At 43.8% G+C, this 72,089-nt stretch overlaps 1 protein-coding gene across 1 annotated transcript; it reads right to left on the reverse strand.

Annotated features, from left to right (window-relative positions):
- Nucleotides 1-28,699: 28,699 nt before the first annotated feature.
- Nucleotides 28,700-42,399, reverse strand: LOC125527482 (apoptosis inhibitor 5-like protein API5). The gene is made up of 16 exons (XM_048691990.2): nt 42,193-42,399; nt 41,948-42,112; nt 40,827-40,923; nt 40,683-40,748; nt 39,036-39,115; nt 38,891-38,965; nt 38,658-38,807; nt 36,779-36,844; nt 36,622-36,687; nt 32,514-32,624; nt 32,282-32,368; nt 32,097-32,203; nt 30,592-30,706; nt 30,321-30,386; nt 29,221-29,315; nt 28,700-29,135 (listed from the first exon to the last, which is right to left on the reverse strand). The coding sequence occupies exons 1-16, from the start codon at nt 42,277-42,279 to the stop codon at nt 28,952-28,954; spliced, it is 1,617 nt and encodes a 538-aa protein (XP_048547947.1). The 5' UTR covers nt 42,280-42,399; the 3' UTR covers nt 28,700-28,951.
- Nucleotides 42,400-72,089: the final 29,690 nt, after the last annotated feature.

The following is a 72,089-nucleotide window of genomic DNA, read 5'->3' on the forward strand; positions in this document are numbered from 1 at the left end:
TATTTTTGTGATGTGTGTGGTGACTTGTGCAAGCTTGCAAAGTGGTGCACTTGCTAAGTCTGTTTTCAGGGACTTAGTAATTTCACCAAGTCCTTGATCTGTTTATCTCATGTTGCCATATGTTCATGTTGTTTCCTAGTGATCCGTACCTCTTTTGAGGATGATCAGTAAGGGTGTTTTGTTAATATTGTATTGCTCTATCCATCCATGTCTTTGTTTGCAATTATGAAGCATCCTAGCTTGAGTCAATCGAGCTCTACTTTTGCTACTTTGTGAATCTGGGCAGATTGTCAACTTGTTTGCAATTTTGCCGGTGATGTTGTAGTTGATCCGTGCATGCTATGCTATTGTTCTTGCCATGTCTAGCTTGCATTTTGTGCCTTCTTGATGGGTGTATGCTTGTCTTGCCATGACTTGCACCATAGTGAGTGCATCGAGCTCGTAAACATGCCTACTTGAGTTATATTTCAGCAGGTGTCAGTTTTCACCAAGCCTGAAAACTGATTATGTTTTTGCTATGTTCACGTGCTTGCAATTGTATTTTCTGATCCCTTTGGCTCAAGGTCACTAAGGGACTTTTGTTAAGCTCTTTGAGTAGCTCCATGCCGTGCTTTACTTTGCCATGTTCAGATCCTGTAGCATGTAGTTTTGTTGCTCCGAAGAGGCGACCTGATCTGAAATTCCAGACAAGTGTTAATTTTACTAAGTCTGAGATATGTTTGCCATATGCATTTTTGCCATGCTTGTTTGAACCTGTTAATGGATGAATTGGCCGTATCTCAGTGCTAGATTTTTGTTAAGCATCTTGTATGCATCCCTGCCATGTATTTTGTTGTCATGTTTGGGTGTTGTAGCATGTTCATCTCATTGCATTTAGTTGGCTAATTGCTGTAAATCGCAGACCGGTGCCATTTTTGAATCGCTTGCCATTTCCAAACCGTAACTCCGATTTCGGCGTTCTTTATATCGTTTTCAAGAGATTTTGTCTCATCTTTCCAGTGGCACACTTGGATTTCCAAGTTGAGTCCAGGTTCATGCATTTCCTGTCATATCTTGCATTTTGCATCCCGCATCGCATCCCGCATAGCATATCATCTTTGCATTGTGTTGTTTGAGTTTGCACGTGGTTGATTGTGTCCTTGTTGCTTGTTTGTCTTGTTTGGGTAGAGCCGGGAGACGAGTTCGCTAACGAGGAGCCCGTTGAGTTTGCTTTTGAGGATCCATTCAATTCTGACAACTATGCAGGCAAGATGATCATACCCTCGAAATCACTACTATCTTTGCTATGCTAGTTTGCTCGCTCTTTTGCTATGCCATTGCTACGATGCCTACCACTTGCTTTCAAGCCTCCCAAATTGCCATGTCAAACCTCTAACCCACCATTGTCCTAGCAAACCGTTGATTGGCTATGTTACCGCTTTGCTCAGCCCCTCTTATAGCGTTGCTAGTTGCAGGTGAAGATTGGAGGTCGTTCCCTGTTGGAACATCATTTATTTACTTGTTGGGATATCATTATATTATCTTTCTATCTTAATGCATCTATATACTTGGTAAAGGGTGGAAGGCTCGGCCTCTCGCCTAGTGTTTTGTTCCACTCTTGCCGCCCTAGTTTCCGTCATATCGGTGTTATGTTCCCGGATTTTGCGTTCCTTACGCGGTTGGGTTATAATGGGAACCCCTTGATAGTTCGCCTTGATTAAAGCTTTTCCAGCAATTCCCAACCTTGGTTTTACCATTCGCCACCTAGCCTTTTTTTCCCTTGGGTTACCGGAGCCCAAGGGTCATCTTATTTTAACCCCCCCCCCCCCGGGCCAGTGCTCCCTCTGAGTGTTGGTCCGAACCGGGCAGCCTGCGGGGCCACCTCGGGGAAACTTGAGGGTTGGTTGTACTCGTAGCTTGACCTATATGAGTGTGCCCTGAGAACGAGATATGTGCAGCTCCTATTTGGATTTGTCGGCACATTCGGGCGGTGTTGCTGGTCTTGTTTTAACCTGTCAAAGTGTCTTGAATTACCGAGAACCGAGTCTGATCAGAACGTCTTGGGAGGAGGTCTGTTCCTTCGTTGACCGTGAGAGCTTGTCATGGGCTAAGTTGGGACTCCCCTGCATGGATTGAACTTTCGAAAGTCGTGCCCGCGGTTATGGGCAGATGGGAATTTGTTAATGTCCGTTTGTAGATAACTTGAACCTTAACTTAATTAAAATGATTCAACTGAGTGTGTTACCGTGATGGCCTCTTCTCGGCGGAGTCCGGGAAGCGGACACGGTGTTGGAGTAATGTTTGCGCAGGTTGCTCTCTAGTTTCTCGCTCGCGCTTTGCCTCCTCTTCTCGCTCTCTTTTGCGAATAAGTTAGCCACCATACTTGCTAGTCGCTTGCTGCAGCTCCACATATATTTACCTTGCCTTACCTATAAGCTTAAATAGTCTTGATCGCGAGGGTGCGAGATTGCTGAGTCCCTGTGGCTCACAGATTACTATTACACCAGATGCAGGGCCTGATGATTCCGCTCCAGGAGACACGTATGAGCTCAAGTGGGAGTTCGACGAAGACTCTCAACATTACTATGTTTCCTTTCCTGATGATCAGTAGTGGTGCCCAGTTGGGGGTGAACGGGACCGTGTCGCATGTTGGGTTCTCTTTTATTTTGGCGCCGTAGTCGGGCCATGAGTGTTTGGATGATGTAATGTTATTTATGTACTTGATTGACGTGGCGAGTGTAAGCCAACTATGTTATCTCCCCTTTATTATTATTTATATTACATGGGATGTTGTGAAGATTGCCTAACTTGCGACATATGCCTTCAATGCGATTATGCCTCTAAGTCGTGCCTCGACACGTGGGAGCTATATTCGCATCGAGGGTGTTACAAGTTGGTAATCAGAGCCTTCCCCGACCTTAGGAGCCCCATTGCTTGATCGTTTTTAGCGGCCGAGTTGTGTCTAGAAAAATGTTTTGATTCATTTAGGAATTATATATCGGAGAGTTTAGGAATTCTTTTTACTTCCCAGTCTCCGCATCGCTCTGGTAAGGCATCCTGACGTAGAGTTTTGACTCTTCTCTTCTCAAATTTCACTAAAAAAATTTAGGATCAAGCGGGTATCTTGGAATCGTTCCGATGGTGTTATGATGAGAACATTGTCTTGGTGCCTCCTGTCAGGGGTTTAGTGGAAGTGTCCCGGGGAGTTGAGCTATGAGGTGTTGTCATCATAATTTTATCGTTGCAGTTCTGGAATACCTGAGTTTTGTACGCCGACATCGAAAATCTCTTTTATGCAATCCGTTGGTGAGATAACCTCGACGCCACCCAGTACTGGGGCGGGAGTTCGGGAGTATCGCCATAACTTGTATAACGGATGCTTTTCGAAGGTTGAGGTAGATGGTTTCCGAAGGTTTCTTGGTTATGTGTTGAAGGATGGATACAGCTGGATGTAGGATTTGCTAGTTTGGGTGAGATATTATGCTTCCCCTGTATCCCCAACACCTGATTGCATAACCGGAAAGGTTCGGGAGTTTCATAGGTGGGAATTCTAGTAGCTCTAGTTCTTCTTCCACGGATATTGGTTTGAGATTGGGATTTCTTACCGAATATTCTTTCTTGATCCGTACCTTGTTGATTTATTTCTCTACCTTAATTCTACGTGGCTTCTCAATTTATGGATATGTGACCATTTCAAGAGGAATGCATTCGTTCATTTTGTTCGGATGTGAAGACTATATGTTGCAATTTTCATTCCGTTGGATTCAGCTTCAATATTTATCTGTCAGTGTGCTAATGGTGGTCAACCTCTTCAGGATGGCTCCTCCAACGCGCACGACTCTGAATCCTGATCCGCCACCACCTCCACCTCCTCCAGAGGCATGGCAAGCTGTGATGGCCGCAACCAATGCAAACACACAGTTGATCATGCAAATTCTCCAAGAGCGCAATCAAGGCAACCAAGGGAATCAAGGCAACAATCAGAGTCACTTTGCTACACTCAACCAGTTCCTTGCTAACGGGCCAAAGACTTTCAGCAATTGTGTTGAGGCAACCGATGCTGACGATTGGCTTGTGGATCTGTGTAAGCATTTCGAGTGTAGTAACGTCAGGCCTGAGGACTTTGTCAAGTTCGCTTCCTTACAACTCAAAGATCAAGCTGCAGAATGGTTCCAGCAGTACAAGGATTCCCGAGGTGGACGTGTTATCACTTGGGATGATTTCCGTCGAGATTTCCGAGCTCATCATATCCCCCAGAGCGTGGTTGAAAGCAAGCGTGAGGAATTCTGCAATCTGAAGCAAGGCTCTTTGTTTGTCTATGACTACAACAAGTTGTTCCAGAAGCTCGCCCGCTTTGCCAAGCAGGACGTCCCTGATGAGAAGAGCATGATATATCAGTTCAGGGGTGGTCTCAGAGAAGAAATCCAGCTCGCTCTTGTTCTCTTTGAACCCTTGAGATACGATGAGTTCTACAACATGGCATTGAAGCAAGAGGCTGCTCAGTTGAAGTGTGATGCTTCCAAGAAGAGAGTCAGAGATGTTACTCCTTCTTCCTCTACTCAAGTGGCCAAGCAGCAGAAGTTTTGGCTTCCTCCTCCTCCGTTTCGTCAGCCATATCAGCAGAAGAGCAAAGGTGGCAGTGGTTCTTCCCACCCACCCAACCCTGGCTTTCAGAACAAGACTTCGTCTCAAGCTCCAAGATCGAGTGCTCCTTACCACCGTCCGCTTTCAGAGGTCACGTGCAACAAGTGCCAACAGAAGGGTCACTGTGCCAACAAGTGTTTCAACCAGAGGCGTCTTCCTCCTCCTCCTCCTGTCAGATCGGCAAGTACAGCTGTGGTCAAGCATAACCCCAAGCACGCCAAGGTCAATTTGATGAATGCAGCTCAGGCAGAGGATTCTTCAGATGTCATCATGGGTAACCTTCCTGTTAATGATATTCCTGCAAGAGTTCTTTTTGACACGGGTGCATCGCATTGTTTCATGTCAAAGCCATTTTTTACCAAGCATGAGTTCGTTTCTTCTCATTTGGGTAAAAAAATGGATATCGTTTCTCCTGGAAAACGTTTGAGTGCTAGTCTGGAGGTGCCAGATGTTACTATCACATTGGGTGACTACAAGTTCCTTTCTTCCCCAATGGTTCTTGGTAACTCGGATATTGATCTTATTCTCGGAATGGATTGGCTTTCTAAGCACAAGGCTCAACTTGATTGTGCAGCCAGGCAGATTCAATTGACTCGTTCGTCTAAGGATGTAATTGTCTTTGCCGCTCGTGATGATACCATTCGTCTGTTTTCTCTCAATGAGAAGGGTGAATTGGATGCCATCTCGCAAATTCCAGTCATTTGTGAATATCAAGACGTCTTTTCAGAAGAGCTTCCAGGAATGCCTCTGCACCGGCCAGTTGAATTCGTTATTGATCTTGAGCCTGGCACGGAACCTGTGTGCAAACGTCCTTACAAGCTCGGACCTGAAGAGTTGAAGGAGCTGAAGAAGCAACTCGATATTCAAGAGAAAATGGGTCTCATCCGGCCTAGTTCTTCTCCGTGGGGTTGTGGTGTTCTTTTTGTGAAGAAGGATGGAACGGACCGACTTTGTGTTGATTACCGTCCAGTGAACAAGAAGACCATCAAGAACAAATATCCACTTCCCAACATCAATGAGCTGTTCGAACAACTCAAAGGTGCTCGAGTATTCTCCAAGCTTGATCTCCATATGGGTTATCATCAGATTCGAATCCGTGAGCAAGATATTCCCAAGACGGCTTTCAGGACAAGCTTTGGTTCATATGAATACACTGTCATGGCTTTTGGTCTCGTCAATGCTCCTCCAACGTTCTCTCGCATGATGAACTTCATCTTCAATGCCTACACCAATGACTTCATTTTGGTCTATCTCGACGACATTCTGGTTTTCTTGAAGAACAAGGAAGATCATGCCAAGCACTTGCTTTTGGTTCTTGATAAGCTCAGGGAACACAAGTTCTACGCCAAGTTCTCCAAGTGTGAATTTTGGCTTGATGAGGTTCTTTATCTTGGTCATATCATCTCTGCCAAGGTCATTGCCGTGAATCCTGAGAAGGTGTCTGCAATTATGAATTGGGAACCTCCTCAGAACGTGAAGCAACTCCGTAGCTTCCTCGGTCTCGCAAGCTACTGCCGAAGATTCGTTGAAAACTTTTCTAAGATCGCGAAGCCTCTCCCTAATCTTCTCCAGAAGCACGTCAAGTACGTTTGGTCTCCGGAGTGTGATATTGCTTTCAACACTTTGAAAGAGAAATTGATCACTGCTCCAGTTCTGACTCCGCCTGATGAATCCAAGCCATACGAGGTCTTTTGTGATGCCTCTCTCCAAGGTCTTGGCGCAGTATTGATGCAAGAGAAGAAAGTTGTTGCTTATACCTCTCGCCAATTGAAGCCTAATGAGAAGAACTACCCCACTCATGATCTCGAGTTGGCGGCAGTTGTGCATGCTCTTTTGACTTGGAGACATCTTCTATTGGGAAGAAAAGTGGACATTTTCACTGATCACAAGAGTCTCAAGTACATCTTCACTCAGCCTAATCTCAACCTCAGGCAAACTCGATGGGTCGAAATGATTCAAGAGTATAATCCGAGTATCGAGTATACTCCAGGCAAGGCTAATGTGATTGCTGACGCATTGAGCAGGAAAGCTTACTGCAACAGTCTGATTCTGCAAACTTAACCTGCAAGTTGTTCCTCAAGGTTTCCTCGCCAACCTTCTAGTCTCTCCTACCTTAGAAGACCAGATTCACCAAGCCTAGCTTCTTGATGCTATGGTGAAAAAGGTGAAGATTGGGATTGCCAAGAGTCAGTCCAAGTACAAGTGCTACCGCCTTGATGACAAGGACACTCTCTTCTTCGAGGATCGTATTGTTGTACCCAAAGGTGACCTCCGTAAAGTGATCTTGAACGAGGCTCACAATTCTCTCCTCTCCATCCACCCTGTTAGCACGAAGATGTATCAGGACCTCAAGCAAGCTTATTGGTGGACTCGAATGAAGCGCGAGATTGCTCAATTCGTGAATGAATGTGATGTCTGCAGAAGAGTGAAGGCAGAACACCAAAGGCCAGTAGGTCTCCTCCAACCTCTTGCCATTCCAGAATGGAAGTTTGACCACGTTGAAATGGACTTCGTGACTGGGTTTCCAAAGTCCAAGCGTGGCAATGATGCTATATTCGTTGTCATCGATAAACTCACCAAAGTGGCTCATTTTCTGCCTATTAAAGAGTCGATCACTGCAGCTCAATTGGCGGAACTCTATACCTCTCGAATTGTCTCTCTGCACGGTATTCCTCAAGTGATCTCTTCAGACCGTGGCAGCATCTTTACATCCAAGTTTTGGGATTCTTTTCAGAAGGCCATGGGCACCAACATCCGCTTCAGCATAGCTTTCCATCCTCAAACTAGCGGTCAAGTCGAGCTGTCAACCAGATTCTTGAAGATATGCTCAGGGCTTGTGTGATCTCCTTCGGCATGAAGTGGGAGGATTGTCTTCCCTATGCTGAATTCTCCTACAACAACAGTTTTCAAGCAAGTTCGGGCAAGGCCCCATTTGAAATTCTGTATGGCAGGAAGTGCCGTACCCCTCTCAACTGGTCTGAAACCGGTGAACGTCAGCTTTTGGGTAATGACTTAATCACAGAGGCAGAAGAAATGTGCAAAGTCATTCGTGATAACCTCAAAGCAGCCCAATCCCGCCAGAAGAGCTACTATGATAGTAAGCACCGTGATTTGGCTTTCGAGATCGGAGATCATGTTTACCTCCGTGTCTCTCCTATGAAAGGTACTCGTCGCTTCGATATCAAAGGGAAGCTTGCCCCTAGATACGTGGGACCTTTCAAGATTGTCAGCAAGAGAGGCGACCTCGCCTATCAACTCGAGCTTCCTTCAAACTTTGCAAATGTTCATGATGTGTTTCATGTCTCTCAGCTTCGAAAGTGCTTCAAGACTCCTGACCGCACAGTCAACTTCGAGGACATTGAGCTCCAAGAAGATCTCTCTTATCGTGAGCACCCAGTTGCTATTCTTGAAGAGACTGAACCCAAGACTCGCAACAAGTCAATCAAATTTTTCAAAGTCAAGTGGTCACACCATTCCGACCGTGAAGCTACCTGGGAACGCGAGGATCACCTCCATTCTGAGTACCCGGCGTTCTTTCAGTCCTAGATTTCGGTACGAGATCCTTTCGTAGTGGTGGAGTGTTGTAACACCCCGGATGTAACTTTCCCAATTTGTACTCCAACTCTTGTCGTTTCCAACGTTAAGTTAATTTATATTCTCGGGTTCGGGTCTTTGTCTCCGTGTGTTGTTGTCATTATCATGCATCTCATATCATGTCATCATGTGCATTGCATTTGCATACGTGTTCATCTCATGCATTCGAGCATTTTCCCCGTTGTCCGTTTTGCATTCCGGCGCTTCGTTCTCCTCCGGTGGTCATTTCTAACTTTCTTTCATGTGTGGGGATTAAACATTTCCGGATTGGACCGAGACTTGCCAAGCGGCCTTGGTTTACTACCGGTAGACCGCCTGTCAAGTTTTGTATCATTTGGACTTCATTTGCTACTCCAACGGTTAACCGAGGGACCGAAAAGGCCTCGTGTGTGTTGCAGCCCAACACCCCCACCCCAATTTGGCCCAAAACCCACCAAACTCTGCTCCATCATCTAGAGCGTTCGATCACGATCGCGTGGCCGAAAACCGCACCTCATTTGGACTCTCCTAGCTCCCTCTTTGCCTATTTAAACACCCCCCGATTTTCGGATCTCCTCCTACCTCCGAAACCCTAAAAATCATCTCCACGCGCCGGACACGTCCGTCCGCGCGCTGGACACCGCCGCCGCCCTCTCCCGCATTGCCACGTGGCACCCGCCGCCGCCTCCCACCGCGCGGCCCGGGAGCCCACGGCCGGCCCCCGCGGCCCGCTTCCCGCGCCGCCCCGCTCCGCCTCTCGCCGCCCTGCCGCGCCGCCCCGCTCCGGTGGCCGCCGCCCAAGCTGCCGCACGCCACCGCCTCTCCATGCCGGCGACGAGCAATGCCGCTCCGCCGCGCCTTCACTGCCCGGCCACCGCGGCCGGCCCGAGCCGCCGCCGCCACCGCGGTCGTCGCCGCCACCACCGCGGCCACCCCGAGCCGCCGCCACCACCTTCACCATCGTCGGCCCCGGCCATCTCCCCCTCCGGCCGCCGCCCCGTCCGTCTCCGGTGAACAGTGCCCGCACCGCCGCTACAGTGTTTCGCCCGATCCAGATCTGGAAACCCTAGGTCGTTTTTTTTCTCTAACTCCTGAAATTTGCAGATCCAAGTGCCTCTGTTCATGGCCCCGTAACTTTGCATCCGTAGCTCCGATTCATGCATATAGCATATCAAAATGTTCACCTCAGAGAGTACATCATTTCATTCCATTGCATCATTTTCATTTGAGTTCATCTTGATGCTCGAAATGCTGTTAGAAGAGGGCTACTTGAGTTAATTGTCAGATCTGCTACTCTGTTTAGCACTTTTGTCATTTTTGCCATGATTAATGTGTGCATGATATGCCCTGATGCTCTACATATGTTTTGTTAAGGGTTTTGTCATCTTTCTAGAGGTGCAACCCATGTATTTTTGTGATGTGTGTGGTCACTTGTGCAAGCTTGCAAAGTGGTGCACTTGCTAAGTCTGTTTTCAGGTACTTGGTAATTTCACTAAGTCCTTGATCTGTTTATCTCATGTTGCCATATGTTCATGTTGTTTCCTAGTGATCCGTGCCTCTTTTGAGGATGATCGGTAAGGGTGTTTTGTTAATATTGTAGTGCTCTATCCATCCATGTCTTTGTTTGCAATTATGGAGCACCATAGCTTGAGTCAATCGAGCTCTACTTTTGCTACTTTGTGAATCTGGGCAGATTGTCAACTTGTTTGCAATTTTGCCGGTGATGTTGTAGTTGATCCGTGCATGCTATGCTATTGTTCTTGCCATGTCTAGCTTGAATTTTGTGCCTTCCTGATGGGTGTATGCTTGTCTTGCCATGACTTGCACCGTAGTGAGTGCATCGAGCTCGTAAACATGCCTACTTGAGTTATATTTCAGCAGGTGTCAGTTTTCACTAAGTTTGAAAACTAATTATGTTTTTGCTATGTTCACATGCTTGCAATTGTATTTTCTGATCCCTTTTGACTCAAGGTCACTAAGGGACTTTTGTTAAGCTCTTTGAGTAGCTCCATGCCATGCTTTACTTTGCCATGTTCAGATCCTGTAGCATGTAGTTTTGTTGCTCCGAAGAGGGCTATCTGATCTGAAATTCCAGACAAGTGTTAATTTCACTAAGTCTGAGATATGTTTGCCATATGCATTTTTGCCATGCTTGTTTGAACCTGTTAATGGATGAATTGGCCATAGCTCAGTGCTAGACTTTTGTTAAGCATCTTGTATGCATCCCTGCCATGTATTTTTTGTCATGTTTGGGTGCTTTAGCATGTTCATCTCATTGCATTTAGTTGGCTACTTGCTGTAAATCGCAGACCGATGCCATTTTTGAATCGCTTGCCATTTCCAAACCGTAACTCCGATTCCGGCGTTCTTTATATCGTTTTCAAGCGATTTCATCTCATCTTTCCAGTGGAACACTTGGTTTTCCAAGTTGAGGCCAGGTTCATGCATTTCCTGTCATATCTTGCATTTTGCATCCCGCATCGCATCCCGCATAGCATATCATCTTTGCATTGTGTTGTTTGAGTTTGCACGTGGTTGATTGTGTCCTTGTTGCTTGTTTGTCTTGTTTGGGTAGAGCCGGGAGATGAGTTCGCTAACGAGGAGCCCATTGAGTTTGCTTTTGAGGATCCAGTCAATTCTGACAACTGTGCAGGCAAGATGATCATACCCTCGAAATCACTACTATGTTTGCTATGCTAGTTTGCTCGCTCTTTTGCTATGCCATTTCTACGATGCCTACCACTTGCTTTCAAGCCTCCCAAATTGCCATGTCAAACCTCTAACCCACCATTGTCCTAGCAAACCGTTGATTGGCTATGTTACCGCTTTGCTCAGCCCCTCTTATAGCGTTGCTAGTTGCAGGTGAAGATTGGAGGTCGTTCCTTGTTGGAACATCATTTATTTACTTGTTGGGATATCATTATATTATCTTTCTATCTTAATGCATCTATATACTTGGTAAAGGGTGGAAGGCTCGGCCTCTCGCCTAGTGTTTTGTTCCACTCTTGCCGCCCTAGTTTCCGTCATATCGGTGTTATGTTCCCGGATTTTGTGTTCCTTACGCGGTTGGGTTATAATGGGAACCCCTTGATAGTTCACATTGATTAAAGCTTTTCCAGCAATGCCCAACCTTGGTTTTACCATTTGCCACCTAGCCTTTTTTTCCCTTGGGTTACCGGAGCCCAAGGGTCATCTTATTTTAACCCCCCCCCCCCGGGCCAGTGCTCCCTCTGAGTGTTGGTCCGAACCGGGCAGCCTGCGGGGCCACCTCAGGGAAACTTGAGGGTTGGTTGTACTCGTAGCTTGACCTATCTGAGTGTGCCCTAAGAACGAGATATGTGCAGCTCCTATCGGGATTTGTCGGCACATTGGGGCGGTGTTGCTGGTCTTGTTTTAACCTGTCGAAGTGTCTTGAATTACCGAGATACCGAGTCTGATCGGAACGTCTTGGGAGGAGGTCTATTACTTCGTTGACCGTGAGAGCTTGTCATGGGCTAAGTTGGGACTCCCCTGCAGGGATTGAACTTTCGAAAGCCGTGCCCGCGGTTATGGGCAGATGGGAATTTGTTAATGTCCGTTTGTAGATAACTTGAACCTTAACTTAATTAAAATGATTCAACTGAAGGTGTTACCGTGATGGCCTCTTCTCGGCGGAGTCCGGGAAGCGGACACGGTGTTGGAGTAATGCTTGCGCAGGTTGCTCTCTAGTTTCTCGCTCGCGCTTTGCCTCCTCTTCTCGCTCTCTTTTGCGAATAAGTTAGCCACCATACTTGCTAGTCGCTTGCTGCAGCTCCACATATATTTACCTTGCCTTACCTATAAGCTTAAATAGTCTTGATCGCGAGGGTGCGAGATTGCTGAGTCCCTGTGGCTCACAGATTACTATTACACCAGATGCAGGGCCTGATGATTCCGCTCCAGGAGACGCGTATGAGCTCAAGTGGGAGTTCGACGAAGACTCTCAACGTTACTATGTTTCCTTTCCCGATGATCAGTAGTGGTGCCCAGTTGGGGTGAACAGGACCGTGTCGCATGTTGGGTTCTCTTTTATTTTGGGGCCGTAGTCGGGCCATGAGTGTTTGGATGATGCAATGTTATTTATGTACTTGATTGACGTGGCGAGTGTAAGCCAACTATGTTATCTCCCCTTTATTATTATTTATATTACATGGGATGTTGTGAAGATTGCCTAACTTGCGACATATGCCTTCAATGCGATTATGCCTCTAAGTCGTGCCTCGACACGTGGGAGCTATAGTCGCATCGAGGGTGTTACAGGATGGGTCACTCTTTCATTGTTGTCTCCTTCTTGTTGTCTACATGATACATCTCGCGAACGGAGGAGCGACATTGGAGATTGGCTCGATGAGCCTTCAAGTTGAGGAGCGCTCGGACTTATTGGATGCACCTTCGAACCTCCACTCATGCCATGACATTGAGCATTGGTACACCAACACCTTCATATTTTGTTGATTGTGCTCACACATGTCATGCTCGATGGACATATCATACACATGACAAATTTGCATCTTATGCATGGATTGACTCATATTATGATTGCCTTGTTGCATCTTGTCTTTCTATGTCATCCATGATATATGAGCTTGTGCATTTTCCTAGCAAATTTGTTTTGATATACCTTGATGGCATATTCATACATCATGATCTTATTTCCTACCATCAATTGCATGATCACATCACATTGAGCATCCATTACCATATTCATGCTATTGATAAACCGTCTCACTATGACATCATTTTGCACCGTGGTTGCATTGATCATATTCACAACACATTTGTGTGCATAATGAATGTTTTTGCTCCCATGAATGCTTTGCATACCATTCCATATCTTTTGGATAAGCTTCATGCACCTTGTCATGCTCAATCTTGTCGCACGGACTCATTCTTACATGATGGACACTTTGTGTGCGCTAACCATTGTATTTCCGAGTGTCGTTTGTGTTTGCTCTTTTTGCATGTGTACCACTCCGGAGACACCTTGGAGTACTTGGATTGCGCCATGTCTTCCACTTCATCCAACTACAAGTATGTCCACGACAACCGTTTCCATGGTGATGAGGTTTTCGATCCGAGGTCGGATCTTCCCCAAGGGAGGGGAGATGATGCAGAGCATCCTACGATCATCCCCATGTACACTCGAGCATACGCCATTGGACCTAAGGTGAACTCACTCCTTTACGAATCTTCCCTTTCCGCATGTAAGACATGGATGCTACTTCAAGCGCGGACCTTGTGCATACTTAGGTACACCCGAGAAGACCATGGAGAGCCCAAGGACCAAGGCCAAGCGTGCACAGAAGCGAAGGAAGGAGAAGGAAGATGATGAGGACATCAATACCATTGTTACACCCACAACCCCTACTGTTACATATACTGGACCAATTACTAGAGCTCGCGCACGCCAATTAAATTACCAGGTACTTTCGTTTCTTGGTAATGATTCTAATGTTCATGAGATTATGATGCTGCCTAAATTGGATACATTTGTTTTGCTTACAAATGAAGGTCCTAGCTTGGAGAAGGATGAACATTGGAGCAAGAACACGAATGGAGTTGATGGCATGCGCAAGGGGATCAAGAACGGAGTTACAAGTGATGATTTCAGGACTTTGAAGCCGCCATAAGGAGTGCATGAAGCCTTGGACGAAATATACAAGATGCCACTTCATAATATTCGTCCATAGGCTATTCTAGGTGCTGCGTCACCTTATTAATGGGCCAGGCCCATGTAATTTCGAAATACTTAAGTATAGGCTATGTTTAGAGTCCGTATGTGTGGGGAAACAAGAGTTAGGGTTGGTTTCGGACCCCACCCTCAAGGGCCACGAAATTCCCCTCTCTTCCTCCATATATACAGCCCTTAGGGCGTCGTTTAGACTTGGGTTTTGTTTAGATTAAAAGTTCGCCATAGCTGCAACTTCGCGTACTTCGTTTGTGTCCAACGACCAGACCAAGACGTCACAGAACCCCACCTTGATCAATAAAGCTTTCATCTTATATTCGCAATATCCAGATTGCAATCTCAGCTTCTTGCTTGTTCTTCGTTTGCTCGCAGGAAACAGGCCCTCGTGGTCAGGTTGATCGTGCTCCGGCGTGGTCAATAACCCCTCGGAAGTTGGTTTAGCGATTGCTAAGGCGCGACGTCTCGCACGTTCGTAGTCGGATCGTCAAGGTCGACTCCCACAGAAAACGATAGCCACCATCTCATCGAAACATCGGGACACCTTTGCCTCTATCAAGTGGTATCAGATTTCCAGGTTGCTCGGTGAGATTTTACAGTTTTTCGTAGATTAGATTGAGTCTGTTCTTCATACCTACAGTCCACGAAAAAGCCACAAAAAAAATTAGGGTTAGTTCATCATATCCGAACCAATCTGAGCCTTTGCATAATCTTTTTAGGGTTTTTGCTTGGTTGAATTTGCGGTTGCATCATCGTGTCAAGTTGCTGGTCTTAGAGTCTAGTCTTTTAGAGTTTCGAGTTCTGGTCATAAGTTGTCACGCCGCCGCCGCACCATCATCATCGCCCATCTACCACTTTTGCTTATCCGCCACCGCTTTGAATCCATATCCATATACCACCACCAATCCGTATCCATATACCACCACCAATCTGTATTCATATACCACCACCGCTACCATATACCACCACCGCTGCCATATACCACAACCATATATCCACCACCAATCCGAGTTCTTCTCATATTAGGTTTGTTCTTGAGATCAATCTCAATTCCGATTCGTGTTTCCTTGCCTGCGTAGGTCTCGAAAAAAAAAAAAGTCTGGAGACCCCCGGGCAGTTTTTAGGCCAAAATTTTCTCGGGCAAAAATTTTTTTTCCCTATCCTATTTTTAGGCTTTTCTGAGTCTTTTGAGCCACGTGCCATCATAGTGATTTTTTGTCGCACTTTTTCGTCGTCGCTGCCCTGATTTCCGAAAAAAAAAAGTGAAAAAAAAATTTTTCGTGCCCATACTATCAGTTTGACGAGGGAAGAGTTTTGAGACACTCGCCGTTATAGTAATTTTTCGCAAAAAAAAAAAGAGGAGCGCAAAAAAAAAAAAGAGGAGCGCAAAAAAAAAAAAAGAGGAGCGCAAAAAAAAAAAAGAGGAGCGCAAAAAAAAAGCGAAAAAAAAAAGTTCCAGAGTGTGCTTTTCCCTTATTTACATGCAGCGCCGTGATTTTGTTAGTGTTCTAGGCTCGCGTCTCTAGCACGGTCTAGCCTAGGACCAGCACAGTACCGTCGTTGAGCGTTTATTCAACTTTGCATCTCTGAATTGATTATTGCTGACCCTTTTTGCTACCATACTATAAGCCTTCCCAGCTCCACATACCTCTACGTCGTGCGTTTGACTCTCCCTGGCAATCGCTCTATCCAAGCTTTTGAGAGTTTTGACTACAACGGTTGCCGATCACCGCCTGCTGCTGGGTAAGAACTGGTAAGACTTTGAGATTTGCTTGACGGATTTGTGACACCCGCCACCACCACCTCTTGTTAGTATTCTGTAGGATCATATTCTTGTGTGTTTTCTATTGTTGCTAACCATGGCAGGATCACAAGCCGACGAGACTGACTGGGAGAACATGACGAATCAGGAGTTGCATGATAAATTTCAGCAAATGATGAATGGACAGGTGCAGGATGTGCTAAACAGATTTGAAGAGGCCATAGAGAAGATAGATGACATGGAGAAGACGTTCGAAACAAAGCTCGATGACAGGTTTAATGAATTGCTCGCGCGTCTTCCACCACCACCATCGGCTGCACCTCATGCACCTCTACAACAACAACAACGACGACTACCTACACATCGTGAAACAGCCCTCCGCCGAGCGAGCCGTCTCCCTCTTGCACCTGGCCAAACTGTTGGTGCTGCTGTTGCTACTTCTGTGGCTCCTGCTGCTGATGCGGAGGAGGATGATTTTGCTGGCGATTACGAGGATGAGGTTGATCAAAATCAGAACTACGTGCCACCACCAGCACAGCAACCATCAGGTCGTCCACATGCAAATAATGGCAATGGTAGGGCTCACCCTCAGGTACGAGATCATGACCATCTCCCTAAACTAAAATTGAATATTCCACCATTTGAGGGTAGATATGTTCCTGATATATATCTTACTTGGGAGTTAGAAACTGAACAACGATTTACATGTTTACAATATCCCGAGGAGAGACATGTTCCTGCTGCTGTTTGTGCATTCACTAGTTTTGCATGTGTTTGGTGGTCTGAGCATTGTAGATTATATCCCATTCCTGCTACTTGGGCTGCTTTGAAAACTGCTATGCGTACTCGTTGGGTTACACCATATTATCAACGTGAATTACTTCAAAAATTGCAGCGCTTAAGACAGGGAAAAAATTCTGTAGAAGAATATTATCAGGAATTACAAACTGGCATGATTAGATGTGGTATTGTTGAGGAGAATGAAGCTATGCTTGCACGTTTTATGGGTGGATTAAATAGAGAGATTCAGACGATTCTAGAGTATAAGGAGTATACTAATATCACTCGTTTATTCCATCTTGCTTGTAAAGCTGAACGTGAAGTGCAGGATCGACAGGCATTGGCGCGGACTAACTTTTCTGCAGGTCGACCTTCTTCATGGACACCACGTGCATCATCTACTTCCACACGTTCTGCTTCACCGGCGCCTCCGTCGGCTGCCACCTCCAACCGTGATACAATAAAGCAGGCACAATCACCACTATCTGCCAAGAGCGCACCTTCTGGGCCTGCAAAGAGCTCTTCTTCATCCATGGCATCAACAGGGCAGACACATGATATTATTTGTCGACGTTGCAAGGGTGGAGGTCATTATGCGAGAGAATGCCCATCTAAGCGTGTGATGATTGTTACTGAGGATGGTGGGTATGAGTCCGCTAGTGACTATGATGAGGAGACTTTGGCTCTTATTACACGTGACGAACACGGTGGAGACGATTCTGATCATGAGACGCAATACATGGCTCCTGAAGATGCTGACAGGTATGAATGTTTAGTTGCTCAACGTGTTTTGAGTGTGCAGGTTACACAAGCTGAGCAAAATCAGAGGCATAATTTGTTCCATACAAAGGGAGTTGTGAAGGAACGTTCTGTTCGCGTGATCATAGATGGAGGGAGTTGCAACAACTTGGCTAGCATCGAGATGGTGGAGAAGCTATCTCTCACCACAAGACCACATCCACATCCTTACTACATCCAATGGTTCAACAACAGCGGCAAGGTTAAGGTAACACGTACTGTTCGTGTGCATTTTAGTATCTCTACATATGCTGATTATGTTGATTGTGATGTGGTACCTATGCAAGCATGTTCCTTATTACTTGGTAGACCATGGCAATTTGATAAAAATTCTATTCACCATGGTAGAAACAATCAGTATACTCTTGTTCATAAGGATAAAAATATTACTTTGCTTCCTATGACTCCTGATTCCATTTTGAAAGATGATATTAATAGAGCTAATAAAGCAAAACAGGAGAAAACTAAGAGTGAAAATCAGATTGTGGCAAAAGAATTTGAGCAACAAATGCAGCCTAATAATAATAAACAATCTAGTGTTGCTTCTGAAATTAAATTGAAAAGTGCATGTTTACTTGCCACCAAATCTGATATTGATGATCTAGATTTTAGCAAATCTGTTTGCTATGCTTTTGTGTGCAAAGAGGCATTATTTTCATTCGAGGACGCGCCTTCCTCTTTGCCTCCTGCTGTCACTAACATTTTGCAGGAGTTCGCCGACGTCTTTCCACAAGACGTGCCACCGGGATTACCACCTATTCGCGGGATTGAGCATCAAATTGACTTAATTCCCGGTGCATCATTACCCAACCGTGCACCATACCGTACCAATCCAGAGGAGACGAAGGAGATTATGCGTCAAGTACAAGAACTGCTCGACAAAGGTTATATACGCGAATCCCTTAGTCCTTGTGCTGTTCCTATCATTTTAGTGCCGAAAAAGGATGGTACGTCGCGTATGTGCGTTGATTGTAGAGGCATTAATAATATTACTATTCGTTATCGTCATCCTATTCCTAGGCTAGATGATATGCTCGATGAATTGAGTGGCTCTACAATATTCTCCAAAGTTGATTTGCGTAGTGGTTACCATCAAATTCGTATGAAATTGGGAGATGAATGGAAAACAGCATTTAAAACTAAGTTTGGATTATATGAGTGGTTAGTCATGCCTTTTGGGTTAACTAATGCACCTAGTACTTTCATGAGGTTAATGAACGAAGTTTTACGTGCCTTCATTGGACGATTTGTGGTAGTTTACTTTGATGACATATTGATTTATAGCAAATCTTTGGAGGACCATTTGGAACATTTACGTGCTGTTTTTATTGCTCTACGTGATGCACGTTTGTTTGGTAACCTTGGAAAGTGCACCTTTTGCACCGACCGAGTATCTTTTCTTGGCTATGTTGTTACTCCACAGGGAATTGAAGTTGATAAAGCCAAGATTGAAGCTATTGAGAGTTGGCCGCAGCCCAAAACGGTCACACAAGTGAGGAGTTTCCTTGGCCTCGCTGGTTTCTATAGGCGTTTTGTGAGAGATTTCAGCACCATTGCTGCACCTCTCAACGAGCTTACAAAGAAGGATGTACCTTTTGTTTGGGGTACCGCACAGGAAGAAGCCTTCACGGTATTGAAAGATAAGTTAACACATGCTCCTTTACTCCAACTTCCTAATTTCAATAAGACTTTTGAGCTTGAATGTGATGCTAGTGGAATTGGATTAGGAGGTGTGTTATTACAAGATGGAAAACCTGTTGCATACTTTTCTGAAAAATTGAGTGGGCCTAGTCTGAACTATTCTACTTATGATAAAGAATTATATGCTCTTGTTCGGACCTTAGAAACATGGCAACATTATTTATGGCCCAAGGAATTTGTTATACATTCTGATCATGAATCTTTGAAACACATTAAAAGTCAAGCAAAACTGAACCGTAGACATGCTAAATGGGTTGAATTCATTGAGACTTTCCCTTATGTCATTAAACACAAGAAGGGTAAAGAAAATGTTATTGCTGATGCCTTGTCTCGTCGTTATACTATGCTTTCACAACTTGACTTTAAAATATTTGGTTTGGAGACCATCAAGGATCAATATGTTAATGATGCTGAATTTAAAGATGTATTGCAGAATTGTAAGGAAGGGAGAACTTGGAACAAGTTCGTTCTTAACGATGGATTTGTGTTTCGTGCTAACAAGCTATGCATTCCAGCTAGCTCCGTTCGTCTTTTGTTATTGCAGGAGGCGCATGGAGGAGGATTAATGGGACACTTTGGCGTCAAAAAGACGGAGGATATACTTGCTACACATTTCTTTTGGCCAAAGATGAGACGGGATGTTGAGCGTTTTGTTGCTCGCTGCACTACATGTCAAAGAGCTAAGTCACGACTCAATCCTCATGGTTTATATATGCCTTTGCCTGTACCTAGTGTTCCTTGGGAGGATATATCTATGGACTTTGTTTTAGGTTTACCTCGAACAAAGAAGGGGAGGGATAGCATATTTGTTGTCGTGGATAGGTTCTCGAAAATGGCACACTTTATACCATGTCATAAAAGCGATGATGCTGTTAATGTTGCTGATTTGTTCTTTCGTGAAATTATTCGCTTACATGGTGTGCCAAATACTATTGTTTCAGATCGTGATACTAAATTTCTTAGCCACTTTTGGAGATGTTTATGGGCTAAGTTGGGGACTAAGCTGCTTTTTAGTACTACTTGTCACCCCCAAACTGATGGACAAACTGAAGTAGTCAATAGAACATTGTCTACTATGCTTAGGGCTGTTTTGAAGAATAACAAGAAAATGTGGGAAGAATGCTTGCCTCATATTGAATTTGCTTATAATCGTTCATTGCATTCTACTACTAAGATGTGCCCTTTTGAAATTGTGTATGGTTTCCTACCTCGTGCACCTATTGATTTGTTGCCTCTTCCATCTTCGGAGAAGGTTAATTTTGATGCTAAAGAACGTTCTGAATTGATTTTAAAAATGCATGAGTTAACTAAGGAAAACATTGAGCGTATGAATGCTAAATATAAACTTGCTGGAGATAAGGGTAGAAAACATGTTGTGTTTGCACCTGGCGATCTTGTTTGGTTACATTTGCGTAAAGATAGATTTCCTAATCTGCGCAAATCAAAGCTAATGCCACGTGCTGATGGTCCTTTTAAGGTTTTAGAGAAAATAAATGATAATGCATATAAACTTGAGCTACCTGCAGATTTTGGGGTTAGTCCCACTTTTAACATTTCAGATTTGAAGCCTTATTTGGGTGAGGAAGATGAGCTTCCGTCGAGGACGACTTCATTTCAAGAAGGGGAGGATGATGAGGACATCAATACCATTGTTACACCCACAACCCCTACTGTTACATATACTGGACCAATTACTAGAGCTCGCGCACGCCAATTAAATTACCAGGTACTTTCGTTTCTTGGTAATGATTCTAATGTTCATGAGATTATGATGCTGCCTAAATTGGATACATTTGTTTTGCTTACAAATGAAGGTCCTAGCTTGGAGAAGGATGAACATTGGAGCAAGAACACGAATGGAGTTGATGGCATGCGCAAGGGGATCAAGAACGGAGTTACAAGTGATGATTTCAGGACTTTGAAGCCGCCATAAGGAGTGCATGAAGCCTTGGACGAAATATACAAGATGCCACTTCATAATATTCGTCCATAGGCTATTCTAGGTGCTGCGTCACCTTATTAATGGGCCAGGCCCATGTAATTTCGAAATACTTAAGTATAGGCTATGTTTAGAGTCCGTATGTGTGGGGAAACAAGAGTTAGGGTTGGTTTCGGACCCCACCCTCAAGGGCCACGAAATTCCCCTCTCTTCCTCCATATATACAGCCCTTAGGGCGTCGTTTAGACTTGGGTTTTGTTTAGATTAAAAGTTCGCCATAGCTGCAACTTCGCGTACTTCGTTTGTGTCCAACGACCAGACCAAGACGTCACAGAACCCCACCTTGATCAATAAAGCTTTCATCTTATATTCGCAATATCCAGATTGCAATCTCAGCTTCTTGCTTGTTCTTCGTTTGCTCGCAGGAAACAGGCCCTCGTGGTCAGGTTGATCGTGCTCCGGCGTGGTCAATAACCCCTCGGAAGTTGGTTTAGCGATTGCTAAGGCGCGACGTCTCGCACGTTCGTAGTCGGATCGTCAAGGTCGACTCCCACAGAAAACGATAGCCACCATCTCATCGAAACATCGGGACACCTTTGCCTCTATCAGAAGAAGAGCCAGCTGCTACAGCGGCCGGACATCCGGCCCTTGCCCCAGAAATCCGGCATCGGCTATCTAGAGAACACCGGAAAGGACCAGCGCAGCCCGGACATCCAGACATCACCCCGGACATCCGGCTCCTCCCGAAGTCCCGGACATCTGGCCCCTCCATCACTGAATGCAACTGGAAGACCCAGGCCAGCCCGGGCATCTGGCCCGTCGCGAAGCCCCGGACATCCGGCCCCCAGCCCGGACATCCGGCGCCTGTCTGCGCACAATGAACGAGCCAAGGGCCCATGTATCCCCCCTATCACTTACCCCTTCGTGGGCTAACACTATATATAGACCCCCTCCTCCTCCTAGTTAGGGTTAGCGTTGTGTTATCTCATTTGTGAGATAGAGCTTCGCTCATTCATCCGGATCTACTCCCCGAGGGAGACCGCGGCCCCTCTTCGGAGGAGATCCACTTGGATTCAAGACCTCCTCACGGAGAAGACCATCAAGACCTCCTCACGAAGAAGACCGGTTACCATTTGTATCGTCCCTTGTTCACTTTGGATCTTGTATCTCCTCTCGTGTTTCGAGGATCTAGCACATGTGTGACTTAATCTTGTTGGTTTGAGTGTTTCTCTTTGTGCCCCTTTGTGATTTCCCCTCATGTTTCCCCTCGTGTTCTTCGTGTTCATCGTGGGATCTGCTCCTTTTATGAAAGATCGGTCGATTAGGGTTCTACCCTACATCAAATTAGCAACAAAAACAACAAAAATCTTTGTCTGCACAATGAAGAAGACATCAGTTCACTACAAGATGGTACTAACTATTATACCTTGCCTTTTTTATTCCTTTGCCCCATTTCTAATATAGAGAAGATATTTATGCACATCCTTGTTTTCAAACCTTTCCAAAGCAGTTCACTGATGATTACCTCTCAAACCACATCTATGGTCAAGAGGCGAGAAAGGTTTTCATACAACACACACGGTTCAATATTGAAGTGTTCCTGAAGAGGACGAAGGATGGACGATCAATCATCCACAGGCACTGACCTAAAGTTGCAAAGACCTTCAACATGAATGAAGGCTAAATATTCGCCTTCCGCTTCAGCAGTTTTCCAGATGAGATGCATATGTCTATGTAACGTCTATGATGCTAATTTTGAAAGGTTCTAGATGTTGCATGTGAAACTTGGTGCTGGTGCAGTTGTGTAATGAGGTAGCTGAGTGTTGAAGCTATATCATGTTATACTCTGATGTATTTCAATTATGAAATCATGCTTCCTTAATATGAAAATGAAATATATTATGTGCTTAATATGAATGTCAATTAGATTAATAAATGGATTATTATAATAGGGCAATTAGCCTACTAATGGCCAATTAGCCTGCTAATTGGGTTTTTCTATTGCAAATGGTTATTGAGAAAACACCGTGGGCGATTACCTCAGGCAACGCACATGGTTTCTAGGAATAAACCGTGTTGAATCAATGAACAATCACACACGACATTCTCTTGAAAACTGTTTGCGTTAGGCCATCTTGCGCAAACGTTTACCACATAAAAATTATGTGTGATGGACAGCCTTTGCCACACAATTTTTTCTACGCGTTGTGTGTGATGCATTCAATAACGCAAACGATAAAATTGTTAATATCGTGTGCAATGGCAATGCTATCACAAATGATTTAACGGGGAAAATTGTGTGTGATGTACCTGCGAACGGAAACGTTTTCCTTGGAGCGACTGTGTGGGATGTATATACGAACGGAAACGTTTAGCGGGGACTGACTGTGTGGGATGTACTTACGACCGGAAACGATTTCGCCTGTATAATTGTATTTTTTAGCACTACTATACGTATAACCGTTTTTTATCGCTCGTCGGCCGCACACAATCTCATTTTGCCGAGCACGTGTGCCAGGTGAGCATATCCCCAACGGTTTCTGGGTCATGTGGGAAGGACCCCCTATCGCCCACACTCACTTGGCGACGGTTCCAAATGTTGTCGCGAAAAGGGGTTAAAAACCTTTTGTATAGCACCTCGTTGTACCAGTACGTGATCAAGATGGACACTACCGAAGACTTGGCGTGTACTTCAAGGACTGCTCCACCTGTTAGTATGTTTGCTCCTAGTTGGCAACCGACCATGTGTAACCCTAGATACCCCTGATGCCTATATAAGCCGGAGAGTTTAGTCCATAGGATAGAATCAAAATTACTAGCCTTAGGGTTTAGAACACAACATACTATCTCGAGGTAAATCATCTTATACTCGATACTCCATCATAAATATAATCAGAGCAGGGTGTAGTGATTTACCTCTTTGAGAGGGTCTGAACCTGGGTAAATATCGTGTCCCTTGTCTCCTATTCACCATCATTCCTATATCCATAGCTCAGGACCCCCTACCCGAGATCCATCGGTTTTAGTACCGACACAGGAGTACGTGCTCCTGCGTACAAAAAAGTTTTTTGAAATGTCAAAAGAAATCCAAATGAAAATTCTATGTGTTCATAGTCACATCCAAATGCTACCTACAAATTTTTAGACAAAAAGGTTAAGCATTTTGGCCTCTGAAAAAAAATCGAACACCAAATGTTACTCCTACATGTCACCTCAATTTTTTTTCACCGATGAAACATTGTTTGCTCCATTTCGCATGAATATTGTCAAGGATGCTTGCGACACTAAAGAGAACATCTAAAAAACAGAATTTTTTGAAAACATTTACTATTTTTTCAATTACTATTCACGCAGGAGCAAATGCTTCCGGGAGCCAAAACACCTCCCCTTTTTCTAAGGCAGCTTGTTGATTCATAAGAACAGATGTACAAACCAATGTAACTACATGTGAGAAAACGAGGTGGGATTATTTAATAGGCGGATGAACGCTTTTTTCTTTTTTCTACCGGAGCTACTTTGTGCAGCCTGGATGGGACGGCCCGTCTGGTCTGGATGCTTGGATCATGTATATATGTATTCTCTCTCTAGCCAAATTTGGAGGGTGCTAGTGGAAAGGCGAGACGTACTGAAATAGGGTGTGATCAAAAGAATTGGTAATGGGCAGGACACAAAAATATGGGAGGAGAATTGGATTCCAAGAGATGAAATGATGAGGCCATATGGGTGCATATCCACTAACCCGCCTCACTCGGTTTCAGAGTTGATAGATGTCACGACCGCAACCTGGAATGTATAGCGGCTTCAGGAGGTGTTTCTGTCCATCGATGTTACGGCCATTCTCAACATACCTCTCTGTACCAAGAACGTTCCTGACTTCTGGTCATGGAACTTTGGAAACAACATAATCTTTTTCGTTAGATCTGCCTGCAGAATGCTCATACAAATAGCGAAGGGAGGCTTGGTCAGAAAATACAGCAGGCTCGTCGTCAGTTGGTCGAGAAGCGGGATCATGGAAGCTTATGTGGAACATCAAAGTACTAGCAAAGGTATGCATGTTTCTCTGGCGATTGTCCAAACATTCCCTGCCAACGAAGGACGTCAGATCTCACAGTAACATGGCAGATTCAAGTGCATGCGGGTTGTGTGGGACTGAAGACTCTTGGCGACATTCCCTGCTGGAATGCTCGATGTCTAGGTGCATTTGGGTGCTAGTGGATGGAGAACTTGTTATCATCTCAGAGCGGCCACTGAACTGAGCACCAAAAATTGGTTGTTTATTGATGATAAACACACTTTCCCATGAAGTTTTTGTCAGACTTTCGGTGACCTTGTGGGCTATTTGGGAAGAAAGGAGAAAGGCCATTCACAACGGGATATTTCAAAGCCCTCATGCCACACATATTTTCATTGATCGTCTCATCTCAGATCTGGAAATCATAAAGGATCGGAAGCCAGGACCAACCAGTAGAATAGGACAACCACAGGCAATGCGGAAGGTTCGACCCAGGGCTCCGCCAGATGGTTTGCCAAAAATCCATGTCGACGCGGGCTCGTCCAATGCAAACCGAAGGGGGTCAGCAGCTGCGGTAGCAAGGGACCGGCAAGGAAACTACTTGGGCAATTCTTCTCTCGTCACCCTAGGCCTACATGATCTGGCAGTACTGGAGGCTATTGCATATCGTGAGGGGATAGTGTTGGTAGAAGAGGATCATCACAGCTTTGTTATCGTATGTGACTCCAAACGGGTAGTTTGTGATATTACAAACAGCAGCATAGGTTGCTACGGGCCTATCATCTCGAAGATTAAGTCTAGATTGGAAAAACTTTAATTGTATTTTCAGTTTTGAAGGACGAATGGCAGATGTAGAAGCTCATAGACTAACTAGGTTTTCGCTTTCTTTAGATAGGGGTCGTCACCTATGGCTGTGTACAACCCCATGACCAAGCTTGTATCCCACCAAGTGTGGACTTGGATGAATAAAAGTTTGGCTACGCCTCAAGAAAAAATTCTCCAAGTACAACATAAACATTAGGCTGGTGGTACGGCTATTGCGTGTTGGCCTGATGACAATGGTGTTGTGTTCAACTCATGTCTTTGACAAATTACTTTTATTACATGGATGGACCAAAAAATTAATAAGTATGCGAAGAGCCCAATAACAACACCAATCAATTTTTTAACAAAGTCATTATTAGTTTAAACAAGCGAGCATACCACCTCGTATATTATTTTGCAATGAATTTAGATTGTTATTTGTTGCAATATGTATGCAAATTGTGAACAAGAAATAGGGCTGCTGCAGGAAAAGCTGCTGAGATGTGGGGGGCTATTTAAGGTTACTGTTGAGATTAACATTCTTTCCCCAAAAAAATAACTCTTTGGTGCCATAAAATTCACTCTGGAAACTTTTCTATGCCTAATATACTGCTGCTGCAGGAAATGCTCTGCGACAGAACTACTATGTAGTTCATCAATCCACAACATCAAACTGGTGGAAATCAAAAGAAATGATGTGGAGACCATGCACATGCAAAGACAAAGGGCTACTGGGAGTTCTGACTCTATCGGCAATCGGCTCTAGATCGTCTAGACTGTTTTGCCTTTGTACTGCTCTCACTTTTCTATCTAATGAAAGAACGGCCTAGGCCCTTCGACAAAGGGCTACTGGGACGGAAATTGCGTTTGGCTCCCTGAGCTCAGCTGATGCAAGAGCTATAAGAGCATCTCCAGCCGCGCCCCCAATAGGCCCCCCCAGGCCACTTTTTCGGTGCCGGCGCCAAAAAAACGCCCCAGTCATGCTCCTAGGACGCCGAAAATCGCCGACTCGGCTCTTTTTTTCGCCCGGCGGTCACAGGCCGAACCCGGCGCACTGCGGGGCAATTGGGGGCTCCGGCGCAAGGGAAAAGCGCGGCTGGCCCACACTGTCAGGGGAAAAGTCAAGGTTTTCTTCCCCGACTCACTTCCCACCCTCCGCGCCCTCGGCCGCCACTAGCTATATCCCGGCGCCGCCCGCCACCCTTCACCGCTAGATAGCCATTCCCTGCCGAAAAAATAGCAGAGCTTCGCCGCGGCAGCCCCTCCAACAGCAGCTGGGCGTTTCCGGCCGCGGAGGGGCAGTTTAGCGGCGGGTACACGCCCATCGGGCGCAAGGTGTTCGGCGATTTGCCTGCCTCGGCGATGGACTCGGATGACGAGGAAATGCTCGCCGCGCTGCTGGAGGAGGAAGGCGAGGCCGACGTCCAGGAAGAAGAGCATCTCATGGTGCTCGCCGCCCTCGTCCAGCTGCTGACGAGCAATGAAAAGCCGCGGCGAGGTGGCTCGGCGCCGGGGCAGGTGAAAGCAAAGAACCGGCATCGTCTCGAAGGCTACTGCATGCTCTACTCTGACTACTTCGCCGATGCTCCACTTCACGGCGAAAAAAAAATTCGGCGCCGTTATCGGATGAGCCAAAATCTCTTCCTCAGGATTGTGAATTCCATTCAGGAGTTCGACAACTACTTCAAGTGCAAGATGGATTGCACCGGCGCCCTTGGATTCATCTCCATCCAAAAGTGCACGACAGCGATGAGGATACTTGCATACGGAGCTCCTGGTGATTCACTCGACGACTATGGGCGCATGGCCGAGTCCACCAGCATAGAGTGCTTCTACAAGTTCTGTCGGGCAGTGGTGACAGTGTTTGGACCGCAATACTTGAGAACACCCAATGGGAAGACACTGCTCGGATCCTAGCACAGAATGCAGCAAGAGGATTTCCTGGGATGCCTGGAAGCATCGACTGCATGCATTGGAAATGGAAGAATTGTCCATTTGCTTGGCAGGGGATGTACAAAGGCGCCAAAGGCGGTTGCAGTGTGGTACTTGAGGCGGTGGCCACACAGGACCTCTGGATTTGGCACTCCTTTGGTATGCCAGGAACTCACAATGACATCAATGTGTTGCAGTGCTCTCCTGTCTTTGCCAAGCTAGTTAAAGGTCATTCTCCTCCGGTGAACTTCAAGATCAATGGGCGGCACTACAACAAGGGGTACTATCTAGCTGATGGCATCTATCCGAGATGGTTGACATTTGTGAAGACGATCTCAAACCCTGTGCCAGGAGGCAAGAACGCCTGGTTTGCGAAGATTCATGAGGCTTGCGGGAAAGATGTCGAGCGGGCATTTGGTGTGCTCCAATCTCGATTTGCTGTTGTCCGGTACCCCGCTCAGACCTGGTCCAAAGATCAAATGTGGGAGATTATGACTTGCTGTGTCATCTTGCACAACATGATCATCGAGAGCGAGCAAGATCCAGTGTTTGACACTGAACTATACTATAGGCCGGGTCCTCTAGCCGAAGTTGATCACCAGCTACCGGTAATCTGGACTGCCTATCTCAGTATGCATCAGAAGATCCGAGATCCACAAGTGCAACATCAACTGCAGAAAGATCTGATTGAGCACCTATGAAGGCTCAAGAGGGACGACGTGTGATGAAATATGAGTTTTTATTTGTTAAACTATATAATTTGTATTGAACTATTTGTTGTTGTACTATTTTGTTGAAGTATTTGATTTTTCTGTGATGAAATATGTGATAAGAAAAAATTGTGTTGATAATTGAACGCCGAGACACGGCGAACCACGCCGAATATGGGCCTATTCCCCGGACCCTTTGTTCGCTGAAATGGGGCTAAAAAATGGGCCAATTTCGGCGTCTGGGGCGACGACTAGGCGCAAAACCATCCCCAGCGCCGATTGTATCGCCAGCTCGCCTCCAAGGGCGATTTTTATGCGTCCTAGGGGGCAACGGCCGGAGATGCTCTAATCAGCCGGGTGATTTGAAAAATAAATTCCTCAAATAAATATACTATGACTAAAATGTACCGTTCGGACCACCAAACAACAATCCGCAAACCAAGACGGTTAGGATCCTTTGTATGAGCTTTTGTGCTTCCCTTGTGCACCCAACAGTCACGCACCTTCCTGGTACAGAAAAGCTAACCCAGATAAACAGACTCTTGCCACTACTCTCGAATGGAAGGAGAAAACTGATCCCTTTCTCGCTTGGAATGTCAATTTCTGAAAGATCTCAGCGGTAGCCCCAACCTCTTCCTCGGCCTCCTCTGCCCCGCCCTCTTCCACTGCCTCTACCACCACCACGGGGTAACCCCTCAAAAGCTCTGTTCACAAGCTGATTGTGCATTCCTCCATCTCCTCGCCCCTTCTTGTTTAAAGGGGCATTCCCGTTACTAGCAGGCTGGGTCCTCTTCCCTCTGAAACATCAGCAAACTAGAATTGACTAAAAAGAAATGCAAATTAATCTGAATAAAATTCAACATTTGGTAGTGGACATCTAACCCAGCTGTTGAAGCTGCTGGTTTCTTTGGTTGTTCCATCCATGATAGAGTAATTTTCTTATCTCCAATGAATAACGGAGATATCCCATGCAATGGCTGAAATAAATAAAAAACAAATCGTCTCATTTAAATTTTAGATGTGAGCAAATAATAGGTTACACTAGTTTCTTCTGAAGCACATAGACAAATAATCAACAGTACACAAGAGCAATATGCTCGTTGACTTCATAGCAAATTTTAAGAAGCTAGTTACAGTTGTACAATTGCGTTTTAGACCTCAAACGCCAAGCAAGAAATTCCAACATGGCTTATATTTTGAAGCTAGAATAAGCTAATATGCCATCTTAAGCATATATAGGCTCTGTCGCATGGATAAAGGATTTTATGTTTAAGGGGCTTAGAAAATAATACAGATATGCTTGTGCATTTTAACACAATATTAAATATTATGTCGTTGGTTAACGGGCATATTCAACAAGGAGCCCAGAAGCGCCAGTGCATAGCGGACGGCTAAAGCGTGTCGATAATGTCAAGAGAGGTAGGGATAGACCAAACTTGACATGGACAGTGGTCAAGAGGGATCTGGAGGACTGGAGTATCACCGGAGAACTAGCCATGGACAGTGGTGCATGGAAGCTTGCTATCTATGTGCCAGAACAATGAGTTGGTTGCGAGGTTTCACCTCTGCCTACCCCAACTTGTTTGAGACTAAAGGCTTTGTTGTTGTTGTTGTTGTTTGGCTATGGTTTCTTTAATCTTCAGACAAAATTATGTATTCCCTACCAAACTATAAGACGTTTTTGTAGGCTAGTTTAGTACTGTTTATTACCCACACCCTCAGATTTTAGCCTTGCATCGTTACATTTAGTACTGCATTAATAAGTGAACAGAGGGAGTAAAAACTTGCTCAATATAAACAGGATTGCAGCAAATTGATGTTATTGCGGACATGAGTCAGCCAGGCCGGTGCACAAAACAGCAGCAAATGGCATGTCGATGCAAACAGAGATAGTGATGCAAGGTAACGAAGAACTAGTTACTAAGAATAGATGTTAGCTTGCAATCCTGCAGAAGTCTTCGTAAGTGAAACAAAGAAATTACCTGTGACATTGCCAATATATTATTATAGGACCGCATTGTCATCGTCGATTTTTGCTGATCCGCTTTCTGCAAAAGATATCACATCACTATCAATTGGCACTTTAGCAGGAACTGTAGACGACACATGTGATAAATCTGTGCCATGAAAAATGTTTAGGACAAATTGTGCAGATTATGACAATACAAGGTTCCTGCAGAAATATTATGATGCCGTAATAATGGTAGTATAACCGTTCCAATGGAACTAGTAAACCCAAGCATCTAAACTCACGATTTTAGTTTTCTCTTCTTCTGTCTTTGCTGAAGATATTGCCTTGTTGAAATCTGCCATTCCCTGGGTTAGTCTCTTCGAGGCTGCTCGAACCGTGTCTTCCGTTCCAGTTAACCTGTGCATTTGTAACCATCAGAAACACGCTAGCATGACAGAAATCATACTGGAGAAACAAATTTGTGCAAGATAACAATGGAACACATAAGCAGGGTGACAAAGCCAACTATGAAAGTAGACACAACATTTGTTCTACTATGCTAAAAGATTCTATCTAAAAAACTTAATGGGCAATCTGGGCATCATCATGTGACTGATCCGCACGAAAAGAAAATATATATCTCTATATATACCATATGAAAATATATTTCATGATGAATCTAATGGTATTGATCTGGTATTGTAAATGCTGATACAAAAATTATATAAACTTGATCAAAGTTTGTTTAACTTGACCAAATTTTATATGCACTATTTGGCAAGGAGGGAGTACTTAATAGTGGACATCTCTTAAAAGGAATCAAAATCAGATAAAGCGTTCTATGTACTAGACTTTATTTGGGCTTGCTTAAATTAAACTACAACAGAACCACAATGGAACTTCCAACTTGAAGGCTTTTACTATCAGGCATTGTTTTCAAGGCGTCCCTAAGGCGTCGCCTGACGCCTAGGCGTCAGGGCACCCCCAGGTTACAAGGCGTCGGCCTTGCCTTACGTGCATGCCTAAGGCGTCCGCCTTAGTCCATAGGGCGTCCAAGGCGTCCGCCTAGGCGCCATTCTTCCCGCCTTAGGCAAATGAAGACGCCTTAGAGAGGGCAGGGAGTTCAGGCGGGAAACAGAGCTCTGGGCGCGAAGAGAAGGGCGGGAAACAGAGTCTGGGTGCCAACAGTTAATAGCAGGGGGAGAGAGAGCCCTAACCAGTTTCAGTTTTCCCCCAACCCCATCTCTGGGGCTGGATCTGAGCTTCTCCCCCTCCTCTCCAGCAACTTCTCCCCCTCCTCTCCGGCTGCTTCTCCCCTTCCTCTCCAGCAGATCCGCCTCCCCCTCCTCTCGTGCAGTTCCTCCTCTCCAGGAGAGCAGGCAGCAGCAAGCAACCATCACCTCTCCTGCAGTTGCCTACCAAATTCTGCTCAATTCTACTTCTTAGAACTCTCTAAGGCGTCGCCTTGCCTTATGCCTTAGCGCTTAGGCAGTGAGCCCCCCCCCCCCCCCAAGCGCTTTGCCTTGCCTTACCGCCTTAAAAACACTGCTCTCGGGGCATATTCTTAAGAGTTTAACTCAGTTTATAGTAAAGAAGTGGCCAGTACAGCAAATGAAACAAAGCCAAACAATTTAATCTAAGAATGACATGTGAGGAGATGGTGAGACATGGAATTGAAGCATGTGAATATGATGGTAACTTACTAGTAGACTTCTTTGCTTAAGAACAGATTTTTGAAGAATGCAAATACAAATAAAATAAATCATCAACATCAATTAATTATTGTACCATATATATAGCAAGGTACCTCTCAATAAAATCTTTGTAATGTTCTGAGAAATCCTCTCCAAGTCTATCTGATGGCTGTCCAGTAACGATCTTGTAACCACAGAGACTGTTTGTTGTGTTTGGTGTCTATATTACACATTAGGTCAGCACAAGGTCATGAAGAAACTGACATGAATCATAGTAGAAACATTTCATTTATCTAACCTTATGAGCCAAATGGTGAAAAGTGTATAGCAAGCACTCGACATAATTGTGATTAATATCATCTACCTTCTTCCCAGGCATATACTTCTGCAAAACAACAATTGAGATCAACATAGAAATTTTAATCCTGTATTCACTGTAAATGAGAAACCCATGAACATCTTTGAGCATACAAAATAAACCTTGCAAATTGGGCTTTAGAAACATTAGCAGAAATAAGAAATGTATAAACCTTGAGCAACTGAACAATGGATGGAAGCAGCTGGCGTGAATCTTGTGCTGCAGCATATGGCGAGCTAGCAGCAACTGTCTTAAGTAAATCCAGTTTCTTCTCCTCCGGAATCTAAAAATGGTAAAAACGAACACTTGATGCTGAAACACGCAAGAGCAGAAATAGTTTCAAAAGGAAAAACACTCCAGATGATGCAGGATACTGACAAAGCAACGACAAAAAATCATAACTAGAAACTTGAACAGCATTGTAAAATTCGCCTGTTGTGAACGCACGGCCCTTGTTAAGAGACTAAGCAATGATGAGCAAGGGTCCTTTTGGTTGAGCTTTTCCAACCAACTTCAGCAGTTAAAAAGCTGGAAGCCAACCAAACGTTGTCTCCCCACGGCACAATCTGCAAACACAACAACTTCTCGTATGTGTATTTTCTGCAGCTGCTGAGGCCAATCAACTGGCGAAAAGTTTACCCACCTGTCGCCGGTATGTCAACCCTAATTCAGTTCCATCACACACACACACACCCCACCCCACCCCCGCGCGTGCGATTCGTCTCCTCCCCAAACGAGAGGTCCTGAATTAGGGTTGCTCCCGTCCCCTAGCTCCGCACCATGAGCCTCCCCTCGCGCTGCACCTCCATGGCTCCATCCGGCCTGCACCGCCACCCAGAGCACAGCTGCGCCGCCGCATCATTCCACAGCAACAATGTAGCTCCCCTCCCTCTTCCTTCTTTTTTCTCCTCATTTTTTGGTATTGAGTACATCCCTCAGCTAGTTGATTGGATATTGTGAGCATATATCATTGAGTGCATGTTTATGATCACATGTGAATGGAGTTTGCTTGCTAGTTTTTCCCATGTAATCTGTTATGTGTTCCAGATGCCAGGGAGGTGGGCAGCGAGAGAGTGGCCTTGAGGGCACTCTAGCAGATTCATGGCCATATAGTGTAAGTTGATTACAGTCAACAAGAACTAGGTGGATGTTTATAATTTTGGAACTTGGAAGTGTTTGTTTACTGGTTGAACAATGGGGTTGGTATAAAATTCCGAGCAAATGTGTATCAAAAGATGGACTTCGTCATCTGGCAGATGTGTGTAATGTTTCAAAAGAGTTTAACACAGTGGCTCATTTCTTGTTGTGCTGATGTAATGTAACAATGTGACCCAGCAAAAATATTTTGGTGTGTTCTTTCTCGAAAAAAATACATTTCTTAAGAAAAAACACAAGTTAAAACATGCATTTGTTGGAGAAAATTCCGACATGATATCTCCATGTCTTTTACAATAATAAACGGCATCACTCTCTATTTATATTTTTTATAATTTGCAACATTATAAATAGTTGTTCAAATAAATCATCTGTAGTGTCAACCAGTGTACAAATTGTTGCCTTACGGTCTATTAAAGCATATATAAACAATCTTTCAAGACTCACAGGCATTACAAACAATTCCTTCCAAATCTACAGTTTCACAACTGTTTCAATGAAACTTTCAGCTTTCCCACAGTTCTCAATTCACAGCAGCTTTCTCACAGCTAATTGTAGACTTTTCAGAATCCACACCTCAACCAAACACACCTCGAGCCGACGGACCCTTCAAGGTGCTAGAATAATGCCTCCAAGATCGACATCCCACGCAACAAAGTACAGCATGAGTGACATCTTCAGCGTCACGGACCTATCTCCATTCCATGGTGATGAGGATTTTGATCCGAGGTCGGATCTTTCCCAAGGTGGGAGATGATGTGGAGCATCCCAAGGTCATCCCCGTGGACCCACCTTCGTCTCCCCAAGTGCCAAGTGGACCTATGACACATGCACGTGCAAGAGCTCTTAAGACCGAGGTAACATCTCTCCTCTCGCAGTTCCTTTTCGAAACAGACAAGACATGGCTACTACCTCAAACGGAGACACTTTGCATACTCAGTTACCAAGAAACTAGCCATGGACAAGCTAAGGAGTAAGGCCGAGCGAAGGGAGAAGAGGAACGTGAAGACGGAGAAGAAAACGAGCAAGTCAGGAGCTGCCCGGATGATCCAGACCAAGTCCCGGACGATCCGGCTACCGCGCACCAAGACTACAGCAGCCTCCTCGACGAAGCCGAATCATCCGGACCAGCTCCCGGATAATCTGGACAAAGCCGAACATCCGGACCAGCCGCTGCTTCCACGACACGTCCGGACGATCCGGACGGTCACCCGAATCATCCGGCCACCTGAAGCCTGGATCATCTAGACCTTGCCTGCGTGCATGACTTGGGCCGAAGCCCGTGTAACTCCACCTACGCCTAGACTATATATACTCCAACTCCGCCCACGTTTTAGGGTTAGCATTGTGATAGCTCAACGTTGAGATTGATCCTTGCTCATCCACTTATCCCTACTCCTTTGGAGACCGAGACCTCCTAAAGAAGATCTCCCAAGTGGATTCAAGACCCCTCTTGATGGAAGGATCCCCTAGTGGATTCAAGACCTCTTTCCTCACGGATTGGCATGAACTAGCTACCGTGTATCCTCCCTTGTTGACTTTGGATCTTGTATCTCCCCTTTGCTTATGTGGATTTAGCACATGTATGATTGGATCTCGTTGATTTGAGTATTTTCCTCTCTAGTGTTCATCGTGTTCTTTGGGAAATCCCCTCCATTTCGTGAAAGATCGGCCATTAGGGTTCCACCCTACATCAATAGGTCACGCACAAGAGAGCACCCACACCAGACACCACCTGTGAGAGAAGCCTGGAAGCGGAGACGGAAGTGCAAGACAAAGGAAGACTTGAACAGCAGTATAACCGGTCCAACCTAGCAAGCATAACCGGTTCAAATCTGATAGCTCCTGGAAGAAGTCCCGGCACAAGTCCTAGTGTAATCGGCCAACGCCCGAACCTCCCAGGAAGTACTGGTGTAACCTTACACCGGCCTCCTGACGACTGTGCCGCCGATTGCCTCGACGACCCCGCGCCTTGCCCAACGACAGGTTATATCGGCCAAATAGGCCTAATAATACAGGGCGCGCAGCTTTGGGACCACCAACCCATGTACCTCCCTATGTGGGATTCCTCCTACATGGAGATGACTTCCCTAGTGGAGATCAAGGCCTCCTCTTGAGGGGAAGATTCTTCCCAAGGTATTCAAGACCTCCTTGTCTTAGGACTTGGGAAAGAAATGCACATCTTGTTCTTGCTTCTCCCTTGGATTTGCAAGAAACAACGTGAACTGTGTGGTGTGGGTCTGCGGTTACAAAAGGGTGTTACCTTGTCATCACTAGTTATCCATGTGTTTTCCCTTGATTTCCTTGTGATTCCTCGTGTTCTTCCTCAAATCTACCTCTGGTTCGTGAAGGTCGGGCCACCCAACGGCTTGCCCCATATCAACAACCCTTTGGTGGGGATGGGTGTTAGTTACACTAAGCAATGGTCATTTCGTGCAGTTTTCTAGAAATGTATATTCCAAACAAAACCAAAAATATAACAAAACAAAAGGGCACAAAAGACAGGTACTCCCTCCAATCCATATTGCTTGTCTTAGATTAGTCTAGATATAGATGTATGTAAACACGTTTTAGAGGGAGTATCAATCTCAATTAAAATTATCATGAATTGCTGAGCTTAATCAGCACAGAAAGTACACTATACTGCAAGATGTTGTCACAAAATGATCAAAAAAACATGACTATCAAGATGATACGCTAATAATGAGACACAAATGTTCCTGTAGCCATGGAGGCATTCGGTCGTCACTAATTTACTACTCCCTCCGTTCCAGAATATAAGCTGTATAGGTTTCCGTGCAAGTCAACCATCTGAATGTTTGACCAAGATTATAGAATAAAATAACATCTACAATACCTCGTAGATAAAATATGGAACTACTTTTCATGATGGATCAAATGATATAAATTTCGTATTGTGAATGTTGATATATTTTTCTAAAAACTAGGTCAAATTTGCACTCGTTTGACTTCTCAAAAAACAAATACACCTTATATAAAGGAACGGAGGGAGTATATACCAACATAAAAAGTATAGCACAAATTTGCCCTAATAAGAACAAAGTGTTCTTTTGCTTCTTCCTATACGAAGCAGAGGATGCAAGGTACAAGATGAAGCAATTTACCTTATCGAAAACTGGAACGATTTGCTTAGCAAAATAGTTGAGAAACTTGCTGCTTGATGCACCTCTCTGAAGAAAGCAAAGAACACCAATATATGATTCAATGCTCAACAATAATAACATAAATGACTTAATTATTGTTCGACTGAATGGGCCATACCGTGAAGATAGGAAGAGCCATATAGATGCATGAGGTCCACCTCTCTATATGATCGATATCAGAAACCTGAAAGAGAAGTAATCCTAAGCAAAATCCACAACCTCAAAACAAAGGTACTTTAGAAACGAACTTCAAACTTAAGAACTTGCAACTACTAACAACAAAGGATAAACAGGAAACTAATAATAATAAGTAGCAACATATGGAAAGGTCACGATTGTGCAACATCAATATGCACCTTTGTTACTCACCCCTAACCCAGAAAATGAAATGCACAAAGCAAGAATTGCTACACCAAGGATACTTCTGTTGAAGTATATGTGGATTGCCCAACCTTCTCGATCAGTTCAGACTTTTGGTTCATGTATCTTGTATGAAACTTAATGTGGTATCAGTGCCAAGAGGTCTTGGTTCAAGTCTCTGCTTTCGCAAATTAAATAGAAAAGATTGTGTGCCCTCTTTCTGTCCATACTTAGGCCTTATCAAGCAGCGCGTGAGAGAGGGTGTTGAAGGACATGTGGATTGCCCGGCCTTCTTCATCAGTTCGGACTTTTGGTTCTCCTAATTGGTTCTCCATCAGGTATTCCATGCTCAATGTGAGTCACATGACACATGCTGGGAGCTCAGCCTCAAGGATATTAAGATATGATGTATTTGCAGGCTGACTCTGCTAGATTTAAGACACAAAACAATGATACACTCTGTTGTATGCAACTAGAACAGTCTTTAGATACTATTATTATTTGAAGGATTGCATTCCTTAGATTTCTGAATTATTTCAGTTTAGTGCAATGTTGGCTTCCAAAACTTGTTACATGGAAAACTACCAGTTTTGGCCATAATGAGGTTTTGTGAATGAATTGACACGTGTGTTGCACGTGCGCGGTTACTAGTATCAATTTATGTGCAAACGGATACCAAATGAAATGTCTGGAATAGAATTGTTTTCATCTTCAGGACAGTAGTGATCTCGGCTTGGGAATTCAGTAGGCCCACACTCATCTTGAACTATAAATTAGCAAAGCTTGGGCCTATTATGCAATTTGGAGGTAAGTCAAGCCATTATACAGAAAGGCACGCAAAAAAAGTGGTGCTTTAATTCATGTTATCAAATATAGCCACCTCGCATCAAAGGAAACAACAAATTTATTATGTCTAGAGATATTTTGCACCACCTCAAAATTGTAAAACAAATCACCTAGCACTTACAACTTCCAACAAATTACATGCCACGCCCACAAGTCTTTGCCAGCTTATTTTTAGTATACACATTTTTAGGAGGCTTGTATTACCAGTAAAGTCTAGAAGTCAGGCTATTTTACCAACCGATACGACACCATTACTATATTCACCCGAATGGCCATGTTCAAATACCTCCCTTTTGTGCCCTTTCATCCCCTCATCCACTGCCCTAAAGCAAAGAGTCTTATAACTATCATAACATCTACCAACAGTGACCAGCCGATGCTACAGATGGTCTGCTAAATGGATAAATTTGGCATGCATGTTATACCTTTTTTTATGAATGTGCGCGGAACACAAGTTTACTCCATGATTACCGAAAAATACCACCTTCTGGCACCGATGTATAATGATGCTCGCTAACTTCAATTAGTGATACCAATTATTTGTGTAGGCTGCTGACTAACCCAGAGCAATTGTGCTTTTAATTCTTTATCTAGACTAGCTCTAAGGTTCACATGATCGAATTACAAGAAGTTTGACAGACAACACAAAATACGGCATTAAATAAAGGCTGGGTCCAAGCCAAGCCAACTCCCAAAATGTCCTTTTGTCAATGACTGCACCCGAATTTTCTGGTATTTTAATATGCACACATATAAATTTTATTCCTAGAATGTTGAAATAGCATACTTACATCAAACTGCGCATCAAGATCAGCTTGTGCTTGAATGATTTCAATTAATTCTTGAAAGGATTCTCGAGGAGCAGTATCCCCAAATATGCTCAAACTCCGCAGAAAATCCATGAATAATTTAAATTCCAGCCCAGTAACATCTTGTACACTCTAAATCATACATTTTTTGTTAAAAGTGTGTCAGAAATATACAGGAATTAAATAAACAAAAAAATGGTAGCTCTAGTACATACTTTCTTTATCAAATCAGTTATATATCTTTCCATTTCTGCTTGAGGCTTTAGTAGCTCTGCTTTGACAGGAAAAACCTGAAAATTTTAACTCTATCAATACTCAGAAAATAAGGTTGATAGCCTAGAGCATGTGCAATCTATGTACCTTGTCTCGGAGGAAACAAATAATCTTTTCACGGATCTCTGATCCTGACTCCACGTGCTTAAATAAAGGCTGCAACGAATCTACACCAAAGACAGTAAAAGCAACTATAAGATCTTGATGAAGTTAAAAGCATATATGTTAACCTCTACATCCAGTTTACATGACATTATACTCTTTGCACAATGAACAAAAAAATGTGATCAAAAGACAATAGTAGCCCTCATAGTAGACCAGGGCAACCTTGTTAGTAACTACAGTCCAAAGAGATGATGGCAAAAAAAACTCAGACGCTAGTTCAACAATCATTCTGGAACATTACTTATATAGTTTTACTCCAGTATCATCCAAAGGTTAAGTCAAAAAAATCCTGATTACTCTTAACAGAATTAATGATAGGAACATGTGGGCTGTGGCTGGTTTCACCGAAGAAAAGATGAAACTGTGTCTTCTTGTTATTTTATGTATATGGGAAATGTGGAATAGTTGAGTGTTTACTAGCTTCATGCTTTTCCAAATAGATGCTAAGCAGAATCCTGACTAGCAACAAGTCAATAAAAATGAAGGTGAAGAAACAGAAGAGGTAAATGGTGTAACGAGTAATACAAAAAGGACATTTGCAGCCCATCAAAGTGAACACTACCAGCAAGAAAGATATTACAAGCTTCTATAACAAAGAAATTACAAGTTGGTGTTACTCATCATCAATATAATGGAACTCACAGGTTGAATTAAGACAAAACATCAGCACAGCACGCTATTAAAAGTTCAACATTTGCTGAACAGAACTCACAATTTTAGTAAGAATCAAAAAGGATGTGCGATATACTGTGGCTAAAAGTATTTCTAACAGGAAAATACATATCAAGTGCTATTCAGATAATATGTCAACTGCGCCACGCAGAGTTTTCTAATACATAAAGAACACTTACCTGATGTGTCAAAATGCATATGCGGTATAGAGTTAGATGCTGTGCCATATATGATAAACTAACAGGAGAGCAAAGATTAAAATCGCTCCCCTGATTATGCCATTTATTGAGTATTGCGCAAAATATAGCTACTACAAACAACAGAAGAATAGAAGTGACCGAACAGCATAGGAAATGGTGGGCCCACCAATAATCCTTATGCATATGGACCTGCCTTGAATTTAAACCCCGTAATCTAGAACACCTTGAAGTGATGAAAGTGGATTCTGCCCAGCGTCCTACCCATGTCTCTTGTGATATATAAGAAAAGGTCAAGAAAGTGCAGAAGTTCATATGCACATCAATAAATAGAGCAGTAGAGCACCACTCAATAAACATAATACTACAGGATCCATTTTTCTAGGTTTCTAGAGTTTGTGTGAAGGTCCAGTAAATTGCCAATTGGGTTAATCTGGTAAAATAAACATCATCAATAGTTGAAAAGCAAGAAATTCGTCATATAAGGTTGTTAACTCTAGGCTTGGCATCAATTTACACAACTTATTTTAGTTTTAGGATTAGGACAATGATAAAATCAATTTTCTACTCCGAAAGTCCACATTCCCAAAGAAAATGATGGCAGAAATTTTCAGCACAGGCCCGGTAATCAAACACCAGGATGCATATCAAAGTACTCCGAAAGCTGTAAGCAAACAACAGATGAGGATAGGACTCTTACTTTTAACATCTTGTCGTATAAGGGACATGAGTGCTTTATGAACAGCATCACGCTCCACATTTTCCTCTGAAATGCAAGAAAGAACTTGAGAAGCATAGCCACATTTGACATTCGAGCTGAGAAAAGATAGGAGAAAAGCTGTACCACTTGTAAGGAGCTGACCAAGAATATCTGCAATTTTTGAGATGAACTCTGCATCTTTGCCAAGAAGCGGAAACCCACGAATAGCTTGTATTCTGATCTGTAAGTACATTTAATGATGAGAGTTATTCATGTGGATAACATACAACCTTATGATGAATAAATTCATGTTGTTCTAAAGTGAACATAATAACAGCAGCCTTTTGACAAATGAAAACCATTCAGAGGTAAACAGATAAAGCATTTTGTATCTTTCACACATTTATCAGAAAATTGTGAAACCGTAGCTATCCAAAAACTATTATAATCTTGGATATAGCCTGATGTTAATAAGGTGCAACCATCAACAAAGAACTGGTATAGGGCGAACAGAGACATCACAGACCCCACTGACATTGTATACCCACATTTATAATGAAAATAGTTCTTGTACGATCACTTCACTGAACAATAATTAGACATCAGCATTGGTAGAAAATATTCACTGTGCCATGTGACGATGTACATCTAATGCTCACTCACATTTCCGCAGGTACAGACTTTGTTTAAGGTGCAGGTATTGTTTTGATGATTTGATCCCATTGTAGCTATTGTTTTGATGATTTGATCCCGTTGTAGCTATTAGCAAGACGAGAATCAAAGCAATGTTTGATTACACTGAGCCTTCTGCTTAATAAAGCATTAACAGATCAGCTCTGCTGGTTAAGGATCAATGCAAGGCTAGGGGGAGGGGGGGCGTAAGGTTCTAAAAAAATGCCTGAATGTGTAACTATTCTAGATTTCTCAACGGGTGATTGTCTTTGACACAAAGAAGTGACTTTAAAATGGCACTCTCGGTACATGTCTCCTCGGAGCACAGCTAGGAATATCAGCAACAGAAAAGCATGGAGCAAGCAGAAGGGGAGGGAAATTTTATAGGAACCAATACCAGTCACAAACTGAGTTAAACCACAGACAAGCTTCCAACATAAATTTCTAGTTTCCAGCGAGTCCAATCTGAATCCTAGACCAATTTAACACAAAAAGGAAATGCTAGTGTTCATCGTCCTTCAACCTATGCGTCCACCAATGCCGAGCTACTTATTAACATCAACTACGAAGAGAGTGACAGAGAGAATACAAACCGCGAGCTCTTCCATCTCAACGAGGTCGAACATTGCTTCCATGGCGAAGGTACCGAGGGCTGGGAAACTCCGGAAGTAACGGGGGATGAGCTGTGCCGCCAGCTGCTTCGCTTTAACGTTTTGCCCCTTCACCGACGCTATGATCGCCTCATAGTCCGCCGCGTGCTGCAAGACCAAAAACCCGTCAGAACCCTAGACCGAAGGAGCCCTGGGGAATGGATCGGTTGCACAGGAGAGAAGCACACCTGGGACTTGTCCTTGGCTGAGGAAAGTCGGTCGCCGAGCTCGTAGAGCCGCTCGACCTCGGCAGCGTCGGCGTTGGCGGTTGCCATGGGAGGGGGCGAAGACGGGGAGTGGTGGATTTGGGTGTTAGGGTTCCGGTTACGAAGGGGTTAGAGGAAGAGAAAAGAGATGGTCTCGCGGTAGCGAAGGGGATAAAAGACGGGCTCGCAGCCCCGGTGAGTTTTTGGGTCATAGGGCAACTCGAACGCTCCATACACATCAACAAATCGCCCTTGTCGCCAACCAACATGGTTTGATGGTCACAGCGAATGAAATCCTGATGTTCGTATTTATCTATATGTATATTTATTTATTTTTTTACATCAGTACAGACACAAGCGTTCATATACACGCACATATACTCATCCCTATGAACACACACACGCACACCCTATCCCTATGAGCACCTCCGAGAGACTGAGCCGGCATATCATCTTGAGATTTTCGAAGTCACCGTAGGCGCCTCGTCGTCGACGGGAACGTCTCCTCCCACTGAAAGCGCATCGTCGGAAATCCTGAAATAAATTCAGGAATAATGCGAGCACCAGGATTTGAACCTTGGTGGGCTGGGGATACCACTGTCCACCTAACCAACTCAACCATATGTTGATTCGCATATGTATATCTATATCTATATCTATATCGTCAATATAAAAAGATCCAATTCGACCATCAAATCATCTATATCTATATCAATATAAAAAGACCCAAATCGACAGATCCAAACCATCTCGACCGTCAAATCATATTATCTAGCGGTTCAAATCGCTCCAATGTTGAGCATCAAATACGTTTAACGCTCTAATTACCCAACACTGCCATTGTTATAAACATATTTTGACTCAACGCTATCCCTTGAAATCTGTCATGTGATTAATATTCTACCATTCCAGCGAAAAAATAATTGATATCTTACCAAATACCAACGTGCAACAGATATATCTTACCTAATATAATATGTAATTAATATTCTACCTAATATAAACATGCATTGCACATACATTATTACTAGTGTTATCTAGTGGTTCAAATCACTCCAATGTTGAGCACCAAACATGTTTAACGCTCTAATTACACACCACTATCATTGGTTATAAACACGTTTTGACTCAATGTTATCCCTTGAAATCTGTCATTAATATCCTACCATTTCTATGAAAAAGTAATTCATATCTTACCAAATAGTGTAACAGATATATTTTACCTAATATAACGTGTAACTAATATCCTGCCTAATATAAACGTGCATTGCACGTACATTATTACTAGTTTATGAAGGGATTAGAAGGATTGTGGGACAAATCGCCCTTGTCTAAAAAAACGTCTCTCGAAGTTCGGATCCTATGATGTGTACTCCCTCCGTCCTAACAGTATATACTTTCAACTTTGTTGAAAAAATTTAATCGAGTTTGTGTAAAAATATATTGGTGCTTATGAAACCAAATAGGTATAAATATATTTTGTCATGAATCTAATGCTACTAATTTGATGGCACAAATATTGGTCTATTATTGTATAAACACGGTCAAACATAAAAATTTTGACTTTTCAATAAAGTTGGAAGTACACTCTTTCAAAAACGAAGGGAGTACTTTTTTTTTGACAAACAACGACGGTCACCTAGAATGTCGAGACTGGTCTCATAAACCGAAATTAAACCACAGGCGGTATGCTGTCCCAGGCATCCGCCATGTACACACTTTATTTTCGAGAAAACTTCCAATCTATTCATCTTCAATCATGACAATACAATAAACATCAGAAATAATAAAAATTACACCCAGTTCCGTAGACCACATAGCGACGACTACAATCACTGAAGCGAGCCGAAGGCGCGCCGCCTCATCGCCCCTCCCTCGTCGGAGCCGATCAAAACTTGATATAGTAGACAGTCAGGAAGTCGTCGTGCTAAGACCCTATAGAACCAGCGCGGCAGAACAACAACCGCCGCCGATGAATAATAGCATAGATTGGAAGTATCCAACCTGAAGAAACACAAACGTAGACGAACTACGACCAGATCCGAGCAAATCCACTAAGGATAGATCCACCGGAGGCACACCTACACACAGCCACCAACAATGCTAGGCACACCACCGGAACGGGACTAGGCTGGGAAGACCTTATTCCATCTTCAGGGAGCCGTCGTCGTCTCGTCTTCCTGAGCAGGACACAGACCCTAACAAAACTTGAAAAAACATCTAAAAACGGAGCCCTCCCGCCGGCAAGGGCCGGAATCCACCATGCTGCCATGGCCCTAATGCCACTGAAGACAAGGCGGATCGGCGGTGTCGGCAGGAGGCAAAGGAACCCTAAGCTTTTCTTGTGGAGGAGACGCCACATACACACTTGACAACACGGACCACCCAAAGGCAACTTGTACCAAATCAGCATGGACAAGAAGGATTAACATTGAAGCATGACCAAGCATGAAGGATATGTCGCGCGCAACGGGAACAAGAACGAAGTTTTTAGTGGAGATTTCAACACTTTGGAGCCACCATGTGAAGGAAATATGCCCTAGAGACAATAATAAAGTTGTTATTTATATTTCCTTATATCATGATAAATGTTTATTATTCATGCTATAATTGTATTAACCGGAAACTTGGTACATGTGTGAATACATAGACAAACAAAGTGTCCCTAATATGCCTCTACTTGACTAGCTCGTTAATCAAATATGGTTAAGTTTACTAGCCATTGACATGTGTTGTCATTTGATGAACGGGGTCACATCATTAGAGAATGATGTGATGGACAAGACCCATCCATTAGCTTAGCACTACGATCTTTTAGTTTATTGCTATTGCTTTCTTCATGACTTATACATGTTCCTATGACTTTGAGATAACACTTAGTGTGCTATCAAACGTCACAACGTAACTGGGTGATTATAAAGATGCTCTACAGGTGTATCCAATGGTGTTTGTTGAGTTGGCATAGATCAAGATTAGGATTTTTCACTCTGATTGTCGGAGAGGTATCTCTAGGCCCTCTCGGTAATGCACATCTGATGAGGACATCAACACCATTGTTACACCCACAGCCCCTGCTGTTATACATACTGGACCAATTACTAGAGCTCACGCACGCCAATTGAATTATCAGGTACTTTTGTTTCTTGGTAACGATTCTAATGTTCATGAGAATATGATGCTGCCTAAATTGGATACATTTGTTTTGCTTACAAATGAAGGGCCTAACTTGGACAAGAAAGATGAACCTTGGAGTAAGTTCAAGCATGGAGATGATGGCATGCGCAAGGGGAACAAGAACGGAGTTACAAGTGATGATTCCAGGACTTTGAAGCCACCATAATGAGTGCATGAAGCCTTGGACAAAATACCACTTCATAAGTTTCGTCCAGAGGCTATTCTAGGTGTTGCGTCACCTTATTATTGGGCCAGGCCCATGTATTTTCGAAGTACTTAAGTATAGGCTGTTTTTAGAGTCCGTATGTGTGGGAAAACAAGAGTTAGGGTTGGTTTCGGACCCCTCCACCAAGGGCCACGAAATTCCCCCTCTCTCCTCCATATATACAGCCCATAGGGCATCGTTTAGACTTTGGGTTCTGTTTAGATTAAAAGTTCTCCATAGCTGCAACTTCGCGTACTTCGTTTGTGTCCAACCAGACCAAGATGTCACAGAACCCCACCTTGATCAATAAAGCTTTCATTTTATATTCGCAATATCCAGATTGCAATCTCAGTTTCTTGCTTGTTCTTCGTTTGCTCGCAGGAAACAGACCCTCGTGGTCAAGTTGATCGTGCTCCGGCGTGGTCAATAACCCCTCGGAAGTTGGTTTAGCTATTGCTAAGGCGCGACGTCTCGCACATTCGTAGTCGAATCGTCAAGGTCGACTCCCACAGAAACGATAGCCACCATCTCATTGAAACATCGGGACACCTTTGCCTCTATCAAGTGGTATCAGATTTTCAGGTTGCTCGGTGAGATTTTACAAATTTTCGTAGTTTAGATCGAGTTTGTTCTTCATACCTACAGTCCACGAAAAAGCCACAAAAAATAGGGTTAGTCCATCATATCCTGATAAAGGCAAAGGTGTCCCGATGTTTCGATGAGATGGTGGCTATCGTTTTCTGTGGGAGTCGACCTTGACGATCCGACTACGAACGTGTGAGACGTCGCGCCTTAGCAATCGCTAAACCAACTTCCGAGGGTTATTGACCACGCCGGAGCACGATCAACCTGACCACGAGGGTCTGTTTCCTGCGAGCAAATGAAGAACAAGTAAGAAACTGAGATTGCAATCTGGATATTGCGAATATAAGATGAAAGCTTTATTAATCAAGGTGGGGTTCTGTGACGTCTTGGTCTAGTCGTTGGACACAAACGAAGTATGCGAAGTTGCAGCTATGGCGAACTTTTAATCTAAACAAAACCCAAAGCCTAAATGATGCCCTAAGGGCTGTATATATGGAGGAGAGAGGGGGAATTTCGTGGCCCTTGGTGGAGGGGTCCGAAACCAACCCTAACTCTTGTTTCCCCACACATACGGACTCTAAAAACAGCCTATACTTAAGTACTTTGAAAATACATGGGCCTGGCCCAATAATAAGGTGACGCAGCACCTAAAATAGCCGCTGGACGAAATTTATGAAGTGGCATCTTGTATATTTCGTCCCATGCTTCATGCACTCATTATGGTGGCTTCAGAGTCCTGGAATCATCACTTGTAACTCCGTTCTTGTTCCCCTTGCGCATGCCATCATCTCCATGCTTGAACTTGCTCCAAGGTTCATCTTTCTTGTCCAAGCTAGGTCCTTCATTTGTAAGCAAAATAAATGTATCCAATTTAGGCAGCATAATATTCTCATGAACATTAGAATCGTTACCAAGAAACGAAAGTACCTGATAATTCAATTGGCGTGCGCGAGCTCTAATAATCGGTCCAGTGTGTATAGCAGCAGGGGCTGTGGGTGTACCAATGGTATTGATGTCCTCATCATCCTCCCCTTCTTGAAATGAAGTCGTCCTCGACGAAAGTTCATCGTCCTCACCCAAATAAGGCTTCAAATCTGCAATGTTAAAAGTGGGACTAACCTCAAAATCTGTAGGCAGCTCAAGTTTATATGCATTATCATTTATTTTCTCTAACATCTTAAAAGGACCATCAGGACGTGGCATTAGCTTTGATTTGCGCAAATTAGGAAATCTATCCTTACGCAAATGTAACCAAACAAGATCTCCAAGTGTAAACACAACATGTTTTCTACCCTTATCTCCAGCAAGTTTATATTTAGCATTCATACGCTCAATGTTTTCCTTAGTTAACTCATGCATTTTTAAAATCAATTCAGCACGTTCTTTAGCATCAAAATTAACCTTCTCTGAAGATGGAAGAGGCAACAAATCAATAAGTGCACGAGGTAGGAAACCATACACAATTTCAAAAGGGCACATCTTAGTAGTAGAATGCAATGAACGATTATAAGCAAATTCAATATGAGGCAAGCATTCTTCCCACATTTCCTTGTTATTCTTCAAAACAGCCCTAAGCATAGTAGACAATGTTCTATTGACTACTTCAGTTTGTCCATCAGTTTGGCGGTGACAAGTAGTACTAAAAAGCAGCTTAGTCCCCAACTTAGCCCATGAACATCTCCAAAAGTGGCTAAGAAATTTAGTATCACGATCTGAAACAATAGTATTTGGCACACCGTGTAAGCGAACAATTTCACGAAAGAACAAATCAGCAACATTAATAGCATCATCGCTTTTATGACATGGTATAAAGTGTGCCATTTTCGAGAACCTATCCACGACAACAAATATGCTATCCCTCTCCTTCTTTGTTCGAGGTAAACCTAAAACAAAGTCCATAGATATATCCTCCCAAGGAACACTAGGTACAGGCAAAGGCATATATAAACCATGAGGATTGAGTCGTGACTTAGCTCTTTGACATGTAGTGCAGCGAGCAACAAAACGCTCAACATCCCGTCTCATCTTTGGCCAAAAGAAATGTGTAGCAAGTATATCCTCCGTCTTCTTGACGCCAAAGTGTCCCATTAATCCTCCTCCATGCGCCTCCTGCAACAACAAAAGACGAACGGAGCTAGCTGGAATGCATAGCTTGTTAGCACGAAACACAAATCCATCGTTAAGAACGAACTTGTTCCAAGTTCTCCCTTCCTTACAATTCTGCAATACATCTTTAAATTCAGCATCATGAACATATTGATCTTTGATGGTCTCCAAACCAAATATTTTAAAGTCAAGTTGTGAAAGCATAGTATAAAGACGAGACAAGGCATCAGCAATAACATTTTCTTTACCCTTCTTGTGTTTAATGACATAAGGGAAAGTCTCAATGAATTCAACCCATTTAGCATGTCTACGGTTCAGTTTTGCTTGACTTTTAATGTGTTTCAAAGATTCATGATCACAATGTATAACAAATTCCTTGGGCCATAAATAATGTTGTCATGTTTCTAAGGTCCGAACAAGAGCATATAATTCTTTATCATAAGTAGAATAGTTCAGACTAGGCCCACTCAATTTTTCAGAAAAGTATGCAACAGGTAAAACTTCGTTCATTAACCTCATGAAAGTACTAGGTGCATTAGTTAACCCAAAAGGCATGACTAACCACTCATATAATCCAAACTTAGTTTTAAATGCTGTTTTCCATTCATCTCCCAATTTCATACGAATTTGATGGTAACCACTACGCAAATCAACTTTGGAGAATATTGTAGAGCCACTCAATTCATCAAGCATATCATCTAGCCTAGGAATAGGATGACGATAACGAATAGTAATATTATTAATGCCTCTACAATCAACGCACATACGCGACGTACCATCCTTTTTCGGCACTAAAATGATAGGAACAGCACAAGGACTAAGGGATTCGCGTATATAAACCTTTGTCGAGCAGTTCTTGTACTTGACGCATAATCTCCTTCGTCTCCTCTGGATTGATACGGTATGGTGCCCGGTTGGGTAATGATGCACCGGGAATTAAGTCAATTTGATGCTCAATCCCGCGAATAGGTGGTAATCCCGGTGGCACGTCTTGTGGAAAGACGTCGGCGAACTCCTGCAAAATGTTAGTGACAGCAGGAGGCAAAGAGGAAGGCACGTCCTCGTATGAAAATAATGCCTCTTTGCACACAAAAGCATAGCAAACAGATTTGCTAAAATCTAGATCGTCAATATCAGATTTGGTGGCAAGTAAACATGCACTTTTCAATTTAATTTCAGAAGCAACACTAGATTGTTTATTATTATTAGGCTGCATTTGTTGCTCAAATTCTTTTGCCACAATCTGATTTTCACTCTTAGTTTTCTCCTGTTTTGCTTTATTAGCTCTATTAATATCATCTTTCAAAATGGAATCAGGAGTCATAGGAAGCAAAGTAATATTTTTATCCTTATGAACAAGAGTATACTGATTGTTTCTACCATGGTGAATAGAATTTTTATCAAATTGCCATGGTCTACCAAGTAATAAGGAACATGCTTGCATCGGTACCACATCACAATCAACATAATCAGCATATGTAGAGATACTAAAATGCACACGAACAGTACGTGTTACCTTAACCTTGCCGCTGTTGTTGAACCATTGGATGTAGTAAGGATGTGGATGTGGTCTTGTGGTGAGAGATAGCTTCTCCACCATCTCGATGCTAGCCAAGTTGTTGCAATTCCCTCCATCTATGATCACGCGAACAGAACGTTCCTTCACAACTCCCTTTGTATGGAACAAATTATGCCTCCGATTTTGCTCAGCTTGTGTAACCTGCACACTCAAAACACGTTGAGCAACTAAACATTCATACCTGTCAGCATCTTCAGGAGCCATGTATTGCGTCTCATGATCAGAATCGTCTCCACCGTGTTCGTCACGTGTAATAAGAGCCAAAGTCTCCTCATCATAGTCACTAGCGGACTCATACCCACCATCCTCAGTAACAATCATCACACGCTTAGATGGGCATTCTCTCGCATAATGACCTCCACCCTTGCAACGTCGACAAATAATATCATGTGTTTGCCCTGTTGATGCCATGGATGAAGAAGAGCTCTTTGCAGGCCCAGAAGGTGTGCTCTTGGCAGATAGTGGTGATTGTGCCTGCTTTATTGTATCACAGTTGGAGGTGGCAGCCGACGGAGGCGCCGGTGAAGCAGAACGTGTGGAAGTAGATGATGCACGTGGTGTCCATGAAGAAGGTCGACCTGCAGAAAAGTTAGTCCGCGCCAATGCCTGTCGATCCTGCACTTCACGTTCAGCTTTACAAGCAAGATGGAATAAACGAGTGATATTAGTATACTCCTTATACTCTAGAATCGTCTGAATCTCTCTATTTAATCCACCCATAAAACGTGCAAGCATAGCTTCATTCTCCTCAACAATACCACATCTAATCATGCCAGTTTGTAATTCCTGATAATATTCTTCTACAGAATTTTTTCCCTGTCTTAAGCGCTGCAATTTTTGAAGTAATTCACGTTGATAATATGGTGGAACCCAACGAGTACGCATAGCAGTTTTCAAAGCAGCCCAAGTAGCAGGAATGGGATATAATCTACAATGCTCAGACCACCAAACACATGCAAAACTAGTGAATGCACAAACAGCAGTAGGAACACGTCTCTCCTCGGGATATTGTAAACATGTAAATCGTTGTTCAGTTTCTAACTCCCAAGTAAGATATATATCAGGAACATATCTACCCTCAAATGGTGGAATATTCAATTTAGTTTAGGGAGATGGTCATGATCTCGTACCTGAGGGTGAGCCCTACCATTGCCATTATTTGCATGTGGACGACCTGATGGTTGCTGTGCTGGTGGTGGCACGTAGTTCTGATTTTGATCAACCTCATCCTCGTAATCGCCAGCAAAATCATCCTCCTCCGCATCAGCAGCAGGAGCCACAGAAGTAGCAACAGCAGCACCAACAGTTTGGCCAGGTGCAAGAGGGAGACGGCTCGCTCGGCGGAGGGCTGTTTCACGATGTGTAGGTAGTCGTCGTTGGTGTTGTTGTAGAGGTGCGTAAGGTGCAGCCGGTGGTGGTGGTGGAAGACGCGCGAGCAATTCATTAAACCTGTCATCGAGCTTTGTTTCGAACGTCTTCTCCATGTCATCTATCTTCTCCATGGCCTCTTCAAATCTGTTTAGCACATCCTGCACCTGTCCATTCATCATTTGCTGAAATTTATCATGCAACTCCTGATTCGTCATGTTCTCCCAGTCAGTCTCGTCGGCTTGTGATCCTGCCATGGTTAGCAACAATAGAAAACACACAAGAATTTGATCGTACAGAATACTAACAAGAGGTGGTGGTGGCGGCTGTCACAAATCCGTCAAGCAAATCTCAAATTCTTACCAGTTCTTACCCAGCAGCAGGCGGTGATCGGCAACCGTTGTAGTCAAAACTCTCAAAAGCTTGGATAGAGCGATTGCCAGGGAGAGTCAAACGCACGACGTAGAGGTATGTGGAGCTGGGAAGGCTTATAGTATGGTAGCAAAAAGGGTCAGCAATAATCAATTCAGAGATGCAAAGTTGAATAAACGCTCAACGACGGTACTGTGCTGGTCCTAGGCTAGACCGTGCTAGAGACGCGAGCCTAGAACACTAACAAAATCACGGCGCTGCACGTAAATAAGGGAAAAGCACACTCTGGAACTTTTTTTTTCGCTTTTTTTTGCGCTCCTCTTTTTTTTTGCGAAAAATTACTATAATGGCGAGTGTCTCAAAACTCTTCCCTCGTCAAACTGATAGGATGGGCACGAAAATTTCCGTATGTGTGGGGAAACAAGAGTTAGGGTTGGTTTCGGACCCCACCCTCAAGGGCCACGAAATTCCCCTCTCTTCCTCCATATATACAGCCCTTAGGGCATCGTTAAGACTTTGGGTTTTGTTTAGATTAAAAGTTCGCCATAGCTGCAACTTCGCGTACTTCGTTTGTGTCCAACGACCAGACCAAGACGTCACAGAACCCCACCTTGATCAATAAAGCTTTCATCTTATATTCGCAATATCCAGATTGCAATCTCAGTTTCTTGCTTGTTCTTCGTTTGCTCGCAGGAAACAGGCCCTCGTGGTCAGGTTGATCGTGCTCCGGCGTGGTCAATAACCCCTCGGAAGTTGGTTTAGCGATTGCTAAGGCGCGACGTCTCGCACGTTCGTAGTCGGATCGTCAAGGTCGACTCCCACAGAAAACGATAGCCACCATCTCATCGAAACATCGGGACACCTTTGCCTCTATCAAGTGGTATCAGATTTCCAGGTTGCTCGGTGAGATTTTACAGTTTTTCGTAGATTAGATCGAGTCTGTTCTTCATACCTACAGTCCACGAAAAAGCCACACAAAAAAAATTAGGGTTAGTTCATCATATCCGAACCAATCTGAGCCTTTGCATAATCTTTTTAGGGTTTTTGCTTTGTTGAATTTGCGGTTGCATCGTCGTGTCAAGTTGCTGGTCTTAGAGTCTAGTCTTTTAGAGTTTCGAGTTCTGATCATAAGTTGTCACGCCGCCGCCGCACCATCATCATCGCCCATCTACCACTTTTGCTTATCTGCCACCGCTCTGAATCCTTATCCATATACCACTACCAATCCGTATCCATATACCACCATCAATCTCTATCCATATACCACCACCGCTACCATATACCACCACCGCTGCCATATACCACAACCATATATCCACCACCAATCCGAGTTCTTCTCATATTAGGTTTGTTCTTGAGATCAATCTCAATTCCGATTCGTGTTTCCTTGCCTGCGTAGGTCTCGAAAAAAAAAAGAGTCTGGAGACCCCCGGGCAGTTTTTAGGCCAAAATTTTCACGGGTAAAAATATTTTTTCCCTATCCTATTTTTAGGCTTTTCTGAGTCTTTTGAGCCACGTGCCATCATAGTGATTTTTTGTTGCACTTTTTCGTCGTCGCTGCCCTGATTTCCGAAAAAAAAGTGGAATTTTTATTTTCGTGCCCATCCTATCAGTTTGACGAGGGAAGAGTTTTGAGACACTCGCCATTATAGTAATTTTTCGCAAAAAAAAAGAGGAGCGCAAAAAAAAAGAGGAGCACAAAAAAAAGCGAAAAAAAAAGTTCCAGAGTGTGCTTTTCCCTTATTTACGTGCAGAGCCGTGATTTTGTTAGTGTTCTAGGCTCGCGTCTCTAGCACGGTCTAGCCTAGGACCAGCACAGTACCGTCGTTGAGCGTTTATTCAACTTTGCATCTCTGAATTGATTATTGCTGACCCTTTTTGCTACCATCTCCTCGGGATATTGTAAACATGTAAATCGTTGTTCAGTTTCTAACTCCCAAGTAAGATATATATCAGGAACATATCTACCCTCAAATGGTGGAATATTCAATTTTAGTTTAGGGAGATGGTCATGATCTCGTACCTGAGGGTGAGCCCTACCATTGCCATTATTTGCATGTGGACGACCTGGTGGTTGCTGTGCTGGTGGTGGCACGTATTTCTGATTTTGATCAACCTCATCCTCGTAATCTCCGGCAAAATCATCCTCCTCCGCATCAGCAGCAGGAGCCACAGAAGTATCAACAGCAGCACCAACAGTTTAGCCAGGTGCAAGAGGGAGACGGCTTGCTCGGCGCAGGGCTGTTTCACGATGTGTAGGTAGTCGTTGTTGTTGTTGTTGTTGTAGAGGTGCGTTAGGTGTAGCCGGTGGTGGTGGTGGAAGACGCGCGAACAATTCATTAAATCTGTTATCGAGCTTTGTTTCGAACGTCTTCTCCATGCATGTATCTTCTCCATGGCCTCTTCAAATCTGTTTAGCACATCTTGCACCTGTCCACTCATCATTTGCTGAAATTTATCATGCAACTCCTTATTCGTCATGTTCTCCCAGTCAGTCTCGTCGGCTTGTGATCTTGCCATGGTTAGCAATAATAGAAACACACAAGAATATGATCCTACAGAATACTAACAAGAGGTGGTGGTGGTGTCACAAATCCGTCAAGCCAATCTCAAATTCTTACCAGTTCTTACCCAGCAGCAGGCGGTGATCGTTAACCGTCGTAGTCAAAACTCTCAAAGCTTGTATAGAGCGATTACCAGGGAGAGTCAAACGCACGACGTAGATGTATGTGGAGCTGGGAAGGCTTATAATATGGTAGCAAAAAGGGTCAGCAATAATCAATTCAGAGATGCAAAGTTGAATAAACGCTCAACGATGGTACTGTGCTGGTCCTAGGCTAGACCGTGCTAGAGACGCGAGTCTAGAACACTAACAAAATCGGCGCTGCACGTAAACAATGGAGGAGCACACTTTGAATTTTTTTCTCTTTTTTTTCACTTTTTTGCACTTTCTTTCCTCTTTTTTTTGCTCCGCAACAATTTTTTTTCGAAAAAGTCTACAAATGGTCTAAAAACTGCCTAGCCAGAATTTTCCAGACTTAGTTTTTTTGGGTTTGGAACTATTCAGAGCGTGCTCCTCCTTTGTTTACGTGCAGCGTCGTGATTTTGTTAGTGTTCTAGGCTCGCGTCTCTAGCACGGTCTAGCCTAGGACCAGCACAGTACCGTCGTTGAGCGTTTATTCAACTTTGCATCTCTGAATTGATTGTTGCTGACCCTTTTTGCTACCATATTATAAGCCTTCCCAGCTCCACATATATCTACGTCGTGCGTTTGACTCTCCCTGGTAATCGCTTTATCCAAGCTTTGAGAGTATTGACTAGGACGGTTGCCGATCACCGCCTGCTGCTGGGTAAGAACTGGTAAGAATTTGAGATTTGCTTGACGGATTTGTGACACCACCACCACCTCTTGTTAGTAGTCTGTAGGATCATATTCCTGTGTGTTTCTATTGTTGCTAACCATGGCAGGATCACAAGCCGAAGAGACTGACTGGGAGAACATGACGAATAAGGAGTTGCATGATAAATTTCAGCAAATGATGAGTGGACAGGTGCAAGATGTGCTAAACAGATTTGAAGAGGCCATGGAGAAGATAAATGGCATGGAGAAGACGTTCGAAACAAAGCTCGATAACAGGTTTAATGAATTGTTCGCGCGTCTTCCACCACCACCACGGGCTGCACCTAATGCACCTCTACAACAACAACAACAACAACAACAACAACAACAACAACAACAACAACAACAACAATGACGACGACGACTACCTCCACGTCGCGAAACAGCCCTCCGCCGAGCAAGTCGTCTCCCTCTTGCACCTGGACAAACTGTTGGTGCTGCTGTTGATACTTCTGTGGCTCCTGCTGTTGATGCGGAGGAGGATGATTTTGTGGGAGATTACGAGGATGAGGTTGATCAAAATCAGAACTACGTGCAACCACTAGCACCGCAACCACCAGGTCGTCCTCATGAAAATAATGGCAATGGTAGGGCTCATCCTCAGGTATGAGATCATGACCATCTCCCTAATCTGAAATTGAATATTCCACCATTTGAGGGTAGATATGTTCCTGATATATATCATACTTGGGGGTTAGAAACTGAACAATGATTTACATGTTTACAATATCCCGAGGAGAGACGTGTTCCTGCTACTGTTTGTGCATTCACTAGTTTTGCATGTGTATGGTGGTCTGAGCATTGTAGATTATATCCTATTCCAGCTACTTGGGCTGCTTTGAAAACTGCTATGCGTACTCGTTGGGTTCCACCATATTATCAACGTGAATTACTTCAAATATTGCAGCGTTTAAGACAAGGAAATTTTTTTGTAGAAGAATATTATCAGGAATTACAAACTGGCATGATTAGATGTGGTATTGTTGAGGAGAATGAAGCTATGCTTGCACGTTTTATGGGTGGATTAAATAGAGAGATTCAGACCATTCTAGAGTATAAGGAGTATACTAATATCACTCGTTTATTCCATCTTGCTTGTAAACCTGAACGTGAAGTGCAGGATCGACAGGCATTGGCGCGAACTAACTTTTCTGCAGGTCGATCTTCCTCATGGACACCATGTGCATCCTCTACTTCCATTACACCAGCACCTCCATCAGGTGCCACCTCCAGCCGTGATACAAGAAAGCAGGCACAACCACCACTATCTGCCAAGAGCACATCTGCCGGGCCTGTGCAGAGCTCTTCTTATTCCATGGCATCAACAGGGCATACAAGTGATATTATTTGCCATCGTTGTAAGGGAAGAGGACATTTTGCGAGAGAATGCAAATCTCAGCATGTGGTGATTGTTACTGAGGATGGTGGGTATGAGTCCGCTAGTGACTATGATGAGGATACTTTGGCTCTTATTAGACATGAAGAACACGATGGAGATGATTCTGATCATGAGACGCAATACATGGCTGCTGAAGATGCTGACAGGTATGAATGTTTAGTTGCTCAACGTGTTTTGAGTGTGCAGGTTACACAAGCTGAGCAAAATCAGAGGCATAATTTGTTCCATACAAAGGGAGTTGTGAAAGAACGTTCTATTCGCGTCATCATAGATGGAGGGAGCCGCAATAACTTGGTTAGCATGGAGATGGTGGAGAAGCTATCTCTCACCACAAGACCACATCCACATCCTTACTACATCCAATGGTTCAACAACAACGACAAGGTTAAGGTAACACGTATGGTTCGTGTGCATTTTAGTATCTCTACATATGCTGATTATGTTGATTGTGATGTGGTACCTATGCAAGCATGTTCCTTATTACTTGGTAGACCATGGCAATTTGATAAAAAATATGTGCACCATGGTAGAAACAATCAGTATACTCTTGTTCATAAGGATAAAAATATTACTTTGCTTCCTATGACTCCTGATTCCATTTTGAAAGATGATATTAATAGAGTTAAGAAAGCAAAACAGGAGAAAAATAAGAGTGAAAATCAGATTGTGGCAAAAGAATTTGAGCAACAAATGAAGCCTAATAATAAACCATCTAGTGTTGCTTCTGAAATTAAATTGAAAAGTGCATGTTTACTTGCCACCAAATCTGATATTGATGATCTAGATTTTAGCAAATCTGTTTGCTCTGCTTTTGTGTGCAAAGAGGCATTATTTTCATTCGAGGACGTGCCTTCTTCTTTGCCTCCTGCTGTCATTAACATTTTGCAGGAGTTCGCTGACGTCTTTCCACAAGACGTGCCACCAGGATTACCACCTATTGTAAGTGCATCTAGTGCCACCCCTAGTTGGTTTTGGAGTATTAACGACAAACCTAGTTGAGGGACTAATGTGTTTGTGAGAATTGCAGGATAACACAGGTAGAAGTCCCTCATTGATTCGGTTTTACTACCAGAGATGACCCCTAAAAATGTATGAAGACATTGAAGTCAAAGGTGGTATATGAAGATATTCACATTGAAGACTATGACAAAAGAAGACACGTTATGAAGCCTATGGAGCTCGAAGACTTAGATCTTTCGTAGTTCTTTTTCTTTTGTGTTGAGTCATAGGAACCACCGTACTGTTAAGTGGGGTCCAGGAGAACCAGTCAGAATGACTGAAGTGATGCCTAAACCAAAAACCTATATCTTTGAGTGAAGACAATGAGAGCGAATCTTGTCCAGAGCCGGACAAGTCAGCTTTGCTTGTAGCCCAAGTAAAGTTGCCATGTGAGTTTGAAATCTGACCGTTGGGACACGTGTCAGTTCCTTAGTGACCCAGGGTCATTTCGGACAAATCAGGTCGGGTTGCCAAGTGGCTATAAATAGCCCACCCCCTACAACCATAAACGGTTGGCTGCTCAGATTTCAGTGCACGGCTTTTGTCGTTTGAGAGCAACCCACCTCGAAGCCTTTGAGAGAAAATTCCTAGCGAGGAGAAAGCCCTAACCACCTAGAGCCAGAGTAAATTGGGCATCACTTAAGTCTTCTTATCTGAGTGATCTGAAGACTTATTACACTTGAGGACTGTGCATCCTCCAGACGGTTAGGCGTCGCGTTCTGAGCATCCAAGAGACATTGTGGATTGCCAGTGAACGAAGTCTGTGAAGGTTTGGGAGTCTACCTTGAAGACTTACCAGAGTGATTGGGCGAGTACTATGTGACCTTAGCTCAAGGAGAATACGGTGAGGACTTGGTGTCCTGAGCTGCGTGTTCAGGACTGGGTGTCCGGGACTGTGTGTCCTAAGGTTTAAATACCTAGCCGCTCCAACCAGACGTACAGTTGTCACAGCAACTGGAACTGGTCCAACACATCATTGTCTTCAACGAGTCACTGGTTTCATCTTCACTTCTTTTTACTTACTATTACTCATTGTGAAGCCATTGCATGCTTGCTATATCTTTTGTCTTCACAACGTAACTGTATGATTTGTTTGGCTTCATAACTTCTTCCTACCTGATCCTTATTACACTGCAGCTACTTGTCATTGTGCTTTCACTCTATTGAATACTTGACCATGGCTTGCCTAGTGTAATCTAACTTCCGCTGCATAGTGATAGGCATATCTCTACTGTTTGTCTTCATAACTTCCACGTTTTGAAGACTTTCATAAAAATCGCCTATTCACCCCCCTCTAGTCGATATAACGCACTTTCAATTGGTATCAGAGCAAGGTGCTCCCTTGTTCTGTGTGATTCGGTTTAACCACCTGGAGTTTTAGCTATGTCGACTGCAGGGATAATTAAAGTCTCCGCTGCGTGCCCCGTCTTTGATGGAACTGAATATCCCTACTGGAAGAATAAGATGTGTATGCATCTTGAAGCCATTGACATCGACCTATGGTATGTCGTCGAGAACGGCGTTCCCAAGGCTGGAGAAGGTGTCACTGCTGCTGATGTCAAGAAATTCGTTCAACTGGACTCTACTGCCAAGAACATCATCTGTGGTCATTTGACCAAAGGACAGTATGGCCGTGTGAGTGCTTTGAAGACATCCAAGCTGGTTTGGGACTGGCTCTCCAAGGTCAATGAAGGCATCTCAACCCAGAGAGATCAAAGAATCAGCGTTCTTCGCAACCTCTTCAATCGCTTCAAGCGAAATGACAATGAGAATGTCCAGCACACATTTGATCGGCTCACTGACATCACAAATGAGCTTCAAGCCCTCGGCGCTACTGAGATCACCAAACATGAAATCGTCAAGACACTACTGAGATCACTTGATAGTTCATTTGACATCCTAGCCCTGATGATTCAAGAACGTCCTGATTTCAAGACACTCGATCCGTCTGACATACTTGAAAGGCTCAACACACATGAGTTTCAGCTTTCTGAGAAAAGAGATATCTACGGTCCAAACTATGGGCGAACTCGTGCCTTGAAGGCAAAACTGTTTCCTCATATGAAGAAGAATCTGACAGCAGTTCTGATGATCCTGAAGACATTGGAAGGGAACTTGCAATGCTTGTGAAGAAGTTCCAAAAGTTCACCAAGAAGAAAGGCTTCAGAAAGTCTTCACGATCAAGCTTAAGGAATGATGAAGTTTCTGCTCATGACTACAAGAAGAAAACATGTCACAAGTGCAAGAAACTTGGCCACTTCATCTTTGAGTGTCCACAGTGGGACAATGAGAACAAAAAGAAGAACATGAGCAAGGAATATGACTCTGACGACAAGAAGAAGAAGAAGAAATACTCAAAATCTTCTTCCAAGTCTTCCTCAAAGTCTTCATCACACAAGAAGAGCTCATCTGGCAAGGCACGTGCGTTTGTTGGCAAGGAAATGGATTCAGAGGAGGAGTCCGCTTCTGAGGAGGCAGAGGTGGAGTCTGAGGAGGAGTCTGATTCTGGCATTGCAAGTCTGGCTACAACATACGTCGCCAAGTCCATCTTCAACACTGAAGACAATGACCTCATCACCAACACCGATGCAAATGACAAGGACTACTCCACTCCTACCTACTGCTTCATGGCACGCGGTGCCAAGGTAAACAAACGCACTACTCACTATCAAACATCTAGTGACGATGACTCTAATTGTGATTCAAAACCCAGTTACAGAACACTCGCTAAAATTGCAACTGAACAACAGAAAGCCATGGAACATATTCAAAAACTGTTAGACAGAAGCTATGATCTGTTGGGTGCTGAAATGACTCGATCTGAATCCTTAATTGAAGACATAAAAAATCTTCACGTTAAGTATCATGAACTTGAAGATCGTCATGATACTCTCTCAACAACTCATGAAAAGCTTTCCTATGATTATCTTCAAAGGAAGCAAGAACTTGAGAAATTGAGAGCGGCTCATGAAGATCTTCAAAAGGAAAACGAGTCACTTCGCGTCGAACAGATCAGTTCCGCTCAGGAAGGATTTGAACCACCTTGTCTTAAATGCATTGAGCGTGATAATGCTACTTCTGTTGCTGAATGTTCCACTGCTACTGCTGTTGCAATATCTTCAACTGTTGATGTGGTAACTAACCCCTCTGCTGAGGATACCACTGCTATTGCTGATGAGAATGCTAGGTTGAAGACATTGCTTGAAACAGGGATGTACAAAAGCCTTAAAGGGCATCAGGCGCTATGTGATGTCCTGAAAAAGCAGATTCTGAACCGAAACCCTAGGAAAGAGGGTGTAGGGTTCGTAGGGAAAATAAATGCAGATGGCTCTTACTGGAAACCTGAGCAGTACCCCAAAACCAAGTGGGTTGCTGCAAAGGAACCTTCAGCAGATCCATCCAATTTATCTGGCTTCACCTGTGCTAACCCCATTATCATTGATGAATCCTTTGATGCAAACTATGTACTATTTAAAAATCAGAATGGTGTAGTGTTTGCCAGGTACATTGGTACTAACTGCAGGAATGGACCGCCTATGAAGAAGATCTGGGTTCCGAAAAAGTGTCTGGAAAATCTTCCTGTGAATGTCTTCATGACACCTCACATGAAGAAGACAAACCTCAGTCCAAAGGCTTCATGCAGACAGAGGACTCACCTGAGTCACACTAACGCAAATGTTTTGCAGGGAAACCATACTCAGGCATATGAATATGAGAGCGGTTCATCAAACCGTCATGTTCATATGACCAAAAATTATTCTGCCTATTCTTATGAGTACTATTGTCCGCCTGCTAGACTGTTTGCTAGGGCTCCAAAACCAAAATTCTCAGATGCTGCACTTAGACTTATTGCTTCTAAGCCACCCTTGAAGATGTGGGTGGTTAAGAAAGCTTAACTCTCTTTTGCAGGGAAAGGTCTCCAGCAGAAAAACAAAATCTTCTGACGATATTGTTGGGGACCTTAAAAATCTTGTAGGGCGCAAGATAAAATGCCCGAATGGCATCATTATGTACTTTGTTCCTGAATCGCATGCTACTCTCCCTATTAGTCCTAATCTGGATCTAAGTTTTCATAACCCACTGGTTCGTCAAATGTTTTTGCTTCACAATTCTCTTCGTGAAGCCTATCCCCCTAACTGCACTGTAGGGTATGACACCAGCGTCTTCAAAGTCTTCAGAATGGATTATTGACAGTGGGTGTACAAATCACATGACTGGCAAAAGAAGCCTTCTTATGGACTCAACCTTACGTCCATGCGACAAGAGCCACATCACATTTGCTGACACTGGTAAAAGTAAGTTATTGGGTCTAGGTAGAGTTGCAGTCTCAAAGGATCAACACATGGATAAAGTCATGCTTGTTGAATCCCTTGGTTTCAACTTAATGTCTGTCTCAATGCTTTGCGACTTGAACATGGTCGTAATATTTGGAAAATATCGTTGCCTTGTACTAATGGAATCTGACAAGTCTCTAGTGTTTGAAGGGTATCGGAAAGATGATTTGTATGTGGTAGATTTCTCAACAGGGCCACAACTTGCAGTATGTCTTCTTGCAAAAGCTTCAGAATGCTGGCTTTGGCATCGGAGGCTTGGGCATGCTGGGATGAGGAACCTCCACACCCTTGCGAAGAAGAAACATGTCATAGGCATCGAGGGCGTCAAGTTCAAGAAAGATCACTTATGCGGTGCCTGTGAAGCAGGGAAGATGACGAGGGCAAAACATCCCTCGAAGACAATCATGACCACTACTCGACCCTTCGAACTGCTTCACATGGATCTTTTTGGTCCCACTCACTACTCAACTTTTACTACTACTGCTTGCCTCTATGGCTTTGTCATTGTTGATGATTACTCTAGATATACTTGGGTGCACATAATCCTTTACAAGACTGAAGTGCAGGATGTCTTCAGACGCTTCGCCAATCGAGCTATGAACAATTACGGCGCCAAGATAAAGCACATCAGAAGTGACAATGGCACTGAATTCAAGAACACTGGCCTTGATACATATCTTGATACCTTGGGCATCACACATGAATTCTCAGCTCCGTACACGCCACAGCAGAATGGCGTCGTCGAACGCAAGAACAGAACACTCATTGAGATGGCCAGAACGATGCTAGATGAATACAAGACTCCAAGAAAATTCTGGACTGAAGCCATTGACACTGCATGCCATACAATCAATCGTGTTTATCTTCACAAGCTTATGAACAAGACATCTTATGAGCTCCTTACTAGCAAAAAGCCAAATGTCAGTTACTTCAGAGTATTTGGCGCAAGGTGCTGGATCAAGGACCCACATCACACCTCAAAATTTGCACCAAAATCACATGAGGGTTTTATGCTTGGATATGGAAAGGATTCTCACTCCTACAGAGTCTTCAATCTCTTTCATTACAAAGTGGTTGAAATAGTGGATGTGCGGTTCGATGAGACCAACGGATCACAAAGAGAACAGCTGCCAAGTGTGCTAGATGAAGTTCCTGAAGGAAATATGCCCTAGAGGCAATAATAAAGTTATTATTTATTTCCTTATAATCATGATAAAAGGTTTATTATTCATGCTAGAATTGTATTAACCGGAAACATAATACATGTGTGAATACATAGACAAACAAAGTGTCACTAGTATGCCTCTACTTGACTAGCTCGTTAATCAAAGATGGTTATGTTTCCTAACCATGAACAATGAGTTGTTATTTGATTAACGGGATCACATCATTAAGAGAATGATCTGATTGACATGACCCATTCCATTAGCTTAGCACCCGATCGTTTAGTATGTTGCTATTGCTTTCTTCATGACTTATACATGTTCCTGTAACTATGAGATTATGCAACTCCCATTTACCGGAGGAACACATTGGGTACTACCAAACGTCACAACGTAACTGGGTGATTATAAAGGAGTACTACAGGTGTCTCCAAAGGTACATGTTGGGTTGGCGTATTTCGAGATTAGGATTTGTCACTCCGATTGTCGGAGAGGTATCTTTGGGGCCCTCTCGGTAATGCACATCACATAAGCCTTGCAAGCATTGCAACTAATGAGTTGGTTGCGGGATGATGTATTACGGAACGAGTAAAGAGACTTGCCGGCAACGAGATTGAACTAGGTATGGGATACCGACGATCGAATCTCGGGCAAGTAACATACCGATGACAAAGGGAACAACGTATGTTGTTATGCGGTCTGACCGATAAAGATCTTCGTAGAATATGTAGGAGCCAATATGGGCATCCAGGTCCCGCTATTGGTTATTGACCGGAGACATGTCTCGGTCATGTCTACATTGTTCCCGAACCCGTAGGGTCCGCACGCTTAAGGTTACGATGACAGTTATATTATGAGTTTAGGCATTTTGATGTACCGAAGGTTGTTTGGAGTCCTGGATGTGATCACGGACATGACGAGGAGTCTCGAAATGGTCGAGACGTAAAGATTGATATATTGGAAGCCTATGTTTGGATATCAGAAGTGTTCCGGGTGAAATCGGGATTTTACCGGAGTACCGGGAAGGTTACCCGAACCCCCCGGGAGCTAAATGGGCCATGATGGGCCTTAGTGGAAAAGAGAAGAGGCAGCCCTACATGGGCTGCGCGCCTCCCCTTCCCCTAGTCCTATTAGGACTAGGAGAGGTGGCCGGCCCCCTCTCTCTCTTTTCCCCCTCCGCGAATCCTATTCCAACTATGATTGGGGGGGGGGGGAATCCTACTCCCAGAGGGAGTAGGACTCTCCTGGCGCGCCACACCTTGGCCGGCCAGCCTCCCCCCTCTAGTCCTTTATATACTGAGGCAGAGGCACCCTACAACACACAAGTTGATCCACGTGATCTATTCCTTAGCCGTGTGCGGTGCCCCCAGCCACCATATTCCTCGATAATACTGTAGCGGAGTTTAGGCGAAGCCCTGCTGCTGTAGTGCATCAAGATCGTCACCACGCCGTCGTGCTGACGGAACTCTTCCCCGACACTTTGCTGGATCGGAGTCCGGGGATCGTCATCGAGCTGAACGTGTGCTCGAACTCGGAGGTGCCGTAGTTTCGGTGCTTGATCGGTTGGATCGTGAAGACGTACGACTACTTCCTCTACGTTGTGTCAACGCTTCCGCAGTCGGTCTGCGAGGGTACGTAGACAACACTCTCCCCTCTCGTTGCTTTGCATCACCATGATCTTGCGTGTGCGTAGGAATTTTTTTGAAATTACTATGAAACCCAATAGTGGTATCAGAGCCTAGGTTTTATGGTTTGATGTTATTTGCACGAGTAGAACACAAGTGAGTTGTGGGCGATATAAGTCATACTGCCTACCAGCATGTCATACTTGGTTCGGCAGTATTGTTGGACGAGACGACCCGGACCAACATTACGCGTACGCTTACGCGAGACCGGTTCCCGCGACGTGCTTTGCACACAGGTGGCTTGCGGGCGACTGTCTCTCCAACTTTAGTTGAACCAAGTGTGGCTACGCCCGGTCCTTGCGAAGGTTAAAACGGAGTCTATTTGACAAACTATCGTCGTGGTTTTGATGCGTAGGTGAGATTGGTTCTTGCTTAAGCCCGTAGCAGCCACGTAAAACTTGCAACAACAAAGTAGAGGACGTCTAACTTGTTTTTGCAGGGCATGTTGTGATGTGATATGGTCAAGGCATGATGCTGAATTTTATTGTATGAGATGATCATGTTTTGTAACCGAGTTATCGGCAACTGGCAGGAGCCATATGGTTGTCGCTTTATTGTATGCAATGCAATCGCGATGTAATGCTTTACTTTATTACTAAACGGTAGTGATAGTCGTGGAAGCATAAGATTGGCGAGACGACAACGATGCTATGATGGAGATCAAGGTGTCGCGCCGGTGACGATGGTGATCATAATGGTGCTTTGGAGATGGAGATCACAAGCATAAGATGATGATGGCCATATCATATCACTTATATTGATTGCATGAGATGTTTCCTTTTATGCATCTTATCTTGCTTTGATTGACGGTAGCATTATAAGATGATCTCTCACTAAATTATCAAGAAGTGTTCTCCCTGAGTATGCACCGTTGCCAAAGTTCGTCGTGCCCAGACACCACGTGATGATCGGGTGTGATAAGCTCTACGTCCATCTACAACGGGTGCAAGCCAGTTTTGCACACGCAGAATACTCAGGTTAAACTTGATGAGCCTAGCATATGCAGATATGGCCTCGGAACACGGAGACCGAAAGGTCGAGCGTGAATCATATAGTAGATATGATCAACATAACGATGTTCACCATTGAAAACTACTCCATCTCACGTGATGATCAGTTATGGTTTAGTTGATTTGGATCACGTAATCACTTAGAAGATTAGAGGGATGTCTATCTAAGTGGGAGTTCTTAAGTAATTTGATTAATTGAACTTAAACTTATCATGAACTTAGTACCTGATAGTATCTTGCTTGTTTATGTTGATTGTAGATAGATGGCTCGTGCTGTTGTTCCGTTGAATTTTAATGCGTTCCTTGAGAAAGAAAAGTTGAAAGATGATGGTAGCAATTATACGGACTAGGTCCGTAACTTGAGGATTATCCTCATTGCTGCTCAGAAGAATTACGTCCTGGAAGCACCGCTGGGTGCTAGGCCTGCTGCTGGAGCAACACCAGATGTTATGAACGTCTGACAGAGCAAAGCTGATGACTACTCGATAGTTCAGTGTGCCATGCATTACGGCTTAGAATCGGGACTTCAACGACGTTTTGAACGTCATGGAGCATATGAGATGTTCCAGGAGTTGAAGTTAATATTTCAAGCAAATGCCCGGATTGAGAGATATGAAGTCTCCAATAAGTTCTATAGCTGCAAGATGGAGGAGAACAGTTCTGTCAGTGAGCATATACTCAAAATGTCTGGGTATAATAATCACTTGATTCAATTGGGAGTTAATCTTCCGGATGATTGCGTCATTGACAGAATTCTCCAATCACTGCCACCAAGCTACAAGAGCTTCGTGATGAACTATAATATGCAAGGGATGAACAAGACTATTCCCGAGCTCTTCGCAATGCTGAAAGCTGCGGAGGTAGAAATCAAGAAGGAGCATCAAGTGTTGATGGTTAACAAGACCACTAGTTTCAAGAAAAAGGGCAAAGGGAAGAAGAAGGGGAACTTCAAGAAGAACAGCAAGCAAGTTGCTGCTCAGGAGAAGAAACCCAAGTCTGGACCTAAGCCTGAAACTGAGTGCTTCTACTGCAAGCAGACTGGTCACTGGAAGCGGAACTGCCCCAAGTATTTGGCGGATAAGAAGGATGGCAAGGTGAACAAAGGTATATGTGATATACATGTTATTGATGTGTACCTTACTAGAGCTCGCAGTAGCACCTGGGTATTTGATACTGGTTCTGTTGCTAATATTTGCAACTCGAAACAGGGACTACGGAATAAGCGGGCACTGGCAAAGGACGAGGTGACGATGCGCGTGGGAAACGGTTCCAAAGTCGATGTGATCGCGGTCGGCACGCTACCTCTACATCTACCTTCGGGATTAATATTAGACCTAAATAATTGTTATTTGGTGCCAGCGTTGAGCATGAACATTATATCTGGATCTTGTTTGATGCGAGACGGTTATTCATTTAAATCAGAGAATAATGGTTGTTCTATTTATATGAGTAATATCTTTTATGGTCATGCACCTTTGAAGAGTGGTCTATTTTTGATGAATCTCGATAGTAGTGATACACATATTCATAATGTTGAAGCCAAAAGATGCAGAGTTGATAATGAAAGTGCAACTTATTTGTGGCACTATCGTTTAGGTCATATCGGTGTAAAGCGCATGAAGAAACTCCATACTGATGGAATTTTGGAACCACTTGATTATGAATCACTTGGTACTTGCGAACCGTGCCTCATGGGCAAGATGACTAAAACACCGTTCTCCGGTACTATGGAGAGAGCAACAGATTTGTTGGAAATCATACATACCGATGTATGTGGTCCGATGAATATTGAGGCTCGTCGCGGATATCGTTATTTTCTCACCTTCACAGATGACTTAAGCAGATATGGGTATATCTACTTAATGAAACATAAGTCTGAAACATTTGAAAAGTTCAAAGAATTTCAGAGTGAAGTTGAAAATCATCGTAACAAGAAAATAAAGTTTCTACGATCTGATCGTGGAGGAGAATATTTGAGTTACGAGTTTGGTGTACATTTGAAAAATTGTGGAATAGTTTCGCAACTCACGCCACCCGGAAGACCACAGCGTAATGGTGTGTCCGAACGTCGTAATCGTACTTTACTAGATATGGTGCGATCTATGATGTCTCTTACTGATTTACCGCTATCGTTTTGGGGTTATGCTTTAGAGACGGCCGCATTCACGTTAAATAGGTCACCATCAAAATCCGTTGAGACGACACCTTATGAACTGTGGTTTGGCAAGAAACCAAAGTTGTCGTTTCTGAAAGTTTGGGGCTGCGATGCTTATGTGAAAAAGCTTCAACCTGATAAGCTCGAACCCAAATCGGAGAAATGTGTCTTCATAGGATACCCAAAGGAGACTGTTGGGTACACCTTCTATCACAGATCCGAAGGCAAGACATTCGTTGCTAAGAATGGATCCTTTCTAGAGAAGGAGTTTCTCTCGAAAGAAGTGAGTGGGAGGAAAGTAGAACTTGACGAGCTAACTGTACCTGCTCCTTTATTGGAAAGTAGTACATCACAAAAAACTGTTTCTGCGACACCTACACCAATAAATGAGGAAGCTAATGATGATGGTCATGCACAAAAAACTGTTTCTGCGACACCTACACCAATAAATGAGGAAGCTAATGATGATGGTCATGAAACTTCAGATCAAGATACTACTGAACCTCATAGATCAACCAGAGTAAGATCCGCGCTAGAGTGGTACGGTAATCCTGTTCTGGAAATCATGCTACTAGATCATGATGAACCTACAAACTATGAAGAAGCGATGGTGAGCCCAGATTCCGCAAAGTGGCTTGAAGCCATGAAATCTGAGATGGGATCCATGTATGAGAACAAAGTATGGACTTTGGTTGACTTGCCCGATGATCGGCAAGCAATTGAGAATAAATGGATCTTCAAGAAGAAGACTGACGTTGATGGTAATGTTACTGTCTACAAAGCTCGACTTGTCGCAAAAGGTTTTCGGCAAGTTCAAGGGATTGACTACGATGAGACCTTCTCACCCGTAGCGATGCTTAAGTCCGTCCGAATCATATTAGCAATTGCCGCATTTTATGATTATGAAATTTGGCAAATGGATGTCAAAACTGCATTCCTGAATGGATTTCTGGAAGAAGAGTTGTATATGATGCAACCAGAAGGTTTTGTCGATCCAAAAGGAGCTAACAAAGTGTGCAAGCTCCAGCGATCCATTTATGGACTGGTGCAAGCCTCTCAGAGTTGGAATAAACGCTTTGATAGTGTGATCAAAGCATTTGGTTTTATATAGACTTTCGGAGAAGTCTGTATTTACAAGAAAGTGAGTGGGAGCTCTGTAGCATTTCTGATATTATATGTGGATGACATATTACTAATTGGAAATGAAATAGAATTTCTGGATAGCATAAAGGGATACTTGAATAAGAGTTTTTCAATGGAAGACCTCGGTGAAGCTGCTTACATATTAGGCATAAAGATCTATAGAGATAGATCAAAACGCTTAATTGGACTTTCACAAACAACATACCTTGACAAAATTTTGAAGAAGTTCAAAATGGATCAAGCAAAGAAAGGATTCTTGCCTGTGTTACAAGGTGTGAAATTGAGTAAGACTCAATGCCCGACCACCGCAGAAGATAGAGGGAATATGAAAGATGTTCCCTATGCATCAGCGATAGGATCTATCATGTATGCAATGCTGTGTACCAGACCTGATGTGTGCCTTGCTATAAGTCTAGCAGGGAGGTACCAAAGTAATCTAGGAGTGGATCACTGGACAGCGGTCAAGAACATCCTGAAATACCTGAAAAGGACTAAGGATATGTTTCTCGTATATGGAGGTGACAAAGAGCTCGTCGTAAATGGTTACGTTGATGCAAGCTTTGACACTGATCCGGACGATTCTAAATCGCAAACCGGATACGTGTTTACATTAAACGGTGGAGCTGTCAGTTGGTGCAGTTCTAAACAAAGCATCGTAGCGGGATCTACATGTGAAGCGGAATACATAGCTGCTTCGAAAGCAGCGAACGAAGGAGTCTGGATGAAGGAGTTCATATCCGATCTAGGTGTCATACCTAGTGCATCGGGTCCAATGAAAATCTTTTGTGACAATACTGGTGCAATTGCCTTGGCAAAGGAATCCAGATTTCACAAGAGAACCAAGCACATCAAGAGACGCTTCAATTCCATCCGGGATCTAGTCCAGGTGGGAGACATAGAGATTTGCAAGATACATACGGATCTGAATGTTGCAGACCTGTTGACTAAGCCTCTACCACGAGCAAAGCATGATCAGCACCAAGGCTCCATGGGTGTAAGAATCATTACGGTGTAATCTAGATTATTGACTCTAGTGCAAGTGGGAGACTGAAGGAAATATGCCCTAGAGGCAATAATAAAGTTATTATTTATTTCCTTATAATCATGATAAAAGGTTTATTATTCATGCTAGAATTGTATTAACCGAAAACATAATACATGTGTGAATACATAGACAAACAAAGTGTCACTAGTATGCCTCTACTTGACTAGCTCGTCAATCAAAGATGGTTATGTTTCCTAACCATGAACAATGAGTTGTTATTTGATTAACGGGATCACATCATTAAGAGAATGATCTGATTGACATGACCCATTCCATTAGCTTAGCACCCGATCGTTTAGTATGTTGCTATTGCTTTCTTCATGACTTATACATGTTCCTGTAACTATGAGATTATGCAACTCCCGTTTACCGGAGGAACACTTTGGGTACTACCAAACGTCACAACGTAACTGGGTGATTATAAAGGAGTACTACAGGTGTCTCCAAAGGTACATGTTGGGTTGGCGTATTTCGAGATTAGGATTTGTCACTCTGATTGTCGGAGAGGTATCTCTGGGGCCCTCTCGGTAATGCACATCACATAAGCCTTGCAAGCATTGCAACTAATGAGTTGGTTGCGGGATGATGTATTACGGAACGAGTAAAGAGACTTGCCGGCAACGAGATTGAACTAGGTATGGGATACCGACGATCGAATCTCGGGCAAGTAACATACCGATGACAAAGGGAACAACGTATGTTGTTATGCGGTCTGACCGATAAAGATCTTCGTAGAATATGTAGGAGCCAATATGGGCATCCAGGTCCCGCTATTGGTTATTGACCGGAGACATGTCTCGGTCATGTCTACATTGTTCTCGAACCCGTAGGGTCCGCACGCTTAAGGTTACGATGACAGTTATATTATGAGTTTAGGCATTTTGATGTACCGAAGGTTGTTTGGAGTCCTGGATGTGATCACGGACATGACGAGGAGTCTCGAAATGGTCGAGACGTAAAGATTGATATATTGGAAGCCTATGTTTGGATATCAGAAGTGTTCCGGGTGAAATCGGGATTTTACCGGAGTACCGGGAAGGTTACCCGAACCCCCCGGGAGCTAAATGGGCCATGATGGGCCTTAGTGGAAAAGAGAAGAGGCAGCCCTACATGGGCTGCGCGCCTCCCCTTCCCCTAGTCCTATTAGGACTAGGAGAGGTGGCCGGCCCCCTCTCTCTCTTTTCCCCCTCCGCGAATCCTATTCCAACTATGATTGGGGGGGGGGGGGATCCTACTCCCAGAGGGAGTAGGACTCTCCTGGCGCGCCACACCTTGGCCGGCCAGCCTCCCCCCTCTAGTCCTTTATATACTGAGGCAGAGGCACCCTAGAACACACAAGTTGATCCACGTGATCTATTCCTTAGCCGTGTGCGGTGCCCCCAGCCACCATATTCCTCGATAATACTGTAGCGGAGTTTAGGCGAAGCCCTGCTGCTGTAGTGCATCAAGATCGTCACCACGCCGTCGTGCTGACGGAACTCTTCCCCGACACTTTGCTGGATCAGAGTCCGGGGATCGTCATCGAGCTGAACGTGTGCTCGAACTCGGAGGTGCCGTAGTTTCGGTGCTTGATCGGTTGGATCGTGAAGACGTACGACTACTTCCTCTACGTTGTGTCAACGCTTCCGCAGTCGGTCTGCGAGGGTACGTAGACAACACTCTCCCCTCTCGTTGCTTTGCATCACCATGATCTTGCGTGTGCGTAGGAATTTTTTTGAAATTACTATGAAACCCAACAGTTCCATCCAGTGAATCAATCAAGCTAATGGGAACTGGAGAGATTATACCTTCTGAAGCTCATCCTGAAGAAGAACTTATCATTTCAGCACCTGATCAACATGAAGACATTGCTCAGCCTGAAGACATTCCTTCCAACAACGACAGTGAACAGCAAGAGCAAAGTCTTCGTCCTGTACATCCTCGCGTTGCCAATGAAGTGAAGATTGAAAGAATAATTGATAGCATCAATGCACCTGGTCCACTCACTCGTTCAAGGGCAACTCAGCTAGCAAATTTCTGTGGGCACTTCGCATTCGTCTCAATATCAGAACCCAAGAAAGTTGAAGAAGACTTCATGGAACCTGAATGGATTCAAGCTATGCAAGAAGAGCTTCAACAGTTTGAGCTGAATAATGTATGGGAACTGGTTAAGCGTCC

This window comes from Triticum urartu, chromosome 6A (assembly GCF_056163025.1).
Source record: "Triticum urartu cultivar PI428250 chromosome 6A, HENAU_Tu73, whole genome shotgun sequence".
NCBI classification, from domain to species: Eukaryota; Viridiplantae; Streptophyta; class Magnoliopsida; order Poales; family Poaceae; genus Triticum; species Triticum urartu.

Coding starts and splice junctions, on each gene's coding strand:
- LOC125527482 (XM_048691990.2), bottom strand. CDS start 42,279: ATGGCAACCGCCAACGCCGACGCTGCCGAGGTCGAGCGGCTCTACGAG. Junction 39,116..40,682: donor TATACGACAAGATGTTAAAA/GTAAGAGTCCTA, acceptor TCTTTGGTGTAG/ATTCGTTGCAGCCTTTATTT. Junction 32,369..32,513: donor CCATTGTTCAGTTGCTCAAG/GTTTATACATTT, acceptor GTTGTTTTGCAG/AAGTATATGCCTGGGAAGAA.